Source organism: Sander lucioperca, chromosome 17 (genome assembly GCF_008315115.2).
Source record: "Sander lucioperca isolate FBNREF2018 chromosome 17, SLUC_FBN_1.2, whole genome shotgun sequence".
Taxonomy (NCBI): Eukaryota; Metazoa; Chordata; class Actinopteri; order Perciformes; family Percidae; genus Sander; species Sander lucioperca.
This window is the reverse complement of record NC_050189.1, coordinates 6907572-6979660: the sequence shown is the minus strand read 5'-3', so window position 1 is coordinate 6979660 and position 72089 is coordinate 6907572. Positions and strand designations below refer to the sequence as shown.

At 41.4% G+C, this 72089-nt stretch overlaps 2 protein-coding genes across 5 annotated transcripts in view; both read right to left on the bottom strand.

The window, feature by feature from the left end:
• Positions 1-10619, bottom strand: part of znf219 (zinc finger protein 219) — a 19588-nt gene extending 8969 nt beyond the window's left edge. Inside the window, exons 1-3 of one of the 2 annotated variants that reach the window (XM_031304370.2) lie at positions 10407-10619; positions 977-1061; positions 1-718 (exon numbers count right to left, since the gene is read on the bottom strand). The exon at positions 1-718 is cut by the window's left edge and continues 1653 nt beyond it. In XM_031304370.2, coding sequence (XP_031160230.1) covers positions 1-715 — 715 coding nt within the window. In that variant the 5' untranslated portion in view covers positions 716-718; positions 977-1061; positions 10407-10619. The remainder of the gene's footprint in view (positions 719-976; positions 1062-10406) is intronic. The other variant, XM_031304369.2, reaches the window with a different exon arrangement.
• An 8593-nt stretch (positions 10620-19212) lies between these two features.
• arhgef40 (Rho guanine nucleotide exchange factor (GEF) 40) lies at positions 19213-65378 on the bottom strand. 3 transcript variants are annotated; one of them, XM_031304364.2, is made up of 28 exons: positions 65119-65378; positions 54196-54285; positions 53154-53261; positions 49408-49693; positions 48161-48967; positions 47821-48028; positions 47315-47544; positions 47028-47216; positions 46151-46265; positions 45284-45377; positions 45070-45156; positions 43971-44087; positions 43168-43266; positions 42894-43045; positions 41583-41721; positions 39931-40050; positions 38141-38332; positions 37527-38039; positions 36975-37399; positions 36286-36535; positions 35513-35602; positions 33298-33504; positions 31209-31388; positions 30651-30831; positions 27967-28077; positions 24537-24646; positions 20765-20808; positions 19213-20512 (listed from the first exon to the last, which is right to left on the bottom strand). In XM_031304364.2, exons 1-27 carry the CDS (start codon positions 65119-65121, stop codon positions 20782-20784), a joined length of 5130 nt encoding a protein of 1709 aa, XP_031160224.2. In that variant the 5' UTR covers positions 65122-65378; the 3' UTR covers positions 19213-20512; positions 20765-20781. The 3 variants fall into 3 exon arrangements, with proteins under 3 accessions (XP_031160224.2, XP_031160223.2, XP_035850248.1); XM_031304363.2 differs by having other exon boundaries at positions 47821-48967; XM_035994355.1 differs by lacking the exons at positions 53154-53261; positions 54196-54285; positions 65119-65378 and adding an exon at positions 49803-49924 and having other exon boundaries at positions 47821-48967.
• Between the last annotated feature and the right edge of the window lie 6711 nt (positions 65379-72089).

Here is a 72089-nt window from a genome sequence, read left to right as displayed (position 1 = left end):
TCTGGATTAAGTCTTTGTGGTTCTGTTGAATTTTGAGATGCTGCTTCAGGGGTGCTGAGGGGAGTCCAGTCCGGTATAGAGCTGAAGCTCGGCGGTCTCGGTCCAGACTGTGAGCTCGGGCATGAAGAGACAAAATGCTTTGAAATCGGAATCTCTTTCCGCATACATGACAGGGAAACCTGAGTGCAGGGCCTGGTGAAGCCCCTCCCACTCCAGGTATCGCCCTGGTAACAGTATCTTTCTGGAACAGCTGGAGGTCTAACTCATCGTTGCAGTTTCCACTCTGCCCAGATGAGAGGGCCAGCTCCAGGGCTCCAAACCCCAGGATTGGGGCTGATGGTGTGGCTGGTGGAGAGGAGTCCAAACAAGGGCTGCATGCAGCTTCTTGTCCCCCTCCTCCTGGGAAAAGAGCCACTGCTGGGGTTGGGGATGGAGGAACTCCATCCAGGCCTTCTGCGTCATCTTCTTCATCAACATTGTGGTGATTGTTGTCCCCGTGGAGGGGGAAAGGAGAGAGGGGGAAATAAGGCGTGGTGTCCGGGCTCTGAGGGGAAGGTTCAGGGCTGTGAATTGGCAGGAGAACAGGGCTGTTGGGTAGAGAGAGCTGGGTGTGAGGAAAAGAGGCCTGGGGGCTGTGGTCCAGGGATGGTAGTGTTGGGGGAGACTGGGGCTGCTCACAAGAAAGAGACAACACACACTCTGGCGGAGAATCCATCCTCTATAAATACAAAACACAGAGCGAAGGAGAGAGAGACAGATTGTGAGTGGATCTGGTGACTTAGGAGGAGTTACAACTTTAAAAAGCTAGAGGAAAGGTTAAATTTGCATGATGTGCATAATTATCTTTAACTGTAACATAACCTTGACCAGATCTGGAAAAAGGCCAAGAAATAGACGTAACACAAATGGTTTTAGTTTGCCTAACAAGTTCATATGTCTGGATGGGTGGATGCATATAAAAACCGTAGAGAATTACCAGAAGTGTGTGTGATGTTATGCCATTCTTTAGTGTCTCGGCTGACGGGGGACACACTTCTGTGGCAGCCTCCTCCTTTAATTTTCTGGGGACAAAAGCAAGCAAAAAAAAACAAAAAAAAAAAACTGCATGATTAGAAACTTAAAAATGAGTTCTTTGCAATCAAAAATCTAACTTGAAATTAAATTGCAGCCAATGTTTTTGAGCATTTTAGCACATTATTGAAGATATTATCTGACTAAAGACTTTATTTTACTAAATTAGCAATATTAGTGTCAATGTAGGCATAAATGCTTTTATTTGAAATATTGAGCGAGGAACTGCAGGTAGCAGATTTTTGTCAAACAGGATAAAAACTCATTTGCACCAAGACTCCTTGAATGTATTCCATTATAAATGCTAATAGCAGAAAATCAAACGCATATTCATACCAGCAGCGTTATGAATGTGCTTTAATGCATGTAAATGTTAAGTACAAAGCAAATCTTTATTTGATCTTCATTTACTCTTCAGTCTGTGTAGATGTCTGTGTAGGTGTATGCATGCACTTAAATGTGTAACAGGTGTGCACCTGTTCTGCCTCCTGCATGTGTTCACAATGCACTCCAGCATACTGTTAGCACATATGGGATGATTAGCCTGTGTGTGTGTGTGTGTGTGTGTGTGTGTGTGTGTGTGTGTGTGTGTGTGTGTGTGTGTGTGTGTGTGTGTGTGTGTGTGTGTGTGTGTGTGTGTTCAGGAGTTAAGGGCACCACCACAGGACATGAACTGTCCCAAACAGGATGGGCGCGCAATGTTTTGACTTCCCCACACACCCTTCCTGTGCACTCATACAGTAGCAGCGTTTTTTCTTCACACACACTGATGTACAGTATGCATGCAATTATGCACAACACTATTTGTTAAATTTACAACCTGGGTGTGGTGCTTTGGCCCATACACTGCTTAGTCATGGTTACTTGTTTAAGTAATGTACAAATGTAAGCTTATTCTACTGTTGTGTTGACTGAACTGCAACCGTCAACCCAGATAACAGAGTCAGCTGAAATGTAAAGTGTGATATACAGCATATTGAACACACAAGCATTTTGGCAAGCACGCTCACACACCCAAATATTTCGAGTGCACAGCAGTTAGAATGGATTTATGCACATCGGCTGTTTTCGTCCATCATTTGGTGGAGTTGAGAAGCAGCAGAGGCGCCCACAACAAAACAAAAGGTCATCAATCATTGTGGCAAAACAATGGAACATCTGTGTTCGCAGGTGTGTCACCCATATTTGTGTTCACGTGGCGGTATGGTCACATATGTGTTTATGTGATCAGCTGGATTTGTGTATGTGCGTGCGTGTCACTGAGCCTGGATGACAGAGATTCTTATGTAGCCGGTTGACATTTTAGCTCAGCTATGACTCACAGGGATATCACACCATATCAATCACATAAAAACACACACACACACACACACACACACACACACACACACACACACACACACACACACACACACAGACAATCCTTTCTTAATCCACCATTATTGTTCTTTCTCTCTCTGTCTTCCTTTCCCCTCTGTCTTTCTTTCCTTGATTCATACTCCTCCCATCCCCCTCTCATTCTCTCGCTCCCTCCCTCCCTCCGTCTATTATTCACTAATTTTCTTTCATTCTCTCCCTCTCTCTTTCTTTCTCTCCTGCAGTGTTGCCAGTTGGCAGAGTGCCAGGGAATGCTGATATCAGCTGGTAGATTGGGCCCTGCCAACATGGCGAAGAGCAGAAATGAGAAAGGAGGCAGACACAGGGAAAGAAAGAGAGACAGAGAGAAACATACAGTGCGGTTAAAAACTGGGCAGCATTAAAAAAAAAACATTGTCAGAAGCCATGTGAAAGAAAATTATTTAATGTGATTGCCAGCATGGTGTTGAGGGGAAAGGGGGGAAGAAAAATCAGGTAAAGAGATAGACATGCTGGAACAGAGAATAGGAGAGAAATCAGAGTGGTGGAGTGGCAGGCTGGGGCATAACATGAAGAGAGAACAAGAGATTTAAAAATCATTTGAAAAGTCAATACATCCAGACAGAGAGAGATACAGAAAGGGGAAAGATAGAAAAAGGGACACTGGGTATCTCAATGTGTCTGCATGTGTAGTGTTAAGTCTGATGGCATTATCATATGAATATCACCATCACAACGCATTGTTCCACCGTGACGGTGGCTGTCGCCAACCACCGGCCCTGTCATGCCAATAAAGAAAATTTGGATAGATGGAGAGAAGGAGATAAGGTGCAGCAATGGATGCAAGGAAAGGGGGTTGGGGCGACTGAGGGACAGAAATCAGATTGGAATCAGGTGGAGCAGAAGCACATGAAACCCAGGTTTTAATGAACCAAGAAAAGCAGTGAAGAACCATTCACCTAAACCACCTCCGGACATGGTCGAAGACACATTTGTCCGCATAACTAACAAAGGCAATTAATTCCCAATCTGGAGATTTGAAGTACTTCTGTAATGCAATTGCACTCAGAACATGCAACCAAATAGATTGTGCAGGTGCTCAACAAGGTGTTAACTGTCAAGTTTAAAGGATGTATGAAGAAGAGATGCATGAAGTTTTGTGAGAGAAGGACAGATCGGATTTTAAAAGATCATCACGGAAAAACATTTTTGATGTGAGGTCCAAATGTAATCCATCTAAATCATAGTCAGTCTTGATATAAGATGCACATTGATACTGGATACAACAGAAATGGAGAGAAAAAAAATATTAAAGTGGATTTAAACTGCTCTTTCACAGATTTTTTCTCTGACCCTGAAATTTGCAGTGTGCGTGCACCAGTTTAACATCATTGCAATTCGCACAGTAATGACAGCTTAAAAGCATATCCTTGTTGTGTTACACATTGCCATGATTTTGTCATTACAGTAATTACAGTGTAACTTTGTGGGCACTTAGATAACTGATGTAAAGTACTGAATTACCTTAACTGGATATTAGTTTTCATGACAGAGGTCAATTATGCCAACTTTCTTTTTTTAGCCCACCCCAAAAAAAAACCTGCATTGTTTAAATACTGATAATTATTGCTCCTCTCATGTCACAAGGTGTGTGTAGAGGGAAAGAGGGGAGGTTGCTGAGTCATACATCACATCCGTGATTAATCTTTGCTGAGAAAGTAGGAGCGTGATATGTTCAGACAAGTTTATTTTTGGGGGGTTTTGATGTCATTGTGTAAATATCCACTGAATGGTACAGTTTTATTTTGAAGGCTAACTGCATGTTTGTACATGCCAGAATGCTACACATCAAAAATAAATGTGAGGGTGTGATCACCTTTCACTTAGTTTTTTTTAACTGTGTGTGTGTGTGTGTGTGTGTGTGTGTGTGTGTGTGTGTGTGTGTGTGTGTGTGTGTGTGTGTGTGTGTGTGATATAGTGTAATTTATGTTATAGTTTGTGTAAGAGGGTTTGTGTATTGTATCCACTGCTTATACCTTTTTGGCTTTTTAGCTTTTATAGCCAAGCAGTACCTACTTGCAACCCCTCACACAGTTTGCATGATTAAGTCTGTGGATCGTACGAGTGTGATTTGCCCTTCTTAGTTGTTTCATTTCTATATAGTTCAAGGAGGGCTGCTGTATTGTACAAGGAAAAAGGAAGGAGACAGAAAAATAAGCATCAATTTCTGTAGCATTAATATGTTTTTTTCTGTTTTCCAAACTTGTTAACCATATCACAACCCCTACAATTTATTTTGTGACCCCTTGGGTGGTTGAGGACCATGACCTGCAGGGACACTGAATAGGGAATAGAGTACAGACCAACTACCTTTGTGTTCTTATCTGTGCCTGTATGTGTGTGTTTGTTGCGCATGTCCTTCTCCATGTACCTAAAAATAGGCATCTCCAAGGTCTCTGGCCTGGGCCTTAGGGCATAAAGTAAACTGTGTATCTGGAGGCTGTGTATGTCTTTGTGTGTGTACTTCAGTGAATCCTTACAAGTGTACCTTTCTTCCAGCTGTATTACTTGAACTCTCATGTGATGAAGCGTGTGCGAGGTGATGTGTCCTTCGGGGATAAGTGGGTGTATGAGAGAATTGGCCGCAAAAAATCATATGAAAGAGAGGATGAGCGATTGAGGGAGGAAGAGAGGGGGCGTCAGCTCTCTGTGTGGTACAGTATTATTTGGTCCTGATGTTTTTATCGCGTGCTCACGTGGCAAACTTCCCCACAGACGGTATTCATTTCCTTTATTTCACCTTTCCCTGAACCCCCTGCTTCACTCCCTGCTTAGCTCCAACTTTGTCTGGCTCACACTCCCCCCCCCCTTCATCTTCAGCAGTGATAAGGGGGGAAGTCTCCCACTGTGCCTCCACCACTAACTGTAAAGATGTGACTGGTGGATTCTTTGTACAGAAACTTTTGTGTATCATTTTGGTCTGACAATGCAAGTAATATTGCTATCAAAGGGCTCACATTTGCCTTGAAATCAAAACTACAGGCATTTGTGCTGTTTTGGGAAAAAGTGTAAGATATTGCAAGATATTGGCCTTTTTGTAATGTATTTTGTGAGCCAGATGAAGGAGAAGTTGTGAAAATGATACATTCAGTCATAGACTCTAATCTGCCCTCAGCTTTTGCTAGATCTCCTGTTCTACTTCTGTTAATTTAACCCTATCCTACTGCTTTTTTCCATTTCTTACTGGCTAACCTTACCTCCTTTCTACTCCTCTAACTCTCCCTCCACTCCCAATCTCCTCTCAAGCTGTTGCTCCTGCTCTTTCTGAATGAATTCCTCCTCCAGCAGAGAACACGAGCCGACACTTCCCCGCAGTCGCGGAGCGCCGAAGTGGGATCGCCGCGGCAGTGCCAGATCTGAGCGAGTGAATCTGAACGCTGGAAACATCACAGCATCTCGGCAGAGTAACGAGGCTCTCGCTCCAAGTCATGCAGGCCGTGCTGTGTCTAAACCAATGAGCGGAGGCGCTGACTGACTCGTCTGATTCAGGATTACAGGATAGAGGCCTTAAAAGAAGAATTGGTTCGGAGCATGCAAATATCATAAGCAAATCACTGGATTTGTTTTCACTCTGATAGGCTTATCTGTGCACTCTGAAGACCACCTGCAGGGGTTGAGAGATAAAAAACAAAGGAAGGGGCAATCATGCATCTCACAGGTGAAACAAACGGCTACATGCTGTTTTTATTTTATAATCCAAAAACCAAATGTGCACTGAAAACTGTTGAATAATGATCTAATTTGGATAAAAAAAAAAAAAAAAAATCAAACCCTTCAATCAGCAATAAGCACCCCCTTCCTCTGAAGTGTCCTTGAGCAAGACGCCAACTACCAAGAAGCCCCGGGGATGCTGACCCTACACCGTAACCTCCTTGTGTAATATGTGTATGACATGTATCAGACATGTGAACACCTATAGAGAAAAATAGAAACTGTTATCACCGGTTGATTCTTTATTTACCCTGGGGAAATTTGAGGAGCATGTGTTCTCTTTCTTAGTAACACCTTGCTTCAGGCACACTCAATTACACTTTTATTATATACCGCTATATATTGTATATTAGGGGTGGGTGGGTGGGGTCGATAGTGTCGCGATATTTTCTGTGGCAATACTGTATCGATACACAGACGCCAAGTATGGATCTAGTATTATATATGTGTTGGTCAGTTTGTCTGCTTGACAATCCCATTTTGCAGCAATAAAATTGAAGTGAGATGAACAAACAGAGAAATGTATCTCTTTAAGATAAAACAGATGACAAATTTTCCTTTTGGGGACATCATTTGAAATTGGGAAAAATTTGGAGTTGGAAAAAAAGTTATAAATTCCAATAAATCGCAGAATATTGCAATATGTTTAAATTTGCAATAATATCATATTGTGATGATATCGTATCGTGAGGCCTCTGGTGATTCCCACCCCTACTGTATATGGGAGTGTCAATACTTAAATCAACACCTCTTGGGGCTTGTAATTTGGGTGAAGCACCTTGCACAAGGGCCCTTTGACTGTACGTACTGTATATAAGGTTGGAAAGTAACTTGGTTTTCTATGTCAGGGCGTTTGAGCCTAAAGGTGAGAGTATGCTCAAAAATAACTAGTTTGTGCTCCACATTGAATGCAAAAGTGTTCATAGCTGTTCTGAATGGCAGGGTGAAGCGCAGTCATAGAGAGGGGTGAAAGTGAATAATCATTTAAATAGGGGGATAACGGCGCACCTTTATCCGGCGCAGACTTTCCTAGAATGCATTCATAGTGTTGTACTCGGTTGCACACATAAAAAGTGCCGAAAGTAGTTCGAATGAGAAAATAGAGCTTGAGAGAAGTTTAAAACGGCCTTTCTCACCTCCTCCGACCTGTCCACCTGCAGCGTGCTTATCGGATTGTAAATTCCAGAAAGTTACGAAAATTGTCGGATGAACATAGGAGGAGGAAGTTTCAGACACTGTTGGAGCATACTGACGCCTTAATACCTTCAGCCTCTCTAACTCACCTTTCAGCTCCCTCTTGCTCACCATCTCTTGATGATCGCACCGCTGCGGCTCTTATCTTTTTCTTGACCCGCTGGTGTTGTGACCCGCTTCGCTTGCTCTGCTTTCGATACGATGATTTCGATTTTGGTCAAACGCACACCGGAGGGGACTGGTTCAGAAGAAAAAGCGAACCATCTACCTGTCCACCTCTTTATTGTAAGAATCAGTTTGAAACTGGTCTGCAAACTCAATACAAGTGGCACAAGTAGCGTACTATTTAAGTAAGACCCTAATGCTCTAAATACACGCTAATCCCGAGCAGGCAGCAGAACTCTCAACAGTCTCAAAATGTCACAATGCAGTAGCTTCTCCCTAACTGAGGGCAAGCAGGTGCCTCTCCCGCAGCGTGCTAATGACCCAATTATATCAATCAGAAGCCTTGATTGGTGCTACACTCCTCTCCCTTTTTACTCTCTCTCCCTTAGTCTCTTTCTCCCTCACATACAATCTCTTCCTCAAGAGCCACCTGGATGGGTTGTATGTGCTCCTTCAAGTACAGTACAGTATGTACAAAGATGGGGAGGAGGGCAGCATTGATGGTGGCGGAGGAGGAGGAGGATACTACTTGAGCACAACAAGCAGAGAGAGGTCTGAATGAGGCAAAACCATCAGACTTTTTTTTTTTTTTTTTTTTTTTTTGACACAGGGCCAGTGTTCCACGCCCGTTAGCACAGTGAGTTCCAGATGAGTAGCCTATTTGCAACGTGAAATCATCGTCTTGTATCGGAAAGGAGATGCACCTGTAGAGGGATACTTTTTCCAACAGAGTTTTTTTTTATATTACCACCAGTGCTTACAAAAAGTCACTCAATTTCGACAAGAATTTCAACAGAATTGACTCTTTCTTTCTTCCATAGATGATCTATCTGCTTTAAAGTCGCAGAGGATTTGTTAAGACAGGATGTAGTTAAGGTTTATTTGATTTAGAGAATATGTGTATAAAAAAAAAATGTTAAAAAAAAAAGAAGCCCACAACATCCCTGTTTATAGGACAAGCCAGCAATGTCAACCTACTTCCACGCTGCACACGCTCTCAGAAGTGTGACATTTTGGGATGATTTAAAAAAAATAGGGCATTCCAAGATCCCTAAACATATTCCATTGGATATAGAAAAGGCGACAGGAGTGTCTTTGGTCAACCCAGATGACACGTCTGCGTCTTATCTCATGAGGAATTTCCTCCTCGCCCCTATGATGTGCGTCAATAACGTGCAACCATTTTCAGTCGCTCTTTCCCCTCTTCTCTCTCGCGGCCATCTCAATTAGAGGCACATTAATGAAATAAATAACCATCAACAAACAATGCACTAATAAACACCCCCACTAAAATGAGATTAACCCTGCCCGCAGATGGTGTCCGCGCACAATCCCGCTTCCAAAAAATGCGATTAAAAATCATAAACAGTGGGATGTAGTTTGGAGAAGTCGGGGGTGGCGTGTGTGTGTGTGTGTGTGTGTGTGTGTGTCATGTCAGCCTATCTATCGCTCTCTCCCCTGCTCCATTTTGTTCTTAAATTTTCTATACAAAAGATTAAGGGAGGGGAAAAGACGAGTGTGTGCGAGCAGGGAGAGGACGGGAGGAAGAAAGTGCCATCATGGATTTCATCTGGAGTCCTCTGCCAATCTCCCAAACCGACATCAGTCCCAAAAAGCGACATCGAGTCCAAAAATGCACATTTTTCTTTAAACCGGAGCTGAAAACCGGTAACTTCTCTTTCCAGAATATAATTTGGCAACACGCGTTTTGCACACACACACGGCCACAACGTTGCATGCCACACTTGCTATGCTACTTTCTGAGCTTAGTAGACACTGGAGGTGATGTTAGGACAACTAAACGGGTTGTAGGAAACATCGTAGTAAAAAGGTGGGCAAAGTATAACGTTAATAAAACACTATTACAGCCTGTGGATGCGTTTTTGCGCACATCCCAGATGAAAGTGGCGGTGCTTATCTCGAAAACAATGCACTACACAATGCCTAATGTGTGTCCAACAAAAGAATTAGTCCAGCTAATCGCGTCTACCCACAAATTACGCTTTGTAAACCAACTTGCTAACATGCAAAAATCCACTTTTACGCCTGGACAATATGTCTGCGGCTTATCGAAATCCTCCGTTACGCACCGAGAACTTGTGCCTCTTTTTTTTAGTGAAAGCTACTTTTTTGGGGGGCAAACGTCGTTTTCACGCGAGGTTAACACGGGATAAAGCAGAAGAGGTAATAGCGCTGCTGAATTTCACAACTGGTTTACTGGCGTGGATAGAAATAACTACTCGCTAACAGAACTTGGTTCAAAGTTATGCGAATTTAAAAAAAATACATCATTAAACACTCCGAGTGACTTTTCGTGCTCTTGCAACCATTTTAAAGTCGCATTTTATTTCGAGCTGACTTGCCGAATCGACTTATTTCAAATGTTACACCGAGTGTTTTCTGAATTATATGTCGAAATATCATCATTTCTCCGGGTTTTTTTTGTCATGTCACGGGCTATAGGAGGGCTCAGAGGCTACATGCATATCGGCCACGCGCGCACATACGCCGGTTTACATACATGACACACACGTAAAGTGGTCCGGAGCGGTTACATACATACATGCTTCATGCCAATCACTCAAGCACACGCGGGCACACACGTACACATCCAAACTGCAAATAAAACACAACAACAACTATATTGGCCATTATCCCGTGTGTTGCTCGTGGAAGAAAAAAAAGGCAACAACAGTCGCAATAAATTCAACAATTTTTGAAATGGTTATCACCGGTGTTTCATGCCACCATGCATAAAAGTGCATGTGTAAACAGAGTGGTGGATAAAATGTAAGTAGATAAATGAAGATATAGGATATATGTTGAAAGTAAAGACTCAGTGTACTTACGGGAGAGGCGGCGAGGAGATTAATGACACGACACGTCATGATTACGTTTCACTTGAATTAAATACATTACGAGTTGGGAAAAAAAATGGAAATCAGGGTTGTATACAAGCATACGCCGTTTCCCCCTCCCTCCTCCCTCCGTTTGGTCACCCTCTTCTCTCCCTCTCTCTCTCACTCTCTCCTCCTCCTTCTCCTCCTCCATCTCCCTTTCTTTTCCTTCACCCTTTCTCTCCTTTTCTTCTTGCATTTTTTCCCATTTATTGTACAGGAGTGGGTGAATAGGGAGAGGCAGAGGAGAAGTGGGAGGGAGAGTGATGTAGGTTGGAAATGTTAATTATAATCTCGGCACGGGCACCATTTTACAACGCTGTCATCTCTTCACATTTGTATCCTAAATATGGCATCTGGTGTGGCGGGTAGCTGACAGTTTAGAGAGACATTTTTTTTTTCGGGAAGGAGAAGAAGAAAGTTTCACACCAATTGGAGTGTGTTAAAAGTGATAAGTGACAGGGACAAGAGGCAGCTTAAATGTTGTGGTGAGCCACCCCGGAAGCACATGGCCACTTCCAGGATGGGAAGATACAAAGTGCACATATTTGGATGTAGGGTTCCCAACCTAAGGCCCAGGGACCACTGGGAATCCCTAGGGAGTTTTCCAGGGGGTCCCCAGCAAAAAATAGCAGCAGTGGGAAAGACTAAAAGTACAGTATCGCTTTGGAAAAATACTCACCACGCAGTCGAACTGTGACTTATTTAAATGTGTATTTATATGTAGGCCAGGCGAAGTATTTATAGCAAATCGTACTAAAGCATCAAATGTACACATAATACACACTTTTGCACAGGCTGCACCCACTTTTGTCAGTTGCCAATGGTTTAGCTGTAGCAGGTGCACGTCTAGTCCAACCAATGAAGCCTCATCAACATAATTTGCATTAAAGATCCCATGCGTCTTCCTATTTGTCCCGTTATTAATGCAGTGCGACTAGGGGCTGAAAGTTGAACATATCTCAAAAGCTACAAAGCTATATTCTGATATTTTTGGTCAGTTGAAGGGAGAAGATCTGTCACCTTAAAAGAGACATCTTAAAAAAAAAAGTTGTAATAGCCGATGCCTTAGTTAACATTTGTCTATTCGCAAATTCAGCAGACATGGAGTAATGTCACCATCCCCTTTGCAATGATGTTTCCGACCCCCTAATGAATTAAATCCAATATGCACGCTCCTTTTAGCTCTCAAGTTGTTAGATATTTGACTTTCTTCACCAGCTAGTCGCTAACTTTGTCTGTCTGCCGTTTGGTGCTGGGTGGGCAGTGTACAGTGGGCCATTTTGCTGAAAACAGCTGCTGGGAACCCATCCAGACATGTTTTAAGACACGTACAATGTTTTGTGTCTGAGCACTGGAGGTTTCAAGTGTCCACATCACACAATTGTGAGTTGCATACTGGACCACGATTGGCTTCCAATTCCAGTTGTGATGTCACAAAATGCTGCTAGTATGTCTACAGTACGTCTTAAATTCAGACTCGAGGTGAGCACAGAGAAACTTTCCCCCTTCAAACAGTCTCCTAGTGTCAAACTCTACAGATACATCACTCTACCAGTCAAACATCCAAGTGAACTATCAATAAGTAAAGCACATTTATAAATGGAGGGGTTTTTAAATCCAAACCACCGAGCTAAGAAAGAACTTCAGAGTTGTGTGATACTTCTCTGTGGGTTCAACACCATGAGTGACCCCTGATTGGACGACGTGGGTCTGGCAGCTCGAGAATTTCAACCGAGTGTCATGGCGGCGCGTTGAGAATACGATCTAGTATTTTACGAAAATAGTTCACCGAAACGTATTTCTGAAAACATTTTAAGCGAGAAATAGGCCATGCAGTTGCTGAATCTGTCTTCATTTCAGATCGACCAAGGTTACTCTGAAAGATTTTCGTCTACTTCTACTGGATAGTCGCGTCGTGTTCAACGGATTCATTTGCATAAAGATGGGCATCAGCCAGCTTTTGGACGCGCAGCATTTTTTCAAATGCAGCGCCGCCTTCCCGGAATGCTTTGCGTGCACGTTAAAGTCGCTTGACGTCACCCATAGGAATAGAGTAGAGCGCGGTGCGACAGAAGCGTTGCACGGTCAAATTGATTTGTACCGTCAGAAGCGGAGCGTCTTGCTGCCCGACTCGCAGATTTTATTGTCTCTACAAGTACTTTACAGAACAATCACGTGTTTATTAAGCTAGTATCTACCTTCACTCTAAGCACTCCTGTAATGAAACTCCATGCCTTCTCTTTTCTGCCGTTGTCCTTATAAAAAGTTCTTGTTATGTTTTTCCACCTCCAGTATGAATCTCTCGTCGTCCGTGGTGTTGTAGAGGAGAGGTGTACGATATTGGTTGGGGGGGTATATTATGGTAAATTGACTGGATACTCTCGCTGTTTCACTTCCTGCCCGGCTGTTCGAACATCCCGCAGCTCGCGTGAAAATAGACCCGGCGCGTATCTTTAGCGAAGCGGAGCGGACAGCCGCTTCACGCACGCTTCTGGGACGCGGGGGGTGGAATATCAAGCATTGACTTGAATGGCTGCGATTGCTCGCGGGGGTCGCGGCGCCTCCGGAACGCAGCGCAGACTTGCGTGGTGGAAAATAGGGGTTAGAGTGGGTGTAATGACTTGTTGCCTACTTGTGTGGGTCTCATCCACCAACTTTATAGCTGATTCAGTTGGAATCTGGTTGAATGCATATCTACAATGTTCATATGATTGATCTAGATTTCGGCCACAAATAGCCATATAAACTTGAATTGGAGGTTCCATCCTCTTATCGTCCTTCTGGAAATGATTAAGTATTTTCATTGGACCTTCACCATCTGTTTTATCTGCTCCATCTACATCCGACCTATTCTTGCGTTCCATTCTCCATTTATGTGGTGTACTGTTATTGTACTGTATAAGGGCAAATGACAACAACAAAAAGCAGAGAGTCAAATCTACAGTACTTGGGCAAGGACGCTCGTGGAATGGTGCAGCCCACGTGCCTCTTTCCACCACCTTTCAGCCTTTATCAAAGAGAGTAACAGAGTTAGATACAGAACATATTGAGGAACAAAAAGCCAGCTGAATAGTGTTGCAGAAATGTTCACCTTTACATGTTTACTTAATTCTCTCACTTTGAGTTGATTCTTTTTAATAATAGGGCTTCAGTCTAAACAGTATTTAGAAGTAACCTCTGCCTTTGTGTGTTTACGCTGACACATGGAAGAAACAGGAATTGTACAGTAAGTCTGAACGTTCCTCAGCTAAAGGCTGTGTGAAGGTAAATGTTGGCCGTGAAATTCAAATGTCTTTGCTGACGCAGAACATATCTCATGGATCAGCCATTGTAAGCCTGCCATTGTGTATCTGAGAGTGACTGACTAAGTCTGTGGCACATGTGCAGTGCATGCTTCTCTCAGTGTGTGTGCATAGTAAATCAATGTGTGCATACGAGTGTGTGTGTGTGTGTGTGTGTGTGTGTGTGTGTGTGTGTGTATGTGTTTGTGAACATTTTGCATGTCAGCCGCTCATATATGTACAAGTGCATATATGTATGCATTCTCTGTCTGCTCATGTGCTTCTGCAACTGAACTTGTGTGTGTCGGCCTTCAACAGAATATATGTGTGTGTGTGTGTGTGTGTGTGTGTATGTGTGTGTGTTTCCTATCTGTTTGTGTTTGCGTGTATGCTCACGGTACATATGTGTACGTGTTTGCGGCTGCCACAATGGCATCATCACCCGCCCCTGACGCTTTGATTGTTTTCTCCGCCGCAGCAGAAATGCACCAATTAATATGCAGAGAGTGAGTGAGACAGTGACACACACACACACACACACAAAACACAAAAAAACAACCGTGAGGGAGGGAGACGGGGAGGGAGGTGTGATGGAGTGAGGGGGGCAGAAGAGATGGCACTGGGAAAGGGAAAGAATAGGGGAGATGAAATGAAAGATGAAGAAAGTGTGTGTGTGTGTGTGTGTGTGTGTGTGTGTGTGTGTGTGTGTGTGTGTGTGTGTGTGTGTGTGTGTGTGAGAGAGAGAGAGAGAGATGGAGTGAGATAAGGGGCGAGTTTGGAGGGGAGAGGGGCATAGATAGAGGGGGTGAAATCTGATAGATGCTTGAGTAAAAACAAGAGAAGGAGAGAAAGAAAAGAGTGAGGGATGAGGCTGAGGTGGGCTGAGGAGAAGGAGGAGGAGAGGGATCAATATGTACATATTCACTGAGATATGGTGGGAAATCAATTGAAAGGAGGGGAGGAGGAATTGATTCGGGGGGAGGAGTAGGTGGAGGTGGGGGGGGTCGCAAGGAAAGAGGGAGGGAGGGAGGAAGGAGACGATGGAGGAGGAGGAGGAGGAGTGCAGAGGTGGAGTGATATGTGGCTACGGCTGCTGTCCTTTTTGTCGCAGTGTCAGGGTATTGATACTGTAATACACCCCCCCCCCATCACAATGCTGCCGTGACAACGGCTGTCGCGGCGACGCCTACTGGCACAATGCAGCCACAATACAGAGGTCACTGAAGCATCACACACACACACACACACACACACACACACACACACACACACACACACACACACACACACACACACACACACTCAAAGAGAGAGAGAGAGAGAGAGAGAGAGCAGAGCAGGCCAGAGGGAAAGAAAGGAGGGAATGAAAGAGAAAAAAGGAGGAGAAATATAAGGAGGGGGGGAGAGGTGGAGATTAAGAGGGAGGGAGGAAGGAAGATGGATGGATAGAAAGGGATGGTGATGGAGATGGAGAGGAAAGAGGGAGGGGAAGGGTTGGGGACGTGGATTGATGGAGAGACAGGAGTGAAGGAAGGAAGGAAGGAAGGAAGGAAGGAAGGAGGTGGAGGAGAGATGTGCCGGGATAATATTACATGTGTAAAATGCCAGAGGGTGTGTGCCCATAGAAACATGTTTAATGGCTTTTATTATCGCAGGGAAGGTTGTGTGAGGTGTGTTTTATTTTGACAGGGTGATGTATGCACTGTGTGTGAGCAAACAACAAGATGTTTATTCTGTAATGTGGATCTATTTTGGACGACAAATATATGATACTCATACATACCTGCAGTGTCTAGACACTGTGAATGTGCGAGCATGTTGTTTTAAAAAAATATATATATTATTCTGTTAATGGAATTTTAGGAAATATTGGTAATAATCATTTTTTATGATCTACTGTATTTATTTATAGCAAATCATTGCTGTCCAGTGAAAACCATGGCTTCAAAATGTCAGCCCTGGTTTTCAGTTTTGTGACAATGCGTTAATCTGCTTATTCAGTTGGTTTCTAAATGCTTTACGTAACGTAAGAAGTGGGAGATTGTCTCACCTCATAAAGGAATCCTTGATCTGTCAGGGGGTTTTTTGAAAGATTTTGGAGATACCTGTTTTACTTTGGACATTATAATGGCATTTTATCAGTTTTACATCCCATCTGTTTGCTTGACCCTTGATCACTCTCTTTATATTTGATCTATTTTATTATATTGTAATGCTGCATGATGTTCTTCTGCTGCTGAACAATATTTTTCTGGTTAAAATAAGTGAAAAAAAAAAATATTGATGACTTTAATACTGTAACAAATGAAACGCTCAAATCGTGCTGTGAACCTGAAATCAGTGTTCATTTAAGAGATCAGTCTGGTGGCAGATTGTTTCGGAGTGTTTTAAATCATTAGTGTCAAACTTGTATTCAAAGCATAAAAAATAAATAAAATAAAACACACGCACACACTGCCTGCTCTGACCTCCCTTTGCCAAAATGTCTGTGCCGGCATATTACTGTATCTCCCTCCAACATGCACTCTCATTTACAAAAGAAATGCTTGGCTGGCTGCCTATAAGTCAGTTTATCCGCGTGAGATGACCAACGTCCCTCTTTTTCTTTCTCTTTTTTTTCTCCTCTCTCACTATCTCATACAGTGTGTGTGTGTGTGTGTGTGTGTGTTTGTGTGTGTGTGTGTGTGTGTGTGTGTATGATCTATAGTTCCCTGCCCCCCCTCCCTGCATCACCCCTCCTCCCTCCCTCACCCTAACCCTTCTTAATATGATGTAAAAAGCTAATCGCATGCAAATGTCTGTTGTCCCGGTAACCGGGCCTGAAAAATCCCTTTGATGTTTCCCCCGACTCATTCTCTTCACGTTCTCTTTGTTCGCCACAGTCTCGCTGCTTTGTCAACATCCCCCCTTTTACCCCGCTCGCTCTCTCTCCTTCATCCATTCTGCAGCTCTCTCGGCCCTCTCTTAGTTCTCTCCATTAGAAAAAAAAAAAGTTCTAACTCTACTTTGTGTCTCCCTCTTTCTATAAGCCCCTCTCTCTATTCTTCCTCTCTTTTTTCTCCCCTGCCTCCTCTCCCCCTCGTGCTCCTGCTCTCCCCTTGACTGTGCCTCTCTGTCTGTCTGCCCCTTCGCCCTCGCTCATTTCCCATCATTCCCACCTACTGTCTCCTGTCCTTCTCCTCTGTCGCTCCCTTTCTCTCTCCCTCAGTTCTGCCCCTTCCTGCCCCCCCCATTCCCCCTTTTTACCCACCCTTTATCTCTCATTCCTCCCTCTATGTCTCTCACATGCACAGATGGACACACACACTCATGCTCTCAAACTGCCCTCCCTCCTTTAGAGAATTTGATCCCTAGACTATTTGATATGGCGCTGCACTGGAGTTATCTAATCATTCTGGTTTTTGTGAGGCCCGGTGGAAGCGGCAGCACAGCTGGCTTTTACAGAATAGACCCCACTCATTACAGCAAGTTTAAGGTTACGAGGTTACAGGCCCCGTTTTGAGGTTAGACCTGCTACACGGTTCACACACAAACTCTAACCCTCCACTCCTCTTAAATCCCCATCTGCGAGGTTGGAACTTGCATCCAGTTTTAATTCAACACAGAAAAGTAAAAAAAAAAAAAAACAGTACAATTATCAAGTAAGCATAACATGCATTTCCAACATTCCACATTCCTTTCAAAAAATGTAAACATCAGGCGGAGTGTGTCGTAGAAAATGGCAAGGGGAAAGTTTCTATACATTAATACTGCCTCGCCACGGCATACAAAAGTCAGGGATTCTGCATATGACAATCTATATTGCAGTAAGAATGAAAGATGGTGTTCATTACATTGCTTCCAATATAACGCAATGTACCAAACAGCTAAAGGCTATCAAGTGTACGGGCCTTCTCCAAGCCAACAAATTACATATTGATTCAGAAACGGCTCGATAGCCATTTGCAATTTTTGAATTTGAATGCAGATATGAAACGTGCTAAATCTGATAACAACAACAATCTGCTGCTGCTGTCTGGAGACGCGAGCTTGACCTCCCGCTGCTGGCTTCTGCTACCCGATGGCTTCATATTGTACCTTAAGCATGATATCGTTTGATCGGGATACACATGCTATCTAATCAAACCAAAGAGTGCATGATGATTGCTTTTACTGGCTGTATGCTTGCTGCCATACAATATGAACTATGCATTATCATATGAAATATTGATGCTTTTTGTTTTGGCTGCGTCATAACATAAAAATGACAAGTGCCAGATATGTTGTGCGTCATTTTGTACTATATTCAGCACTAATGTAATCTCATAGAAGTGTAGCATGTATTTCTATTAGTGGACCCACGAGTGAGTGGAAGTTATTTTTATAAAGCATGTTCCCTAGACTTGAGATATGATATCTTAAATGAAAAGTTTGGGAAATGCACTTATTTGCCTTCTTTGCAAGAGTTAGATGAAAAGATCGACACCACTCTCATGTCTACGGTCAATATGAAGCTACTGCCAGCAAACTGTTAGCTTAGCACAAAGAATGGAAGCAGGGGGAAACAGCTAGCCTAGTTTTATCTGAAGGTAACAGAATTTGTCTACCAGCACCTCAAAAGCCCATTAAAAATCATGTTATATGTAAAAAAAGAAATGTGAAAACGACGAGTATACCTTTAAAGGGGGCTCATAACTGGGATTTTTCTGACAACCTCAAGAAATAAGAAATAGTCTGGTACAGGATCCCATATTTAAACCACAACTTGACATTTTTCCTACAGATTAGGGATCTTTAGAGGTGCTTGTAGGTAGTTTTTGTTATCATTGTTTCCCCGTTTCCACTCTTTATGCTAAGCTAAGCTGCTAGCTGTATCTTCATCCTTATTGTACAGACATTATATTGGTATGGATCTTCTCATCTAATTCCTGTCAAAACGAGTGGGTATATTTACCAAAATGTCGAACTATTCCTTAAAAAAGTTAATCTAAACACGTGTCTCAAAGCCCACGGGCCAAATCCGGCCCCTCGCAGACTCTGATTAGGCCCGCATATCAATTTAGGTTCCCAATAAATCTATCTAGTTTATGTTGCTTTTTTCTGAAGTTTTTGTCACTTTTGCTGCCGTTTTTTGTCACTTTTTATGTTTTTTTTCCGACCTTTTTTAGCGCTTTTTTCAAGGATGGCTAAGGAACTTTGTTTCTGACTTCTTTAGGGCTTTGTGTCGATCAAACTGTGAGTGAGAAGACTATATGAGACAAGCAGTAATATAGTCAAAGATATTTGACTTTTCTCTTAAATAAAAGCATGTCTATCAACGTTACGCCTGGCCCTTGATGTCACACTCCTGATCTTAAGCAATCCCCTGACATCACAATGGCAATCGGCTTAAGAGACATCACTAAAATTCACAAGCAGAAGCTAAAAAGGAACATTTGGGGGCATCTAGGTTGTTGGTCAAATGAAAAAAAAGTTCCCTACAGTAGAAGTCAGAGTTGAGTAAATTGTCTCTTTAAGAATAATAACATGTAGTTCATGTCTTCTGGGCCGCAAGCACAAAAACCAGCAAAACCAGAATATAGCACATCAAACATATCCACCTTTCTCCATTTTATGGAGACCAGGAAAGCTCAGACTAAATGTTACAATAATACCTCTTTTACACACATCAACATTGCACAGACACCCATTATTTATACCTTTGGCATACAGAATATGGAACTTATATCAAAATAATAGTTTTAAATTCATTATCAGTACGTATAAGGCACCAAGAAGCTCATGTTGCTAACATAAGTTATACTTTAAAGAAGGCTAAATAAGTCCTTGCCATTGTTAATGCAACATCATTAGCTTAAACAAACATATGGATATGATCCTGTAAGATGTTCCTGTTCAATATCAAGGCAATGCTTACTGTGTGTGATCAGATGTAACCTTGCCTGATGTTGATTTAGCCGCTGTACCAGGCTCTAAAACAGCCACAGTGACTGTGTGTGTGAGCATGTGGATGTGAATAGAGCTCCACTGTCTTATAACAATAAGAATGACTGCATGTGTTGGACACTGTGTGTATTTGTGTGTATGTGTGTGCATGCTCACACCACCCCTGCCTCATTTACATAGATGCAATCACACCTAGCCTATGCCACACATTTTTACACAGGCAGGGGGAAAAAAAGCCTACAGTACTCCATTCAGCGTTGTTTAAATGACAAAGTACATAATACATTCTAAATCTGCAATCCTACAGTGGATTTACGCCCCACATATTACTTCCTGTTTATTGTCAAATGCTGGAGCATGTGATGCGTACAGTCAGCCAGCCAGCCGGGCAGTCAGTGGTTCAGACCAAGTGGTTTGGCCTAGTGGGGAGCCGCGGGGCAGACAATGGCCGCACTGTGTGGCTGAAGTGCCTTTGGTGTCAATGACTTTGCCAGCAACTGAGACTGGCAGATCCAAAATGGCGGAGCGCAGAGAGCCCTGCTGGTGCTTGTCATGGTTTAAACAGGGCAGTTTTGATCCTTTTTTGGAGGCAGCTTTTCTTTTCTTTTTTTGGGGGGGGGGGGGGGTTAAAATGTGGGGAACGCAGTGCAGCTCTGCTCCGGCTAATCAGCTGGCATTTTATTTGTTTTAAGTAGGGGAAGAGGGGGAAAGGGAAGGTTAGCAAGCATGTAAGAGAAGTTCAAATAGAGTCTGAGGGTCTCTCTTTTGTCTTCTTGCTCCTCGAAGTCCAGTTTGGCTTGCCCAGAGGTGGAATAGAGATGTTTAAATCTTCAGTCCAGGGTCCAGTTTCTGATTGGAAAAAGTTACCGGAAGAGACACAAAGAAATTAAACATAACATTTCTATATTTTTTTTGTTGTTGCATGGATCGTAAGCATTCCTCAGGATATGTTTTCTGATTTCTTTAAGTAGAAAAAGACTCGACAAAACGTGTATAATCAGAAAGTAAGCGATGCTGTGACATTGTGACATGAGCAGGATCATAAAGAGAGCAACAACAGAGAGGAAGAGAGGAAGAAAAGATGAAAGTAATGTAACTTACTCTTATTGAGATGACAGTTACACGGCTGTAGAGGGAGACTGACTCTGAGGAGGAATAAAGACAAACAGAAACAGTCACATTTTTGTATTCTGCACTAAAGTGTGTGTGTGTGTGTGTGTGTGTGTGTGTGTGTGTGTGTGTGTGTGTGTGTGTGTGCGCGTGCATGCCATAGCGTGCACGTACGTGGGCGCAAGCGGCAATCCTCCCTCTGTTGTTGAATATGTGCGTATCACTGTCTGTGTGTTTGCCCTATCGGTTTGGGCTGCGTGTGTCCGTCTGTCTGTCAATCTGTTCCCAGCGCAGTCTGTTTGCCAATCTGTCATATTCTGTTTGCTAGATAAGGAGATTGAGAGTGTGTGTGTGTGTGTGTGTGTGTGTGTGTGTGTGTGTGTGTCTGTGTGTGTGTGTGTTGTGTGCGCGCGCAGAGCAAATTCGTTTAAACTTTACCATGGAGATGGCAGAGAGGTACTGCTGTTTCTTTACAGCTAAGAGGATGCATACTCCTGTCTACACTTTACTAACATATAGAAATGCTTTTGCCATTTGAAGGACACCTTTTTATCACCTCATTGAAACTATAGCAGAATGACTCCACTAATCTCAGACGTAGGTTACATTCAAATGGCTGAAATTCCACAGCAGCTGAGGGACATTTAAGTTTTCCATTTTGCACAAATAAACATATTTTTTCATGTGTAATATATAAACCATGAGAAAAGAGGAAATATTGATAGTGCGGGTAAAAATTGTAAAAACCCAAATGGGCTTTTGAATGCACTCATCCATCTAAAGAAGAACCATGCATGAAGATCAGGCAAATTACTGATTAGAAAATGACACATTTCAACGATTTCTAATTGCAACGCCTCCATTTCGAGTCCAGCCGGGAACCTTTGCACGCCATCCATATTTTCTCTCCCCTAGATCCTTGTCCATTCCTCCTTACTGTCCGCTATCGAACGGAGGTTAACATTCTTGAAAGAATACTTGCAGAGGCGGATGATCTACTAACCGTTTTTGCATTTTCCTACCTTGATTAGACAGCAGTGGTAGAGAAATGAAAGGAAATGAGAGAGAGAGAGAGAGAGAGCGAGCGAGAGAGAGAGAGAGAAAACAGAACGATTTAAACCGGGGATGTTGTGGATCATGGTCAGCGTTTTAACCCCTAACCCACAGGGACGCACCCTGCTAAGTGTTTTTGGGGTTTGGTGCTGTCATAAAACAACCTACACACAACCCACTTTTTCACATATTCACCAAGAAAACAAAAGCACACAGATTCAAACCAATGTAAAAAATGGACATGCAGAAACACAAAGTGAAGTGTGACACAGAAGAAAATAAAATCACTAAGTAGTGGTCCCGACTTGCCCCAAATCCTGACAACAACACATAATGCTGCTACATTACTGACTGAAAGTTGAGTAAAGTTGAAAGTGAAAGTTAATCTTTATGCTTTGTTTTTCTCACTCCGTGTCATCAGCGTAACTCTTTCTAATTTTGCTTAGTTTTAGACAGGTTGGGAATGGCTGTCGTTTACCGCTCCAGAGCAGTTGTTCCGCATTCCGAGCTTGAGATGATCATTCATGTTTTTTTATCATCCCCGGCTTGATTACTGCAACTCCGTTTTCACCTTTCTCAGCAAGTCGTCCCAGGACCGTCTACAACTGGTCCAGAACTCTGCTGCAAGGCTGTTGACCAGGTCCAGCAGGTTGTCGCACATCACTCCTTTTTTATACTCATTACAATGGCTTCTGATCAAGTTCAGTTCTTGTTCTGACTTATAAAGCTTTGCATGTTCAGGCACCTGTTTAGATCTCTGACCTGCTCCATCCGTACACTACTAACAGGTCCCTCAGGCCTTTTAACCAGGGATTACTGGTGGTTCCATGCACTCGCTTAAAGGTCCAGTGTGTAACGTGTTTAGTTGTTCGTTATCAAAATCTGTGTTGCCCGTTCACAAATTTGTCCTTTTTCATGAATATTTACCACCACCATCAATTCCAAGTATTCCTTTTTGCTTGAAATTTTACATTTGCATTTGCATGAACTGGGGTAGACGCTCCATATTCATGCGCCATCTTGAAATACGTTAGCCAGTAAGGGACATACAGGACATACTGCTCCGCCTTTCGCGTTTTCGACCCACGGGCCAGGCTGGGCCGACATTTTACGCCGCTATCCTCGGGCCGGGCCCTTAAACAAGCATTAGTGTTTTTTTAATCATTAGCTTGTTAGCCTTATTCGGTGGGGAGCAAGCTATGTCTCTCCAGCTTCTCCCGTAGCTCTGGGTGTATGTCCTGCACTGACTTGAGTGTGAGGTAAACTGTGCTACATCACGTCTCCCCCCCTCTGCAGCGCTATTGTCGGCCAATTACGTGATCGAGACAAGAAAGTCCCCTATATGGTTCCAGGGCTTTGATTATGTTGCTGCCTTAAACTGTTACCCACACTATTCGGCTGAGGGAGCTAGGGTCGAGGTATTTTTTACATTTCTTCATTCGGATCCATTTGCGATCCATTCCATTCTGAATAAACAAACAGCGCAGTTTACATGCTTCGTCCTTGTTGCATTATTCATTAAGATAATTCTAAATAGATTTCTGTAGTTCAAACAACTCGGAATTGTAGTTGAGAACGTCACTTATAACGGCCCACGTATTAAAAAATTGTGGGGCGGGCTCATAATTACAGTTAATGTGTCGGGCCAGGCCGGACTCGGACACAACATGCACGGGCTCGGGTAGGGTCGGGCTTAATTTTTTGGGCCCGATCTAAGCTCTACTTTGAACTGCGTGGCGCAAGAGAGGTGATTGCGATATATGATCTCAACGCTAGATGGGAGAAATTCCTACACATTGGACCTTTAAAAACTAAAGATGACCGTTCCTTTGAAGCGGAGACTCCAAACCTGTGGAACGACCTTCCTATTGTCTTACGTTCTGCAGTCTCTGTTGAAGCTTTTAAAAAGCAGCTGTTTAAATTCGCTTTTGACTCATGTTTGTAACTTTGGGTTTTAGGTTTTAATCGTTTAAATGATTTTCATTGGTCTTTCAATTCTTTTTTCCTTGCTTATTTTCTGTTGGAACTTACTGCATCTTTACAGATGTTTATCATGTGAAGTTTGTGACTTTGTCTGTAAAAGGTGCTATATCAAATAAACATATTATTAATATTAGTAGTATTAGTATTATTATTCTGTTGTGGCTACTGTTCATACATGCAGCCCTTCATAAGCCCCGCTCCACCCCAGCATCCACCTGTAGGCTCTTATTCTACGTTCCCCTACAAGGGACAGTAATATCATCAAAAATCAGAGCCTTGATGCCAAATATCAATGCTGTACATATTCTACATTCACATAATAAAATCCACTCTATGTGAGTTGGCTGGCTGAACTGATCCCAGTGACAACCAGTGCATGGTTTGAAAGAATGCTGTACTCATTAGCAGTCTCAAGGCTTGACTTTGACCATGTTCAGTGTTGCAAATTCTGTCCGGGTAGTTCCCGGTCCTTTAGAAAGTCATATAAGGGACTTTTTGGAAAAATGCAGGTTCCTAAAAAAAAAAAAAAAATCCTGGAAAACCTTCTGATATTTTGAAAAGAGCCTGTGGTTCCACTTCACATTCCTCACATTTTGAATCTATATTTAACCATGGTGAAGTGTTTGAGTCATTACAGCAAATAAAACAAACATAAAAAAAAACGTTTTCATCCGCTTTGCAGTCACTGGATTGTGTGTTACTGTATGTGGGTACACTGTGACCCCACCTGGGAGTAACTTGTTGATCCGGAGCTTCTCCTGGGGTCCCTTCCAGACGCCGGGGATCCCCCCTCCTTCTGACTGCCGACAGAGGAGGAGTCTGAGCAGCTACTGTGGACTAAGAGAGAGAGAGAGTGAGAGAGAGAGAGAGAGAGAGAGAGGTGGTTATAGGTTAACAGATAGCACCAAAATACAGTATATCTAGCAGGTTTTAGACACTTAAAATATGTATTTTTCTCTCTTTTTGCTCCAGGTAGTGGATCAAATATCAAATAATGATATCATCCTGCATTCAGGCTTGATTTGCATGCATGGATTCTTTGCCATTTACATTAGGCGTTGTGTGTATATGTACTTTAATAATGCAAACAAATCAGTGTCTTGAAATGGAACTGGGTTTAGGAGAGGCTGGGTGTGGGAGAGACAAAGAGAGAGGAGTCAGAGAGAAAAGGCTTTTTTTTTTCATCCTGTTCAATGAATTTCTAACAGCGTTCTGTCCCAGAGGACAATTCATGCATTGAAATCCTGAGCTGCTGCACTCAATGAGACACCTGGTGAGCAGTATGGGCATTACACCGAGCAATGAATGGAAAAAAATCACTTTGGCTCTCAGGCAACAGTGGCCTTCGGGCGACTGGATGGTGGGTCTGGAATCTGAAGAATTATATTTCAATTTGTGTGTTTTCATTTCACTTTTATCACTGTGGGCAGGATCTCGTTTCTTAAAGGGGAACTCCACCCTCACATATGTTGGAATATGAATCTATAGCATCAATATGTGATGCGAGTTCCAGGAGTTGTTTTGTGACAAAGATCATACTTTCCTTCAACCTGCCTCCCGTGGTTCTATCTCAGTTGGTAATTCCCTCGTTTTCCAGGTGGAGTTCTGATTATACTTTGACTATTACTGTTGTGAACCTGTTGCTGATTATGTGTTTAGGTGGAGAGTGTGCTAGTGTTGCTAAGTATTGTAGTAGGAGCAAGATCATTTTTCAGTATCTCTTACTCATTTTTCCTGAACTTCTCTTAATTCATATGGCTGCCTGAACATTGAACCCATGTTTAGACTGATGTCTGATTTCTGTAATCAAACTGCATTGTAGCTACTCATTGGATAGCTCAGTATTTGGCCAGTTATGTACAGGAATAGGAATGGGCGACATGGTCAAAATCCTTATTACATTACTATTAAAGAAGCACTATTTTTGAACAATGAATTCAATGTAAATACTCAAGTACAGTACAGTCTGGGATACTTGTACTTTACTAAATGTTATGCTACTTTATACTTTTATTTTTGATACTTTAAGTACATTTGCTAATATTCTTTATTTTATTTTTTATTCAGGACTTTTACTTTGTAATTCAGTATTTTTCATTTTCGTATACTTCTACAATACTAGAGAAAATAAAGGTGCTCCACAAAGACTTTTAATAAAGTATGGAATCCCTTTCTTAACCATATTAAAGAGAAAATCAAATTACTCGCTGTTCCATGAAAAGTAAAATGTCAGAATTAGCCATGCTCGCTGCTCCCTGCAAGTTTATTTAATTTTCACAATTACATATCAGATAGCTTACTATTTTTTTCTATCTTGTCTTTTTATTTATTTATTTTGGATTTTTTTTTTTATGTTATTGTATGTTGTCTTATTATCACTATGTTCCATTATGTTTTTCTTGTCTGTTTTTTTGTGTACATAATATGTCACTAAATATATCTTACAGTATTGTACTACTTGTTAAAAATAACAATAAATAAATAAAATGACATTCACGCTCCCCAGAGGATGAATCCTACAAAAACCCTACAGTTCCATCACTAATATATACCATATTAAGAAAAATACAAGAACTGCAATGTAAATCTGCAATAGTTATTTAAACAGTGCACCACTGTCAGTACCAGGTTTTTTTTTTGTGGTTATGGATACAGGAAGCGCAACAAAGCCACAGTTTAAGGGAGACACAGGACTGAAGATTGTGATGGGATTTTATCACAGCACAAGTAAAAGGTGCTTTTCAACAGAGCTACATATTCTCTGCAGGCATGTCAGAGCTCTTCAAAATTTCTCAGTGTGAGTCAAATATCAAAAATTCATAGAATAGCCCGAGGGCGCCAGATTGAAAAAAACATGTACCGCGTTATTACATTGTCACATGACGAGAAACACCCAGGACCCGTTTTGTTTCCCGTCTGTAATCTCAGGGCCATGGCACTCTCAGCTCGGAAAGCAAATTTGAACAATCCAGTAACCCGTTCTGGTCACATAAAACATGAACGACTTTGGGAAGCCACAGTTTGAACTGAAAAATGGTTTAGACTTTCTGTATTTGTAAGGTGAGAAGAGAAACTGCAGGGTTTCAAATTAAGACTCCACACTGAACTGCTATTTGATGTTTATTACTCACCTTTTCCCAAAACATGAGCACATTCTCTGTAAGATTAAGTGTTCAGTTTTTAGTGATCTACCTGTAGATACCAGTTCATTTCAATTCTTTGATGCAAATGCTTTTCTCCCTGTGCAGCTCCCCTAAGAGCACAGTGTTCCTAGTACCTGCAGCATCCCACACGTACAGAACAAGTGTTGCAGATGTATTCCCTTTTGAGCTAGTCTCGCATTGCCAGAACTTCCTCCACAGCGCTGCGGAGGAGGGTCTGGCTAGTCCACACAGCATTCAGGGGTGGGAGAAAAACGTGCTGTGGTTTATTGGCTTTTCTTTAAACCAATGACAATCGTCTTGGCGGGGTGCTAGGCACCGAGCGGAACCACGGTGCCGCTGCAAAATAGCCTCGGGAAGGAACTTGTTTTGGTGGAACGTGTACATTCAAAATAAGGCTGGGCGATATGGAGGAAATAAAATATCACGATATTTTTAACCAAATACCTCGATATCGATACCGCAACGATATTATAGTGTTGGCTATTGGTGCTTTCACAAAATATTTACACAATGAGATTTGTGATAAATAATCATCAGTAATGTGGACATAATGACTATGTGGGTAAAGGCAAATAATAGAACAGTTACAACAGTCTGGTAAGTTCAGAAAATGACATCACTTTACTGTAATGTAGCCTTTAAAACCAGGAAAAGACAACACTTATGCCATATTACGATATTATGATATCCAAAATCTAAGACGATATCTAGTCTCATATCACGATATTGATATAATATCGATATATTGCCCAGCTCTAGTTCAAAAGTTGTTTTAGTCATGCAACAGAAAACTCAGATTGGACAGATAGTCTAGCTAGCTGTCTGGATTTACCTTGCAGAGATCTGAAGAGCGGTTAACCATAGTCCTCATAAATTGACTAGATTTTAAAATTACAACACAAAGAAAGCGGAAGGTAATTGGACATCCGGCGGAAGTTCCGGCAGAACAAGCAATCGCACAACGTCGTGGATATAGACTTCTTTTGAGCCTACCTCGGTCATTGAGACTGTAGATGGAGTCCAGTTCTGAGCCTTGAGTTCCTGTCGCGTCCAGCAGCAGCTTACTGGAAATTCCCATGCAGAGTGACTCCTTCAGACACAACTCTGGAAGATTAAGGAAGAGAAATTGTAAAAAATAAAATAAAAAACAGAACAGAAAACAAAATACTTTCATACAGAAATCACATAATGTACTCAACTGCATTTGCAAGATGTTCTTATGTAAAGCACATTGCAGTAAAACGACTGAATATTTTTATTTTTTAAGGGACTACGACTGGTGTAACAGGGTAAGGGAAGAACTTGGTCTATCAATGAAAACACAGTTTGTTTATGGTTTAGAAACATGGGAACAATGCTGTTTGATCACTAAGTTAACAGCGCCTAAAGTGTGTCAGCCCCTTTTTTTTAATGCCAGCTGCAAAGCATTTTATCAAGTGTGATACTGTAATCTGAACCAATTACAGGAAGCGATCCTGAGACACAAGGTTTTATGGATATGAGGAGGTGGATATGTGACATGTGATAGCCAGCAGTGCTTGGGAAGCTGGACATAAATAAATAAGCAACAATCAAACAGCAGATTGGACTGGTGCTGATAGTGTTCTCTACTCATAGAAAAGTAGAGAAGCCAGATAAAGTTACACAGAGAGGAATCAGAATTGTGAGTCCATGTCCAAAAAAACTGAAAGATTCCAGACTAAAATGACCTCCTGCACATGTTTTTGGGCCATAATTTCAGATGTCCACAATGTTCTGATTCAGGATGAAAAATGGGTAAGTGGCCCACACCCTAACTTTGCATTGGACTGGCCACTTGTTCAGAATGTTTTCCTGCATTACACTCAGTGTATGCTGGGATTGTGTCTGGGGATTTAATGAGATACAAGATCAAGACAATGCTACTGTATGAGTGACAAAATTATGGACAATTTGAAAACAAAATGTTGCAAAGTCCATTTATCATTACATTTGAGTTGACAACTTACTTTAGGAGTGTTTTTATTCCATTCTTTCTTTTTTCTTGTCAAAACCTGGCGCCTACATTACCCACAATGCAACTCGAACGCTGACAGTTTAGCCGGAGCTTCGAGTGTGTTATGCTAGTAGCGGCTAATGTAGCCTTGCGCTTCTAGCCTCAAGCGAAATGAGTTAGGCCAAGTTACGTCACTAGAAGCAACTTATCAGGCTTTATGAAACTTTTTTACATGTGCAGTAGTACTCCCCAAGTTGCTCTTTCTGTTTATAATCTGAACACTTTCGGTTGATTAAAGGTCCCATATTGTAAAAAGTGAGTGGCTTGTTTATTTATAAAGTGGATCTAGGTGTTATATAAATACTAGGGCTGTCAAAATAACGCGTTCATTTTGATTAATTAATCTGAGAAAAAATAACGCGTTAAAAAAAATAATGCAGATTAATCCATTCCATATTGACGTTTGACCCGGAGCCGTTCTAGCCACCATTGGACTGTAAAATGAAGGAGGGAGACGAGAATGTGCTGCCTGGATCATTAATTTGCACATTTACTTGTAAAAATCTTCTTCCTGAATAGGGATGGATACCAAAATCTGGTGCCACTGATATGTCTGCACTTCTCTCTGATGCTCTGAAACAGACGATACAGGCAACACAAACACCGCTGCACGTGACGCTAATTAACACTATACTCAACAGCAGCTAACGTTAGCCTACCGCTAGCTAGTAGCTGGATTAAAAAGGGTTAAAATGCTGACAGCTAACACTAAACGGTGTAAAGTTTGACTGTGTTTTACTGTAGAGGATTCAACACCGGGATGTAACAATCTGCAGCTGCCGTTGTCGGAAAAACAGCGCAGACGGTGCGTTCAATGAAACTGGTAAACTACAGCCTCGTGGTGCATTCAAAGTTATTGTTAAGGGGATGTCCTTTTCCCATCTGGTGGTTGTTTTTGTCGTTCAACAGCAATTTACTAGTGAAATAGGTTATTGTTATAGTTATTACATTATTATTAAATCATTTAATTTTGACCATATGGCCTAGCAATAAACAAGCCGTTCTTTAATGTCGCCGACTGTTGTTTAGTACCCTTCTTTTTTTTTCTTTTTCTTTTTTTTTTTACTTTCTTAAAAAGTATTGGTTCAGGCACCGTTAATTATGTATGCGATTAATTTCGATTAATTAATCACAGAGTATGTGATTAATTAGATAACATTTTTTAATCGATTGACAGCCCTAATAAATACTGTGAAAGTATCAAAACGCTCAATCCAGCAAGAAATGCACACAGCCCGTATTCAAAAACTGTGCCTTTAAACGAGCCGTGAGGACTTCCGTACGGTTGTGATGTCACAACTATACTATATATAGGTAGAAAGTGCTGCTACAGTGCCATTACAGTCATTCCCCGGTTGCAATGACGGGGCAGAGACTCCGAGAGCGCAGATGCTGAAGACCCGTAAACACTGACCAATCAGAGCACACTTTTTTTTAAGAGTGGAGCTTAAAGAGACAGGATCTAAAACAGAGCGTTTCAGATACAGTATACAGGTACATTCAGACAGACAGTATGAGTATACAATAATGTGTATTTTAAACAGCACGTAAATATACATGTTCTAGTAGAAACCCAAAATACAAGGATGAATCTGAAAATGAGCATGATATGGGACCTCTGAGGTCAAAGGTCAGACTGTACCTGTGTTGTTGATGGCGTGGGTCCACAGCAGATGGGCAATGTCATGAGTCCAGGCTGCCTTGTCTTCCCTGTCCTTGGCTTGCAGCGTGATGCAGTCTCTGGTTCGAGGAGCCTGTCGGACCCAAACTTCGAACTTCACTCCCTCCCCACCCACGCTCTGAGTCAGACCCATCTCACTGGTCTGCAGGGAGAAGAGGATAAACATATACAGTCAAGAGGACTGAGAAAAAATAGAAGGAAAGAGAGAGGTCAAAACTGTCTAAGGACTAAAATAATTGGATTAAAAGAGTCAAATTTAAAGCTAAATAAAGTGAAATTTTAACTAATTAAACTTCTTAGCTTGCCTTCAATTTGATCTAGGTACAGAAGGAGGTTTTTCCTCAAAACTCTTCAAACAGAAGGAAATGATTATGTGTGTGTGTGTGTGTGTGTGTGTGTGTGTGTGTGTGTGTGTGTGTGTGTGTGTGTGTGTGAAATACAGAGGGGAAAGAGAAAGCGAGTTAACAGTGTGTGTGTGTGTGTGTGTGTGTGCGTGCGTGCTTGAGGTGTGTACTGTACCTTGATGCTGTGTTTGTAGCTGTAGGCGGTGCGTCCCGGGCTAGGGCTCTTCTGTTTGGTGAAGATTATGACATGCTGGTAGAGGAAAGCGTTTCTCACGCCCGCCCGCTTCCTGCGAGCCCCCCCGCACACCATCAGCTCGCCCTGCCGTACCAGCTCGCCGCGCTCCGCCACTGGGATCTGAAATCACACATAAAACACACACACACACACACACACACACACACACACACACACACACACACACACACACACACACACACACACACGTTAGGATGCACTTATCTTGGCCTGAGGCCCAGGCCCAGGGCTTTAATCTGCAAAAGATACCATCTTAATGTATATCTTAAGAGGCCATTTAGCCTTGACTTGAGTTTTAAATCATGTTTTTTTTTTTTTCTTGCCAGTGGGTTGAAATTTTTAACTTTTTTTCCGATCCAGTTTCATTTTATTATCTCGAAGCAAGAAACAAAATATAGAAAAAAAGGCAGATTCTTAAAACAAACTGCTTCGGAAACAAGTGAATAATCTCAGACTCTTTGGAACATTTTAAAGGGCCAGTGCGCACACATTTTGTTGCTCCGTAGCTCAAAAATAAATAACTGTGTTAAATCTGAAAGTCTTCACGGGGTTATTAACTCATTTTAGGCTTTCAAAAAAAGTCACTTTCTTGCCTGTTCACTTTTTCCGAGCAAATTCTCTCCTTAACCTACTCAAAATTTCGATTTGGAGTTGAGAGACATTTCTGCTATACAAAGACTGAAAAGCCTTATTCTTGAGTCAATAAAGAAAAGGACAAAGCAGTATCATAATTACAGTGCCTTGCATGGTGACATACTGAATTCCCTCTTCACAAGGATGCTTCTGTCTCTTGGATCTTTGCTCTAATTGGCCAGCTGACTCACATCTTTTGTGAAAATGGGACTTTATTGTTCATGTCAATTACCGGGTCAAAGGACTTTGTGATGTTGTTGCAACTCCTAACAGAGGCAGATAGCGGTTGATAAAAGTCCAATCTTACGTAACGCTCCTTAAGGACTCAGTACTAGACTTACAAACAGGGCGACATAAGCGATACATAGGGTGAACATTTTCTCAACCGTAAGTGCTCTGCCAATAAAATTAAAAGAACTAATAATATACCAGCAACCTGTCACGCAGAGCCGTTATTTTTAAACCTCTAGAGATGTGTGTCATGATATAACTGATGCTTCACTCACATTATGAACACCCACATACACACCCACCCATACACACACCTGCACTTACGTTTTTTTTTTTTTCACTTGGAGAGCTTTTGCAGCATGATTTGAAGTAGCTCAATGGGAGTGTTTGTGCTGCTGTAATCTCCCCTTGCTTGAAAGGGGGAGGAGAGAATAGTTGTGTGTGGGTGGGTGGGTGGGGGGGGGGCTAGCTCTGAATGATTCTGCTGTGTCAGAAGAGCACAGCATGGGGCAAATGGATGTGCTGTTTTCTAGGGTTAAACGTTTTTTTTTAGAGGCTAGGTTTTTCTTTTTTATCCAATCCATAATAACTGCAAGAGTTGAAGTGTATTCCTAGTTGTCGATAAAAATTCCACCTTCCCCCCCCCCCACATTCTTTTCTTTTATTTGCTGCGTTCCTCTATTTGTGTTCTGAGCAGGAGACAATTTCATTATTTTATTTGTTTTAAATTTCCTGGATTTTACATCCGCACACACTCATGCAAAGGTATAGTTATCACTGTGGTTCACAATGAACCTTGTCTTATGATGAGCAAACGTACCTAACATCTTCCAGTAGTAGAAAGAAATTGGAGAAAATGCAAATGAGCTCCTGGCTATGCACTTGGAGTCAAGTACATTTTAAACATACTGTACATAACCTAAAAAGCATTTGTACTTTTTATATTCTAATAAATACTAATAAACTCCCTTTTTTAACATACAAAAAACAGTATATAATTAACTCAAGCAATAAAAACCTTCAAAATTCTATCTCTTCCAACTGCCTGACCTCATCAGGATGAGTTAGTTTCTTTCCCTCTGAGAAAAGAAAGTGGGACTTGATTTACAGTTGCACAGTCATAAACTGGGACAGGCATTCTCACCGGACATCCGACGATGAGGTCACTGGCCCTGAGGTCCTCGCCATGCTGTTGGGCGTGTCTCAGGATGGAGAGGGCGGAGTCAGAGGCGGGGTTTATCCCTCCCAGCTCCTCTAAGGCCTCGCAGTACTGCTCCAGCCTCTGAGTGGGAGCCTGAAGACAGTGAGGGAAGGACAGGGGGGAGAGGGGGGAGGCTGGGGGGAGTTTGGACTGCAGGACAGGGAAGAGAAGAGGGGAGTTGTAGGAAAAGGAAAAGTTACACTGAGTTGTCTCTTATGGTGTCCCAACATCATATTCAGACTATAAGATAACCTTATACAGCACAAAACAATTACCCCACAGTGCAACCTAAAAGGTAGTTTACGATATATGCTCACAAACCTACATTTATTTACCATAATGCATTGCACAGGCAGAGAAAACGGACAGAGGTCAGATGAGAGAAAATGTTTGATTTTTGCCATGTAGTCTTGCTTTGCCAGACTTTCCTCCACAGCGCTTCGGAGGAGGGTCTGGCAAGTCTAACACACTATATAGGGGTCAATTTTTTAAAATGTCCCATGTGTAAATGAAGAAAATGTGCATGTGTAAGTAAGTTATCTCATCTGAAACACATATTATAATGTGTAATGGCAATGTAAAAGCTGTGAAAGTTTTGTTTTGGGCCTTTTTGTCAGTTTTTTTTCAGTTAGAAATAATACTATTTACATTAGAAGATTGTTATTTCACAACATAAATAATAAAACATTACACATCACAATGTATAATGTTGTAAAAAAAGAAAAATCTATGTAAAGAAAAAAGAAAAAACAAAATCAACAAACCAAAATCACTCTATTTGTGGTGAAAATCTCATTTGGTCTGCTACAATTACCACATGAGACGTGTGTAATCAGGATCATTATTGTTTTGGCCAATATATCTTCAAATAACTTGATTTTTCACTCATTATTGGTCGAAAAAGCACAAACCCAGTACAAACATAAAGACATCTCAATCTGTTTCTTTCCTAGTGAAATCCCATTGTCCTTCTTGGTTTCCGCTGATCCCAGAAACCACGTGTGTCTTCATCCTCATAACAATCATCACCACCATCCCCAAAATGATCGCCATCATCACGTCCATCACGATAACCGTAAACCCTCATGCAGCCATAATCCACAATGTTTTTAAAGCTGCTGTGGAATGTGACTTGAATTCACACCGCCTCCTGCTGGTGGTTTCTTAGAAATGCTCCTTTATTAAACACTTGACAACTTGAATAAGATCTTAAGCACTGTGATCTTTCCTTGTAAAGTCTTCTTAGTAATCTTACGATGCCCTCGATGTATTAGTTTAAGTTAATTGTAGCTTGCAAGCTCAAATTACTTTCTCTATAATCCGCCTTTAATTAGCTTTTCTAGTGTACATTAAACATGTGATTAGCTTTACTATATACAGCTCATTTTTAATTGCAGCAACCGTTGAATAAAGCAACTTTAATTGCTTTGTGCTTGTGATGTGAGCAAAAATGACTCATAATGAGGTTCTCACATTGTGGTTTAACAGATTTTCTAAAAAAGAAGCTAAACCAAATAAAAATGCTATGACCCTGACACTCTTATTATGTGTAGATTCAGGAATGTGTGATCAACAGTGAGAAAACAGGGCACTTTTTTTAAGGTAAGACACTACAGGCACATTTCACCCTGAAACTTTCCCAGTTGATTACTTACAAATATGCGTATGATGCATTATCTATTTAAAAACAAAAGTGGGCTAATTTGCATAGATTTTCAGAACAGAAATCTAAACATTGGATAAAGCCAGGTTCAAAATTCTTGTTTCATTTGGTTGGCATGTTAGAGTCATAGGTTGTTTGGATATCTCTTTTTATCACTCCATACATCTAAAAATCTAATTTTGCTTCATTTTTAGGTATAATATGTTCTATACTCCGGCTATGGATGATATATGAACCAACCCCTCTGTAAAAAACCTTCGGAATATAGATAGGAATACAAATTAGCCCAAAATCTCAAAATTGACACATTAAAAACTGTGTTTTTGCCTGCCGTGTCTGGGCTTAACTTGAGTTGACAGTAGAAAAGCAGGGAGGAAAAGCTTCTTAAACTCAGATTCAAACACTTCTGCTGAAATCTCTGTGTGCACAATAAGTTGGATGTTTTAGAGATTCAAGGATTTAATTGGAGCGCAGCTAAATGATGATGACTCTTACCTTAAAGAAGTCGGCAGCCTGTGTGACCAGCGGAGAGTCCAGTTCTGGTTTGCTCCTGATGTAGTGGGAGTACTGCAGGAACTGCTCCCGCTGTGTGAGAAAAAGATGTGGACAAATAAAACATAAAGGAGAGAATGTAGGGGAAGTTTTGTAAAGACAAAGTTCTTTTTTATTGCCTTTAATCTGATCAATCAATTGAAGAAGCAAATTATAACTATACTGCAAATTATAACTATACTGTTTTGAAAAGTGCTCATCTGAACTTTTATTTGGATAAATTCTGGTAAATGTAAAGTCACAATCACATCCTTTTATAAAACAATATATGATACTATCACAGCTTTATGTACCACAAAAGTGATTTTGCCACAACATTTTCTGATGCACAAGAAGTGAGGCTTCCAACTGCCATGTTAACATGAATTTTAACACAAATTTTATTTTTAATAAGGGGATTTCTTGTAAGACTACAAATCAATCGTTTAAAGATTTTTTTTTTAACAATGTTCATCTTATACTTTGTTAGTTTTGATAATACTTTCTAAATAGCAGTACATTAAAAAATTAAGAAGGCTCTGCAATGCACAGGTATTCAACCTGGCGGTCAGGACCACCCAAGGATAAATCTGAAGGGCCACAAGATTCTTATACAGGAGATCTGTGCAACCTGTGATGAGGGGTTGCATGTCACACGTCTGGGTTCCAGTAGCTGATAGTGATGGCTAAAACAACATAAATAAAGCCCAGATTTGTACCTACATTCCTGAACTTACATATTTGCTGAAGCAGTCCTGTTGCAACAAGCTCTGCACAAGAGCGCCCTCCATGGCAGGGAGTAGGTTCTGCGAGTGAAAGGTACTGAGGCTGGCCCAGTTGGGGAAGAGGGTGTCTGCCTTCCCCCTGATGGAGGCCGGGGTGTCTGAGAGCTCCAGTAAGGGGAGGTATGTCTCTTCTACCCCCTTCAGGACGGCCACATACTGCCTCTCTGAACTCAGCATCCTACACCAGAGCAGGTACAGCTTACTGCGGGAGAAAGAGAGAAGCAAAGAAATGATTAAGGAGTGCAAGAAAATGGCAAAAAAAAAAAAAAAAGCGCAAACAACCGTGGGAGAAAGAGGAGAAGCGGGAAGGGAAGAGAAAGTGGGAGTGACGATAGCAATAAGCAATGGCCAGAGATCAAACAGTTAGTAATGAACAAATGATCTGAGATTGCATGCTGACTGATAACATCGTTCTGAAACAGACTTCAGCTGGACTTAAATGGTCCCAACAAGGATGAATCACTTCTCCCTTTTATATTAGCCTGGCCTGTTGTTAATGTAATTTATGATGTTGGTCTTGTTTTGGAGCTCTCAGCCAACTTTTCTCATATTCAAGTTCCCACACAGAAAAATACACACAAGGAGGACTTTATATAGAAATAAAAAAAGGGGGAAAAGAAGGAAAAATGTCACAAACACACCTCTGTGCAGTTGATCCGGCCCTATCTGTCCCTGTCTCCCTCTCAGTCCTCCCTAGCAGCACGTGTTGCCGTGGCGACCCCGTGTGGTCCACCACCTCCTTGCTGCTGACCTCCACTCCTCGAATTACCCCCCCTCCTCCTCCTCCTCCTCCTCCTCCTCCTCCTCCTCCTCCTCCTCCTCCTCCTCCGCCCCATCCAGGGATGGCTGCAGCCATGCTAGTGGCTGCAGCCATGCTAGTGGCAATCACTGGGTCAGCTGCCGTCCGTCTCCCCAGCCAGGACATGGGGGAGTTACGGCTCGCCCCACCCACCGGGGACTCAGGTTTAGGGGCAGCCGTGCCTCTGCGGGGAGCCAGAAGAGCCTGGAGGTCAAAGCTTGGGTGGCGCTTCCTGGGGGGCTTGGGAGGGAGCAGGGCCTCCGTGGGCTGAAAGTTGAGGGACATGGTTGAATTTCTTAAAGGACTACTCATTTCCTGTAAATTTGGCCCTTAACATGACTAGAGGATGAGCAGACACAACAGATAATCAATCCAAAATGAAGCACAAACTCACACTCTTCTTTGCCGGATTCAGAAGGTTCTGCAGGAACTTCCCTCCTCCAGCTCCGCCTGCTCCGCCTCCCCCTGCTCCCTCTTTCTTATTCCCTTTCTCCTCTCCTATCTTCAGCGTGGAGCAGGTCTGCGGCCTGAACAGCGATGCCAGAGATCCCCAGGACTGCAGCCCCCCCTCGCCTCCTCCAGCTCCCAGTCCCCAGTCGCCCTCTGCCTCAGAACCCATCAGGTCCCACAGGCTGCTGGCAGACGGCGTCTTTGGCCTCCCCTGGCCTTGATTCTGGGCCCTGTCAGGCTGGAGGAAGCGAGGTTTAACCTGCGCTACGGTCCGCTGGTAGCGCTCTACCGTCTGGGTCCAGAGATCCAGGAGCGCCCCGCCGCCCAGCTCTATGGCTAAGGAACGAGCGTCCTGGAAACGGGACGGGGGGATCGGGGGGAGAGAGGCGAGAGGGCAGGTGGAAGAAGAGGAAGAAGGGGAGGAGGTGGAGAAGACTACCTCACACCACTGGGTGGCCTGCACATGAGACAGGAAAGAAAAGATGACTCTTATTTGCCCTTCAATGACTGATCATAACTTCCTGTGTGCATAACGGATGGCTTCCTTTGCTGCGTTACCTCGGTCAGTGTGGACAGCAGCCTCTGTGTGTTATCCAGGGTGGTCCAGCAGTCAGACAGACAGTGGGACATGTCTCTCAGTTTCTCCCTGACCGGAGGAAGTCGGATCTGGACGTCACTTAGGCCTGCCCAGTCCAACTCGCACCAGCCCTCCAAATTGCTGAGCACTGACAGAGTCTCGCTGTGCAGCTCCTAAAGGATTCAGGGAGATCCACTGTGAGGTCTTTGCCTGGAAAAACCCTAAAGTGTTTACTGTAGAGGCTTGACAAGATACATTTTGGAAATCATGAATGGAATAATAGCTGCTTCTGCTGGGAACATGCCCACAACACTTCTACATTAGTCTGTATCCACAAGAATGACCCAAATATACCACTGAACAGCAAAGGGGGCTCAAAACACATCTGTTTACATTTGACATTTTTAGCTATTAACTCCTCTAAGACATTGGAGCAGCTCCATATAGAGAGCAAATTCTTTTTCCAGAAGGGATAAAAACACGTTTAAAATCACACAGACATCTAAAAAACTACAAAAAAATCAATCTAGAACATAATGAACATAACCTTGCTTTTTAGTATGTTGTGCAATACACTTCCTTTGTCTAAACAGGGATGGTAAACAAAAAAACAAAGCAAGTTCATATTGTTGTTTATGTAATATTTCCAGTTAAATCCTATGCATCATTTGCTAAAGAGCATCCAATTACGGGAATTACGGGATAATGGTAAAAGCTAAAACGAGTAACAGTAGCGCAAGTAGGGACTCAGTAATATCAGTTATACATCAATATCTATCTAAAATGTGCAAATATCAACTAATGGGGTTTTTCCACTACGTGGTACCTGCTCGACTCGCCTCGATTCTACTCGCCTTTTTTGGTTTTCCATTATGAAAAAAAGTCCCTGGTACCTGCCAACAGGTAATATCACCTCAGTCGAGGTTCCAAGCGAGCTGAGGCAATACCAAAAGGTGACGTGAAAACCTGCATACTACTGATTGGTCAGAGAGAGAATCGTCACTAATCACTGTGTCATCATTGCTAGCGACAGACGGGGGTGTCCTGAACAATCCCGCCATTTTTAAATAGTTTAGCCAGCGGTGGTTTTTTTGCTGCCTCCAGCTTCTTTTGAAACAGAATTTGTCTTCTGGCTGTGGCAACAGCACACATTCGACGTTCTGTGTGTGTGTGTGTGTGTTGGGTTAGGTCGTGGCAGTTTCCTGCGGTGTCGCTATGACGACCAGCCACGCTCGCCTCACGCATGAGGCAGTACTAAATCTGCAATGCAACGGGGCACCGCGGCCGAGTCGAGCCGAGCCGAGTCTAGCAGGTACCATGTAGTGGAAAAACACCATAACAGTAGCCTGCACCAAGTGTGACACCTAGTGGTAATATTCAGTACATCGGTCCGGTCCGGTGTTTTGCTTTAATATCAAACCGGTTTGAAAGTGTGTACAACGACCCAACCTTTAGTTTTATGTCATTTTATACTCTTAAAAATTATTCTGATGGGATTACTTTTTTTATGGAGAGACAATCCTGGTGAAAATTGGTGCAGTCTATGTTTCTACATGTCATTCTTGATTCTACCACCAAATGGCGCCAAAGTCAGGGACTTTTGAAATCCTACACATTGTGGCTTTAATTTCAAGAATCACGCTGTGATTGTGAGCAAAGTACATTGAAATAGTATACTCTCTCACATACTGTGTGTTATGTATACAAACGTATGTTTGCCGTACAAAAGGTTTTTAACAAATACTGTACCGAGAAATAGAGCAACACTCACATTGGCTGTTTCTCTGAATGTCTTGAATTTCTGCTGTTTGAGCGAGAGTCTGCTGAGAGACAGAGGAGGATCCTTGTAGTCTTCCAGCTGTGACTGTACTTGCTCAATCTCCTTATCACACTGGGGTATAAGAGAGATAGGGAGAGAGGGGTGAGAGGAGGACACAGGGCATTCACTCTACATGGAGGACAAACAGAGAGACAAGGGAAGTGAAACACTGCAGAGGAGTGGAGGATTTTATATGAAGCGGAAAAGATATAGGGGTGAGTAAGTAAGTAAGTAAAATTTATTTTTACAGCACATTTAAAAACAGCTCGCACTGACCAAAGTGCTGTACATAGTGCATTAACCGTAGAGAGAGAAGATGGTCATCACATCCTTTTTTTTACCCAGTATACTGTGTTGCATTGTACATGTTGTATCTGTCTTGTTGTGGTGTGGGTGAGCAAGACAAAGGAGTAGAATAATAAGGAGCATATCTTAGAGAAAACACAAAACAGCAAATCAGGGAGTTTCCATCCAATCCCTGGTGGGAACAGTAGAGAGGAGGGAGGACGGGCAAAGTTAAAGCAGTGAAAATCCTACAACCAACGGCGTAACTTTGGGTTCAACATTGGGGGGGGGGGGGGGGGGGGCTGCGTGGCATGAGCGTGTGAGCTGCGTGGCGTGTACATTTTTATTTCGGCTCCCATGTTAACAGGTTAGAGCTTACACACTGCCTGTGTGACACGCACGTCTCAGGTGTGGCTCGAGCCACGCCGAAAACGTGTGCATGCTAGAAATAGAACCGACAACCGACGCCTATTTTTCACGCGACATGCAAGCGTGTTGGAAGCGTTTCCAGGCAAACTAGAATAGGAAAAGCTGTTTATATGTCATTTTGACACAAATACATATTAATAAATAACATTTTGATGTTTGAAATGCTCTAGGTTTTGACGTAAATGCAGATATAAATGTAATAAAAAAAAAATAATAATAATTATCGACTTTCAAATATTGCATCTGTCAATACAGAACGAAATATTCTGTATTTTGCCGTCAATTCTGCCGACGTTGTCTTTGCTGTAATGAAATCAGTCTATATTTATATTTAACATGAAGTATACTACTGCTCGAGTGCAGTAAATCAATGGGAAACATACATGTGTACAGACAAGGCTAGCAGCAGCAGCGCCGTGTCACGTTTCTGGTGTGTAAAGACAGAAAAATCCACGCAGCCGCCACGCAGCTGACACGCAACAGAAACGCCACGCTCACGCCACGCAGCCAACTTGGAAAAAAGAGACAAAAAGCTCGAAAAAATTTTAGAAAAAAAATTTGAAAAAAATACATAAAATGTTGAGAAGAAAAAAACTTGTAAAAAGAGACGAAAACCTCGGAAAAAATGTCAAAAAAACTGACAAATGTCAGAAAAAACGTGGAAAAATTGAATAAAAGCGCCAAAAACGTATTAAAAAAGAGCCCAGTCCTGATTATTGGGAGGGTTGTAACCCCACCACCCCCCCTGTAAATTACGCCTATGCCCACAACGGCTGGTTTTTACAATAGTTTCTTTCACGAGATTCAGGAGACGTGAGAGCTGGCGGCAAAACACTCTACTAGGTTTGTGAAATGAGAACAAAACCACACTCGTCCTCCCTCAGGCATACCTTCTCCAGTTTGTCCACCAGTCCCGCTAGTCGTCCCAGAGCTTCCAGGTCCCGACCTCTCTGGTTGGACAATCGGACGAGTCGATGGAGGGCGTCATCCACGCTGTCGTAGAGTTTAGAGGTTGCTGCAAGAGCAGCCCTGATGGGACAAAAGTTTTGTTTTTTTTTAAAACTCACCAAGCAATCACTCATGAGCAAGAGCGAGTTTTTTCTTTATTTCTATTCTAATTCTAAAATCAGTGAGAATTTCTCATCGCCAACAGTTTGGGCTGGTAGAAATGATGTTATTATGAAAAACAAGAACGCCTTGCAGACCAACTGTCAAGCAAAAAAAGGATTCAGCAATCAGCCTATGCTTGTATTTGGCCTCATTTGTGTGCAGACTGAGCCAAAACTCATTACTGGATGAGAACAACAGCTACAACTACAGCAGTCTTTAGATCATCTTTAAGCTCTAGTCGGGCACAAACAAGCTGCATCGCTCTGTCCTCCATTTGATGTTTAGTTCACATTCCTTTTCTCCTCCGGCTGGTTTTCATTTTTTGGCTGAAAACAAAACAACTCTGTTTTCACGATGCAGAGTATTTTTAACCTATGACAACAACAACAAAATCCCTCAATCAAATACAAGAACTGGAAAAGGCAAAGGACATGCAGATCCCTTCCCTGCCCCTCGGGACCAAGCTGCTTGTGTACATTGTGTCTGCACTTCTGAGTATTTGCCCAATTTGAATAGTTTTGTTTGTCATGACATCTTTGTATTTAAAATAGTCCTACTTTAATAGGCCTGTGTCTAATGTATATTCTAGCAGTATACAGTCTCATTAGCATCATAACAAGAGGAAGTATATGCAGATACACACGTTGCTACTCTAAATAATGTGTAGCGTATAGTGTAGACTTCTAATCTTTTAATACAGTATAACAGTGCATATACTGAATAATATTATACACTTTATTTCACTTATTTTCATGATATTGATCAATTCCTTGTTTGGAGATACATTCACTGACTGTGGTAATTTTCAGTGTTATAAAAGAAATGCAAAAAGGAGACAAAAAAAGAAAATATGACAACAGAAGGGACCACAAAAGCACCATATTTCTAGTACAATATAAGAAACTAGAAAATTCTGTTAGAAATTCTGACAGTGTGCCTACTACTTGGTGCACATCCGAATAACACTGGCTAACATTAAATCTGCTGTTTGACACGGCCTACAGTAAAGAGGCTCCATAATAGGAGGAGAAACTCTATTCAAACTTGATATTGCTATTGCACCACATCGGCACACTGAATAAGGCTTCTACCTGCAGTCTGGTGACTTCTGTGCCAGTCCAGTTGCACTATTGGTCAGTCCCGCGAGCCAGGCCCCGCCCCTTTGCTGTGGTTCAGTTAAGCGCTGGTCGGCCAGGACGCTCGCCATCAGCTGTCTGTGTTTGTCGATGCTCAGAGGAACAGCCTGAAGAAGAACAGTGTGCTTTTTATTGTGTCTGTGGAGAATTCTCCGTCAGCCACGTAACAATGTCATGTCATCAAATCACTGATACACTGAAAAAAGCACGCCATGTTAAACGTCTGTACCTTGATGTTGTCTGGCATTGGCTCAGTGTCCATAGACTGCAGTGCTTCTCCGAGGAGTGCGAGGGCACTCTCACAACGCTCTGTCAGACTCTCTAGACTCTGAAGAGGGAGGAAAAGTAGGAGTGGAATGATTGACTTTGAGATTAGCATTTTACTTGTTCCATCAGATTAAGACAAGACACAAATAGTAAGTAAAGCAGACACAGGTTAGTTTATAAAATTGCATTGAATGCCTTCTTTCTTTTCTTTCCATGAGAGAGGTCAGAGAAAGTGCAGAGGACAGGGAAATGTTTTCGTCTGTTTGGATAAAGCAACATAAACTGTCTGGGGGAAAGCCATTAAGAACCCTTAAGCTTCTTCTCAGACCTACTTTGCATGATTTATCCTCCACACCCAGTTCATCAGGAATCTTTAAAATCATCGACCACCACCGAACAATCGCTCTTTCCAACCAACATCCTCTTATCTGTCATTCCTCTTCTCCAAACGTCTCCTTCTCCCACTCTACTCCCTCACCTTCGTGGTAATATTTTAAACTTGAGGTACACAAAACTCGCAATAACGCAGTAATGACAACTTGTAATGTGCTAGAACAGAAAAATGAAACAAATTGCAGATGTTCACACTACAATTGACACTGGTATGAAGTCTCCAGCTGTGATACTGCATATTGAAAGCTGCTCTTGAGCTGTATATATCTATATGAGACTCAGACTGTGAGGCTGCAACAAGCACTCTGTGTTAGAATGGTCTAAATTCATACAAATAAAATAAAAAACAGACAAACAGCAGCAGATTCTCACTAGTCTGAAGGCCAGCCAGTCTGAGTGACAGTGGGTGAAGTCTCCGTCCATCTCTTTGGGCAGCTGTTGCTTGTCAACATATTGCTGAAGGACCCCTGTTCCTCGCACCATGTGGATCTGGACAGCACAGGAGAGGATAAGAGAAGATAAGGGCAGGAAAAGAAAAGTCCAGCAACAAACGGTAGAGAAAAGGAATGTTTAAAAAATAGAGATATTTTTTTAAAAAGTTGACCAAAAATGCAACTTATGAGAAGATCGTGCTGTAGCCTTGAGCAAATAAACTCTTATCTAAGAGCTTTAGTCTTTGAAATATATATATATATAAGATGTTTATATTCTGCATTCATGGCAACAGATTAACACTCTCCCTTCCTGATTCGAGGGCCTATTTTCAGCTTCCTTAAAACGAAAACATTTGTTAATATATCAGCAGGAATAAAAATTATTACAACCAAACAACAAAATGGACTGAGGAATGTGCACTGCAGCTCCAACAGCTGTTAACATATTTTGGGGCAGTGTTTCCCTTTAACATGCAAAGTTTTTATAAAGCTGCCAAGTTGAAATACAAACCACATGGCAAGTTTTCTCATGCGTGTGTAAGAAAGATCTCTGCTGATCAATGCAAAGCAATGAGCTGAATTGAGCTGTAAAATAAGAGCTATTTGCAAACTCTATGTGATTCAAGCCCAACTTGAATGCGTGATCCAGCTAAGTGCATTTGACATTCATCACATTTTAGCAAGGGATGAAAACAAAGCATGGAGTATGAAATGTTATTCGCTTTTGAATATTTAGCATTTCATATGTGAGCAGTTATCCCTGCTGTTATGATGGCCAATGGAGATTTAGGAACATTTTGCTAATGTTTGCACACTTTATCATTGTGGTTTTAACATCTTTTTATTATTACTTATTAAGTTTCTTGTGGGTGTGCTACCTGTGTTTTAAAGCTTAGATGTAAAAGAAATAAAACTAACTGAACCAACTCTATGTCGTGTGTGTGTGTGTGTGTGTGTGTGTGTGTGTGTGTGTGTGTGTGTGTGTGTGTGTGTGTGTTGGATCATAAACTATAAACATGTGATTCGCATGAGGTCACCTCTGCTCCTTCTACATTATGAGAAAGGGACTCCTGCTGCTCTTCCACCAAAACCAGAACAGATCCAAGGCCGCCAGGAACCAACACCTGGAACACACAAAAACACACTCAGAAACACGTGTTTGAGCTACTTCATCACATCTGCAGGCAAATTAGAGCAACACAAGCAAACATTTAGCTCATTTGGCTAAACAACATTTCTTTTCTGTCTCACCTGGAACAATTTAAGAGCAGAGAGGCCGAGGGTGGAGGGTGGAGAGCGTCTGCAGTCCATTAATACTGTGAGACCTTTTTCTTTGGCTGCAGGCCTGATGAGGATGGATGAAGAGATGAGGGGTGAATGAAGGGTTTAAACAGGAGCAGTAGTTAATAAAGAAGATTTTTTTAAATGAGACACCTGCAATGTTAAAAAATAAATGTCTACTCTTCAGAAATGAAATCATAAGATGTATACCAATTATAGTACTTTCTAGGGAACAGTTAGGGGGTTATCTATATTGAACATAAATTAAACTTTATATAATGTATTCCCACACTTGCTGTGAGCAACAGATGACTGGATATTGTGCTAGGAAAACGGGCAAGCTCAAAGAAGTTTGTTAAATTGACTTTGAATCAGTTTGTCATGTTTTTCCCACTTTCTTGCACATGCTGCGTATTCTTAGCTCCACCTTTTGCTGCATTTGGCAAAGTCAGCAAATACCAAGTCAAGTCAAACATAATTATGAAGCACCTTTGGGCCGAATAGCTTTGTAAATGAGCGGCATGACAAGAAACAAGTGGCACAAGGCCAAATATAAACATCAGAGAACTAGCTATTCATAGATTTTAAGATATGCAAGTACAGACATGTTTTTTTTAGAGAGTGTGAAAGCAGAGGGTAAATCAGAGACAACAGTTTATGGTTTGAAATGGGATAATGTGCATTGTAAGGTGTGCTAAATTCAAAAGCCTTAATTCCCTGGTGATAAATAGAAACCTATCGTGAAGGGATGTCTGAAACAAACTATTGAACTACTACTATACTGAAATATATCTCTGGATTCATTGTCTGATTGGAGTAGGAAGAATGCAGACTTACCGAGTGATTCTGTGGTAGCAGGCCAAGACCTGGGCCATCTCCTCCTCAGAGAAGCTCTCCTCTGATGCATCCATCTCTGTGACAACCAGAGCGCGTCCCAGCCTGTCCACTGTACCTGTGGTCGGTAAGCGTCAGGTTAAGGTCTGAGAGAGGAGGTCAAGAGAAAGGTCTAACAAGACTACAATTAGTCTGCTACACTGGTTCATTCGTTTTTTTATACTGTAAGCTTGTCAGTGTCATCCACTTTTATTTGGAATAATCATGTTTTAAGTTTTGGAGTTACAGTTCCCATAATGCTTTGGGGGAGGAAATAAAATGTTGCCATGGAGTTAGTAAAGTAGGTTTTCTAGTTTGTTGTGTGCTACACCTTGAGCTCTGTTTTTTAGCATATATTTGTTTACAGTTTATCAAATTTGCACCATGAAATTAGATGCCAAATTAGCTGTTAGCAGTTCCTGTTTGCACTGTAATCATAAAATGTAAAGATAAAAATGACTGGATCATTTTTAATACCAAAGAACTTTCAGACCTGATTATGAGACAAGATCTGAATTACAGTATAATGTGTGTTTTTTGCAAGTGGGTTTATGGATGTTTATCCATAATAAACATTTGAGTTATTGGTATCCCATGATATTTCAAGTCCCACCGAATCTAACAGTGTATATGTATCATGTAGCCTACGTATATTCACATCTGACTAATTTATGCTCTGAAAAGAACATTTCTAATGCAGTATGTTGTTAATAGGGTGGTAAGCAGTTAAGACCTACTAGCCCACCTATGCACTATGTGTGCTGGACAACAACAAACAACAACAACAGCAAAGCCACACATCTATAAGCATAGGAAAAATACAGGCCTGAAATAAACTTGCCTGTCAACTTTAGCTTCCCTGACTGCAGGAGCTCTGTGTCCAGTTCCCTCAGCAGGGGAGGCACTTTAGAGGTAACAGCATTTATTTGGTCCGGACATGTCTCTCCTGACCCTGTCTCCTCATTAGAGTGGTTTAGTAAGGATGTGCCTGATTGGCCATTGCAGACAGGCAAAGATTCAGCTTCTTTCTCTGTTGAGGGATATAAAAGTTAGAGAAAATATTCTATGGGGTATTTTAGGACTTTTAGGATCTAATGCTCATGCATTAACATTCAATTTCCCTCAGACCTGCACTGCTTTTCCTCGTATCCTCTGTCCCTTCATTAATTGAGGGGGGCACTCCGTCAGGTTCGTCTGCCTGTTTTCTTTGGTTCTCCTCTGTGGTTGGCAGCTTTGTCAAAGCAGAGCAGGTGGTGGGACTTGGTTGAGCAGCTTTACCCTGATGTTTTGATCCCTTCTGGTGTGTACGACCACCAGACCTAGCCCTACCTTTGGCCCCTTTTCCCTTCCTTTTCCTCCTAAAGACAAAGCACAGGAAGGTACTGATGAGGTACAACAGACAGTTAATAATTTGAATCACTTTAGAAATGACTTTGTTCAGACATGATGTCCTTTAGAATGGTTTAGGAGGGTGTCTTTTGTACCACTGGTGTCAGGCCTATATGTGTGTAAGTCCCAAAACCTGTACGTTGTGCGCAGAGTTTGCACCAAAGTGTTACTGATCTGTACTTTCATATGGAAGTGTGAAAATGAAAACAAATAAGAAGGGGTGCCCATTAGAAATAAATCTGTACCTTGGCGCCCTGAATCCTGCAGTTTTAACTTCCTTTCCTCTGGGACAAACTCTGTCCTCCGTCTTCCTGTCATCCCTTTCCTCTGTCACCTTTGGGTTTGACAAGTTCTTCATTTTAGACCCACTATTGGTAATTTCTCCAGTGAATGGTCTCTCTGGTGCGTCTGATGTTGGGGTTGTGGCATCACTGTCTCCGCTCAGTGGTTTATCTGTATCCTCGAAAACAGAGTCTGAATGAGATCCATGATCTGAGTGGCCCTCTATAACGTGCCCGATTTTGTGGTTCGTCAAGTCATGGATTTCGTTTGCGACAAAGCTGTCGCCACTCTCAGAGTCTTTACCTTTGTGATTGTCTCTGCACGGCTGCGTGAGGCCGTTGCTATCTCTCTCCTTGCCCACGCCAGGCCTCCTCTCTTTGAAAAGGCTATCAAAACAAAGCCGGTGGCTTTCCAAGCCCTCAGAGTCTTTGCTTGTTTTGTCTCCTTCATCAGAGTCGTGGACAGAAGAGGAGTAAGACCGCCTCCCTCTGCCAGGTTCAGTGGCTGCTGGTGGAGGCCGGGGTGGTAAAATGTCACCTTTTGGGGTAAGTACGTCTCTTTTGGCACCAAGGACAGCACGAAAGCTTCCTGACCCTTCCAGTCTCCCATATCCCCAAGCTCTCCCCTTCCGGAGTTTGATAGCTTTACCTCTCCTGCACAGAGGCAATGTCTTCGTCTTACAAATTCCATGCATCTCCAGATACCTCTGCTTCGTGTCAACCCCTCCATCAGGACCCACTCTGGGCTCCAACAGCTCCACATAGTCCCCGTCCAGCTGAGGGTGCCTCGCTGTCCGCCCGAGCCCATCTTCGCTGCGCCTTCGCCGGGGAAGTGCAGACTCAGAGGCCAAGCCGTCTGGTGATAAACCATCATCTTCCTCCTCATCCCAGGACCAGGAGTCCAGTTCTCCGGACGATGAGCCACCCCAGCCCCCGAGGCTGCTGCCCCCCTCACTGGGCAGGCGGTTGGATGTGGGGCCCTCGTGGTTGGACATCAGGCCCAGCTCCTCAGAAGGGTCATGGATGAATTTTGGGTAGACAACCTCCTTCCACGGAAGTCGAATGACACCATCACAGGTACTGACCAGGCAGGTGTCAAGTCCTCCTCCAACTATGCAAAGATTAAAGAGAACTAACTTAATGTCACATTCATACGTTTATTGAGGGTATCCTTAAAAAAAAAAACACCAACATAAGCTACGTGGAAAAGGTTTAAACTTGTGCCTCCTTACTTTATGATACCCATATATATCTCTCCCTTCTCTTGTTGCCCTTCCACATTACATCCATGATAAAAACCTGCCTCTTCTAGCCACATGTCTTACTTCGCCTGTTTTAAGCGTAGTCTTCTTCCTAGTCATTATTACTGGCTAAGCTGCAAGAGTTAATTATTTTTCCCTAAAAACCTGACTTAAACCATGAGAAAAACCTTGTTGGAGACCTTTTTCTGACACTTAACCTGAAAAAACGAATAACAGTAAGAATCTATGATCAGAAACAAAATGAAAGAACGAAATGTCAAAAGAAGTACACTTCACGTCCGTTCCTTACCTTCTCTCTTGTAGCCCCGTTCTTTGTTGACGCTGTGCAGCCACTCAGCGGTGAACACAAGGGGGTGCTGTGACTCGGGTACCAAGATTTCCTGAACGGTGCGCCCCCCAGGGGCCAGACATTTTAAGGCCAGACGGGGGCAGCGCGTCGAGAAGGGCACCACCTGCAGGTAGAAGTCATTACTGCGCAGGATCCTCCAGTCCAGGGTGGACAGCTGTATGACCACTTTCTCCCCTAAACACAGAGGCCAGCCGGAGTGAAGGAACAAGCAGCCAAGGTACTGAGACTGTGATGACAAGGAGAAGAAGAAAGTAAGTGTGTTGAATGTATAAATAAAAAATTATACCATCATCTGCATGAAATAAAATCTTGCTTGCCAAATCTTCTCTCTATACCTCTTTTGGTTGTGCAATGGACTCTTTGCCATTTGGAAATATCCCCTCTTGTCACAAACTATCCTATTTAATGCTCACACACAATCTGCTCTTCCATTCACAAACCACAGCCCACATGAGCCAGTTCTGCATGGTTTTGTTTGACATTCAGATGAGTCGAATTTCTAGAACTGATACCACACCAGTCAACACTATTCACTGGCTCAACTGGCCAAAAGCCAGCACCACATACAAATGTCAGACATGTGACTGTGTTTTCTAAAGTGTAAAACCGCTTGGCTGGCATGACACGTTGAGAAGACTCTGGAAAGCTGCAGAGAGTGTGATTCAGAGTGTGAGTCAGACAGAAACATGCAGATGACCAACTCTTCACAACAGCCAGCCACTGTTAAAATAGTCCACTGTTTCATTAGCGGAAAATACATCAAGTAGATTTGTAAGACTGGGAAATCAATCTAAATCTAGCAGACTAAACGACATGGGTCTAAACATAGAAAATCCCACAAAGAAGCATTTACTAAAGAATTCTGAATTATTTAGAGAGAAGGCCCTGAGTGTGATCCCCTACACTCAACTGATCTGTTTAGAAAAAAAACACCTTATTCCAAATTCTATTCCCACCTTAATCAATCCTGTGTCAGATCTATATCCTCCCTATCGCAGTCTGAGGTATAAAACTCCTCCAGAACCTCTCTCTGCTGTTCCCAGTCACGTCTAATCGACTGACTTGGGGCTGCTCCCTCCCCCCTTTGTGCCCTCCAGACTCACGAGACGTGATCAAATTATATTCCTTACTCAACCTCTCCTCCATCTTTCGTTTTCTACATCTACCTCTTATTCAATTTATTCCCTTCAAGTCTCTCTTCTTGCCTGTTCTTTTGCTGTGGCAAAGTTCGAGGCAAGCAAAAGTCTGTCATGGTGGATATTAGCATTAAAAACCATGTGTGACTTTTCCTCTCTTAAAAAGTTTGTCTGTTTTGAGTCAGTCCACATTCTGTAACTCCCTGTGTCCTCTGGCCCTCCTCCCTCCTCCGACTTCTCCCTCAAAGTACCCCAGTGTTTTCTCCTTCTTTCGCACCTCCCTTTTCACAAAAATTCCTCAATCAGTCTACTATAGTCTGCAACCTCCAGCATCTTCTCTTTTTTCGGACGCATGCGTGCAAGCATGCAGGCATGGTGAATGAAAGCCATGTTCATTCTCTCCTTCGACTCCCACCACTTCTCTGTTACTCACTCTCTCTTTCTTTCTCTCACAGCAGTAACACACTCACATATGGAAGGAATTATTGTCATGACTCACAGTCTAACTCCCGTCCCAGGCAGCTCCACTCAGTGACAATGAAAACATAGTTTGCTCACAATGCCTGTGAGTGTGTGTGTGTGTGTGTGTGTGTGTGTGTGTGTGTGTGTGTGTGTGTGTGTGTGTGTGTGTGTGTGTGTGTGTGTGTGTGTGTGTGTGTGTGTGCAAGCTTAGGAAAACTGTAAAGGGGAAATATGAGACCGTTCCTGGCCTCCGAGCTACTGCTAAACAGTGTGTGTTGTTTGTGTGTGTGTGTGTGTGTGTGTGTGTGTGTGTGTGTGTGTGTGTGTGTGTGTGTGTGTGTGTGTGTGTGTGTGTGTGTGTGTGTGTGTGTGTGTGTTGGAAAGTAAAATAAAAGGAATGCTGTTCAGTGTAAACCTCAAAACTTTGAGTTAAGTAAATGTTGCATTTCATTTGTTTATCTTGTTTTGTGCGTGTGAAGTGCAAAGAGAATGATTTGAGCCCATACACAAAGTGGAAGTTGCACGTGTTTGCACAGTGTATCCTATCATCTATCATACTATTTCCATGCGTTTGCTTTTATGCATGCATGTGGGAGTCTGAAAATTAAAACCAGAGCGCTTTTATGTATGCCTTATTTCACTGTATTTCATTAATCTCTGTTGATTCAGTGGAGCTTCCAAGGCAGGAAACCTCCTCTTTTGTCTGCGGCTCACAGCCGCTGGTAAATCTCAAATTTTACCGGCCAGCTAGGGTTTTAGAGCAGACTCGACCCTCCACAGTGTAATGCGTAACTGACATAGGGTCACACATGTGTTGAATTATAAAAGCCTTGAACTTTTCTTTGCACTGGTGTCTTCATGCCACAAGGTACTGTGATACTAGGCTGAAGACTTGACACCCAGGGTCCTTTAACCCCTGCCTCATTTAGTTCAGCTGAATCGCACTAGAGTTCGTTTTCCCCCTTGGTGCGGTTCGTTTGGGCAGGTGTGAATGCAGCAATCACACTCTGATGTGCACCAAAAACAGACCAAACAAGCATACCGAGACCGCCTTGAAGAGGTGGTCTTGGTACGCTTTCAAATGAACTCTGGAGCGGTTTGTTTGTGGTGAAAACATGATCCGACCTCGAACAGACCCAACTGCTGGAAGAACTGCACATTTTTGGGCTAAACCAGCTGCCGTAGTCAGCTGCGCTGTGCTATGATGACCAGGGCTACAATCAACCTCTGCAGTTGTCTCTCCATAGTAGGACTTGCAAAAGTGGCGTGTTGTCTGCTGGCTTTGCTTCCTCTCTTTGTTTACTTCCAGAAGTTCCGTTGGAATTTTCCCGCATGTTATTTATGAATGACCTAATGAACCGAACTACAGATGAAAAAGCACTGATATATTCAGGGCACAAAAATAAAGACCTGAGATTGGCATGGACCTGACTGCTGTGAGTCTTAGCTCACTTGACTTAACTTGATTTGACAATTGAGCAATATCATTCAAGTGAAGTTTTTACCTGCCAAATTCCAAGTAATGATTCCAATAATAATGCTCATATGAAGAGTTGTGACTTGCCTTGGATTTGTGCTTAAGGAGCCTTAAAAACATCAACAACATCTTGTTAACTTGCCGTTTAGGACTTTAGTCTTTCATTGCTGAGACCTGGAACTTGATTGACTTGGACTTGCCCTGAAAAGACTTAAAAACAACTAAAGTCTTATGAACACTTACGACATGAACTGGATTTGTTTTTTAGGACTTTCAACTTGACTTGAGACTTGGTTTGACAGGACTTCCAACTTGACTTGGACTTGTTGCAACTGACTTGGACTTGCTATAAAATACCTACAAACAGGGATGCCTTCTAAGGACTTAAGATTTGATTTAAAACTTGTGACTGAGTTAAGACTTGTCTTGCATTAGTTTCACAGACTTAAAAACATCTCTGTCAGCACACATGAAAATGAATCAAAAAACAGTTGACAGATTTGTCACATTATACTTTTTGTATTTAACAGCTGATTCTGCTGCTGATTATACAACTATGTGTGTGTGTGTGTGTGTGTTCTCATCCGCAGTGTTTGCAATTTGGAACTCACGCAGGCGTGCTGCTGGAGTTTGTGCAGGAGGTGCTTGGCAGGAACAAAGTAGTCCAGGAGGTAGCGAAGACTGTCGTGTTGATAGGTCGACTCCAGGACTGAAAAGACCTGAACGAGTAGGAAAAAGGCATAGTGAATGCAGTTGTATTTAGAGCATTTGGTGATTAGATGCACGAAACAAAATGGCATAGACTTTACATATCATTCATGTCAGGGGAAAAACCTTTCACGTTCAGAATGCCAGCTTCTCCTGAACTAAGAGCAGCCTTTGTTTCAGCTAAAGCTGCATGCATGTTTTTAGTGTATCAAATGGATTTTGAAATGCATTTGCTCAAGAGCAGAGGGATTTCCTCAACCCAGACAGCATGTAATCAGAAAGGCTGCTTCATTATATCCATCCTCTTTCATGAAGTCATTAAGCAGCTTTTTCTGTAGCAACAAGAAATTTGATTGGAAGCTACATGGCAACTTAGAACAAACCAATTACCAAATTACCATAAATGCTAACGGAAAATGGCCCAAAAGATTTACTTCAAAGGCCCCTTAGTCCACTGGTTCATATGGAAACAAAGCTAAAAGAACTAAAAACAAATGTGACTGTGGCACTCTGTAATACTAAGTTGGAGATATTAGAGCCTACTAAAAGTTCCCACAATGCACCTGTAAGAGATTGCCATTGACTTAAAAGCAGAAATAGTGTACAGCTTTTGGTGAAACAAGTTACGTAATGGTGCTGGTTGGAGGAAGAGGGTTTGGCTATAATTGACCAGTTAGCTAGATGTTGTTTGTGTTGGCTTCTAGCAGCAATTTATATCTAGGGTAAGCAGTGTTATCTACACATGACATCGCCTTGCCCACTTACTCCAACTTTGCCTTATCATTTAATTGAATCTGCATTATTTATATTCCCCTGTTTATTGCTGAAAAGATGTGAGACTGTAATAAAGGTGTGTGTGTGTGTGTGTGTGTGTGTGTGTGTGTGTGTGTGTGTGTGTGTGTGTGTGTGTGTGTGTGTGTGTGTGTGCATGCTTGTGAGATGTACCTGAGAGAGGAGGGGTGGTGCCGTGCTCTCAAAGGGAGGATAAAGCGATGAGAGCGCCCCCTGCACACAGTCCTCCATTGCCTCCGAACCCTGAGAGAGACAAAGGTGGTAAGAAAGGGTTAACCGGACGCTGAATCAACTCGAATGTCTGTGTTTGTGTTTAACAGCTGGGTTGTCTCGCTTTTTGCTGACACACACACACACAGACAAATATACACACATATTCTACTTTTAACTTCCTGTTGTATGGTCTGTCTGGGGAGTGTCAAACATTTCCCAGTAAATGTATGAACCCCCAGAACAAAAGAGTCAAACCACTGCAATATGTTAACTCCCTACACACACACACACACACACACACACACACACACACACACACACACACACACACACACACACACACACACCATACACATCATAACACTGGGCCGGCCTGTGAGGTGGAGGGTGACAGAGCAGAGCACGCAACACATAGTGTTTATTTTTCTACATGGGCCGTTGGCATGGTAACCTGCAACTTTTTTTCTCTCTCTTTTCCGACTTCTCTCTTTCCTTCTCCCTCCCTTCACATTTCCTCTAAAAACCTCCCATCTGCTTCTCTTCCTCAATTTGCTCTCTGCTCTCTTTTTTCTCATCTCATCTTTTTTTTTCTTTTTTTTACCCAACTTTCTGTCTCACCTCCGTCCGACTCTCTTAATGTCATCTGACAACAATTACGTTGAGATTCTCTTCAACAGACGGCATATTGTGCTGAATGACTACCGAGGGGATGGATGGAAAGCAATGGGAGAAAACCCAGAATGGGAGGACAGAGTGTTTGGAAAAAGCAAAGAGTTGCTAGCGAAAGAGGGGCCAGGAGGGAATGAGCTGGTGGTGGTGTGGGGGTTTATGGAAGAAGACCTAGGTTCAACTGTATTGAAAATTATTTTTGGGGCTTGTTTTGTGGACACAGAGGGTTTGGGGTTAGCCACAGAGGAGGATAGAATGAGTATTACAAACAAGAGTACTGCTGTTTTCCAATTGCGCAACTTTGCCTGAAATGCCCTGACAAAATAAATTAAACAAATCACTTATTCAAACTAAGGTTATACTAAGGTAATGTAAAGACTTGCAATTGTGTTTTGACCCAAGTCTGAAAGAGATAGGGAGGGAATGGAAATGTAGGCACAGGAGAGAACAAGTAGTTGTAAGAAGGAGAAAATCTGAGACTTATAAACAGAGCAAGACACCTAAAAACGCCACATCAGATCTACTGTATAACTCGCTGAAGACCTGCTCTGCTGAGGTTGCTCAGGGTCACTTACAAGAGATGTAAGGTTCTGTTTCCTATCCACTCTCTTGGCTGCAAAGAAAAATTTTCTTCAGCCCTTATGGCACCAACAGCAGAGTGCCACCGCTGGGGTATCAAATTCATGCAGCTTTATTTTTCCATGGTAACAGAGAATTTTGGATGGGAGAAAATACGGCAATTTGGAAACAAACAAATGACAAAACTTACATAAATGTTGCTGAACGCAGCTCAGTTTCCCATAAGCAGAGCAGCTTTAAGGTCATGTTAGTCTGTTGGCTTTTTAGTAAACAATCTTTTGGAAGCCACACATAAAATGCTCTTTATCAAAGGATATACATGTCCAATCATTCTTATTTATCTAAAAACAAGTGAAAACTTTGCCAGATGGTTGGCATGTCACTCGAGTTTCCAAGTAATTAACCCTGTTAAGAGTCATTACATTAAAACAAGGCAGACAAAAGCACTGTTTCACATTTGAAACAAGTTTATCACTAAGTTGAAAGATATTTATCTTGTATTTAAATGTATTTATATATATTTAATATATGTAACTTATTTTCAAAGACATAACTTTAGCAAAGACTTTAAAGTCTTATGTAAAGTACACACTCTATACTCTATAACAGAACACAAATGTTGCATCATTTTAAAAAGTAAAGTCATTCATATTAAAGTTCATGTAAAGACGATTACATCACGTATACAGGAGGAGGTGTCTCATTGCGTAGACTGTGGTAAACAACAGCCTGTCAGAGGGCATGTTGTAATAGGTGTCATGGTTGTAAAAGAGGTTTAAACAGCCTTCTGGCTCACTGACAGAACATATTGAGTCTAGTAAAAGCACAGCAGGGGGGTTCAGGGGATTGCAAGGCTAGCCAGCAGGAACTTCCTCTTTGACTAAAGCCCTTTTTAAAGCATCCCACAAGACTTGAGTTAATTCACAACAGCACTATATTAAAGCAAATACTAAAACATGGCAGTGGACACTAATGTCTTTTGGTGTGTTTTCTCAAAGGCACAGCTCTTTATGTGTCATCAGACTGACTATAAATGCCAATATAATTGTGCACAATGCCTCTGTCCTTTCAACAGTGTCTCACAGATGCAAGTTGAATGGGAACAACTCTGCAATTTGAGCCCAATTGGCTCAATAGAGCCCCTCAGGATCAAATATGTGGCTTGTGCCAGAGAACAACAGCCCAATGCACCACTCATTCATTGCTTAAGTGTGGGTACAAAAAGGCCACTCACATTTGGGGAGCTGTCCTAAAACCAGTGGAATACTTATTGGCATCATGTTATTGAACATTTGTGTTTACATTGAAATTGGCAGATCACTCAATGTAGCTTAGTGACAATCTACAGTAGCAATGGCCTGCCATTGGTAGGATAGAATGGAGATCATAATTACAACACCATGGTATACCTTTTTGTAATACACAAAGTCTAAATGTATGGCCATGGTTTAGTAAGTAAGTGACCAATCAGCAATGTTGTGGAATGGTAAATAACGTAACAAAGACGTGTAGACGTGTCAGCAATGCAAATCTATAACTTTACGACGGACAGATTCATAACGTTGTATGATGACTGTCTGCCGACGTAACCACAACATTGGGGTAAGGTTACTTTATTTCATTTTCAAATGTAACGTTTTTACAATGTTATTGTAACATATACACAACGTTGTTTGCAACGTCGCAGTGACGGTTCCCTGTGCTAATATGGCGTAAATTGATACGTAATGCAGTTGTTATGAGCCCAATAGAGGACTTTAATATAGTTTGTCACCACAACCACATTTTGTTTGTAGGGAGCTTGCCTGCAGCAATATTTGGTTTGGATGTGTGATGTACAGTTGTATGCTACCAGCACTGTTTCCCCCTATTTTATTTCCTTAGCATTGACTCTGTGTTTGCATGCCTGTACACACAGCTTTCAGCAGGATATTCCACTGCTAAAATCCAAAGAAAGGAATTTCAGTCTGGAAGCACAATCACTCAAATACACAAGGGATGATGTCTAATTGAGGGGGAAAAGACTGATGCTGCTTTTCCACCAAATCATGAAAACAATGTAAAAATGTGAGTATTTCATATTTTCCAGTAAAATAGTTTTTTGCAACACAGCTATGCCGTGCGTTTTGTCTACTGTAAGTAAAGGGTCACTCCTGTCTAACCTGTAGCTTACAGTACCAGTGCATCTAATTAAATTAGTCACTCTTCCTTTCGATCACAGCCCCATACGTGCACATATGAAACAAAGCAGTCTAGATGAAATTTGTTAATTTGATTTCCTTTCGGACTCCAAGCAAGGGAGCCTCTCATGGAAAAACCTGGTGCCTCTTCTTTAGGGGACTATAGGTGTAATTCATTTACTCTTCAATCAGACACTTAACACTCATGCACTCAGGGGTTTTACTTATTGTAAGTCACTTTGGATAAATCTGCACATATGTATAATGTGATGCCATGAATATGGAATAGAGCCTTTGTTTTCACATCTCATAATCGATACCGCATACCGAATTTCCAGCGCAATCGCCAATTTCTTTAGGAGAACTAGCTGTACGCATGTTATCAGCAAATGAAACCAAACTAGAAAGATGATGAGGAACAGATCTGAGTTAGGCGCTTAACAAGAAACATATTTGTTAATTTTAGGCACCCTAAGAATAGCTTTCACCAGAGAAGTGAGTGAGTGTTCTGATTCGTTACAGAAGTTAATAGATTTGTTCTAAGTGCATGTCTTTGAAAACACGTGATCATTCTGGGAGAAAGTGTACAGAAGTAAAAGTACAGTTTGGAGTCAAACTGTTGGGTTTTACTAAATAACTATGTCTGCTAGCTAAAAGAGTGCTAATGCAAAGTATTACATCTGAACCTTCATGCAGAGTCAAGTGTAAGATTGCACAGCTTTTATAAGACATTTTATGATTTGATTATGGGGGTTGAATAGGGGGGGGTACATGTGTGTGGGTGAGTGTGGGGAGGGGGGCACGTGTATCCCAAGTGTATGTTTCCTCCTTATGTGTAAATGTATATATATATATATATATATATATATATATATATATATATATATATATATATATATATATATATATATTTATTTTTTTGTATTTATATTGTTGTATGTTGTCTGCATCTTTTTATATATAAGCATATTCTTTCTGTTTTGTCTTGTTTGTTTTTTGTCTTCTATACTCCAACTGGACTGCACAAACTGTCTTGTCTTGTTCTAAAAAATAAATAAAAATTGGATCACAAAAAAAAGGTTAGTTAACTTTGCCAGCCAGCCCACCTAACATTAAGCCACTGATCGGACAGGATTCTGATGTTGAGATTGGATGTTCGCGAAGGAGCTGAATCAAAGAGTTGGCCATTTCAAGTGTAGCATGGCTATTAATATTTTTGCATTAGTCCCGTTGATTTAATTATTTGGCATCTAATCTAGACTAGTGCAGGTGGCTGTCAACTTAATCCAAGAGGTTAGATAGTGTAGCAATGCAACCCCCCCTTCCCTCCCCCCTTTGCTGTCTAAAGAAAACCATGTATTTACAACATTCTGTGATTTTATTTTTTAAGTGATCCTTTAGTTATTGATGAAAATGTTCCAACCCCTCTAAAACCAGGTAGAGTTTTGATTCTCGGCCCAAGCCCGAGCCCGACCCGAGCCCGACCGGACCTCGGGTCGGGCTCGGGCCGTTATTTTCCGCCACATCCTCGGGCCGGTCCGGGCCCGGGCCGGACCGCGCCTGGGCCGGACCCTTGATCAAGCAATTTTTTTTTTTTTTTTTATCCATTACCTTATTATCCTATTTGGGTGGGGAGATAGCTATGCCATAATCAGAAATATTATAAATATATATATAGGCTATATAAAAGTAACAAATGTGTACAAAAGTTAGGCTGCAGTTACAAAATGCAGCACGTGTCATGCGCGGAGTCTCCTCCTCTCGCACGCATCACACCGGGAGCTTGAAGATGTAAAGAAAAAAAGAAAAACAGGAGAATTAACTTTGAGCAAGTGTGGAGGAAAGTCGGAGGTATGGAAGCAGTTTAAACAAGTCGTGGGCAGTGACAACAATATGTTGTTCATCATTGTTTCTTTTTTTTTTTTTTTACGTTTCTTCATTCGGATCCATTTGCGATCCGTTCCATTCTAAACTAACAGCAGTTTACAGGCTTCGTCCTTGTTGTATTATTCTAAACAGATTTCTGCAGTTCAAACAACTCTGAATTGTAGTTGAGAACGTCAGTTATAACGGCCCACGTATTAAAAAATTGTCAGGTTTAAATCGGGCTCGGGCTCATAATTACAGTTAATGTGTCGGGCCGGACCGGGCTCGGACACAACGTGCTCAGGCTCGGGCAGGTTCGGGCTTGATTTTTTGGGCCGATCTAAGCTCTAAAACCAGGGCAAACTCCATCCACTAGGGAACATGCAGTTAAAGTGCTCATATTATGCTCATTTTCAGGTTCATAATTGTATTAAGAGGTTGTACCAGAATAGGTTTATGTGGTTTAATTTAAAAAAAAAAACTATATTTTTGATGTACTGCACATTGCTGCAGCTCCTCTTTTCACCCTGTGTGTTGGGCTCTCTGTTTTAGCTACAAAGTGAGACATCACACTTCTGTACCATCTTTGTTGGGAGTCGCACATGCGCAGTACCTAGGTAAGCACTGCTAGCTAGTCAGTAGCAGAGTATGAGGGCGTGCCACGCTAGCAGCTACGCGAGCATTATAACGTTTGTTACAAAGTGACGAGCGTTCGTCACGGAAGTAAAGGCTGGACTACAATAGAGCTGTTTGGAGCAGTTTGTGAACAGTGTTTTCTGTTGGAAGATGGTAAGTCCTTTTAGGGTGGATTTTGGGCTTTTTCACTTTGTAAACCTATAACATGCACAAAAAGATATATAACACAATAAAGGAAAGGGGAAAAGCCAAAAAGCATAACATGAGCACTTTAAAACTTCTGGAAGAAGGTAGTAAGTGGAACTTGAGTTAAAGCGTAACTCTCGCCAAAATGCAACCTAGGGCCTTTGTGTGAATGTACCCGAGTCAAACTTTTGTTTAAAAGCATATTTAGGACGGAAGTGCCACTTTTAAGATTGACAGTATTCTCGTTTTTTGGTCAAATGGCCTTTTGAATGGGAGTCCTAGGGGCACTTTTATGCTAGCCTCAAAATCACAATTTTTTAAACACTAAGAAGGCTCGACACAACATGAAACTTTGCTCAAAGTATCACCAGGGGCTCTACACCTTTACTACAGCGGTGCACAAGGGATATACTAAATCTGTGGCTACTTGTTTTGATATCGACTCGTGTTGACTGCCGAAGTGGTAGCGGCCAGAAACAACAAGAGCTACGGTGAGTTGTTCAAAACCTTTCTTTTTAGTAAACTCTGGGTACACAAACAATGTTCTCAACGCTTTCGTTAAGGTGTAGAGCCCCTGGTGATACTTCAAGCAAAGTTTCATGTTGTGTCGAGCCTTCTTAGTGTTTTAAAAAGAACTATTTTGAGGCTAGCATAAAAGTGCCCCTAGCACTCCCATTCAAAAGGCCATTTGATCGAAAAATGAGAATACGGTAAATCTTAAAAGTGACGCTTCCGTCCTAAATATGCTTTTAAACGAAGGTTTGACTCGGGTACATTCACAAAAAGACCCTAGGTTGTATTTTGGCGAGAGTTACACTTTAAAAAAAATGTTTATGTAAAAAGATTTTTACACCAAGCTGGTTACTTGTTGTTTTTGCCTGCTGTGACAGATCACAAACACACATCTGCAAACACATATGTCCTGTCTTCCAAAATACCATCCCCCAGGTGACATTGTACGCATATGAAAATAAGTAACTGGAAAAGTGTGTGTGTTCATACGGCACGTGGAGTGTCGCTGAGGACAATCAGTACGGTGTGAATGAATGTGTATCCTTGTGTTTGTGTCAGATATGGACACAGTACAGAATCAGGGTATGTCATTCTTGCGTCAGACTTCCTGTCTTTCTCTTGTGTACGCAGACTGAAACGGAAGAAGCTAAAGTAGTCTTCCATACAGATCTGGCACAGAGGTAAAACCAGAAAAAGAAAGAAAGATGTCTAGAAAAAGAGGATAGACAAAATGGTAATAGAATTGAAAAGACTCAAGTGGTTTTGGAATATAGCTAGCACTTGAACTGTTCTTCATGTCAGTTCAGCTTATTGAAGTGTCAGTGAATTGAGCAACAGATTGAAAAAGAGACTGTGACAGAGAGACATGGAGAGAACCAGACAGCTCTACAGAGACTGAGGGTTCAGACAGAAAAAGGGAAAGAGAAAAGAAAAGAGGAGGAGGAGGAGGAGGAGGAGGAGGAGGCTGACCGGTGGGAGAGATCGATGGGAAACAAGAGCAGCAGCAACCATGATAGAAACCAGATGTAGACCCATACAGTATGAAGGACGGAGAAAGATAGAGAGTTAGAGCAGAAAGGAGCTCGGAGAATATGATATGACTAGGAGCAAAAATGAGAAAGACGCTGACAAAGAAAGAGGGAACAGAAAAGAAGAGGGGAGACAGGAAAAGGAAAGAGGCAGACAGACAAAGTGAATGAGGATGAAGAGGAAGAAAGAGGAGAGTGATTTCCTTTCCTAAATCTTCCTGTATAATCTAACTTAACCCACAGTAGGTCAAACTGCTTCTTTACAGATTGTTTCAGACTACTTAAGTGCTACAGTCTGTTGCTGAATGGGGTAAAGGCACGTTTCACAGCAGATGAGATTTCACACAGCCTCCATTCATTGTCTGTTCATTGTCAGTGACAAATGAGCATGCCATTTTGTCACATTTATTGGAGTTATTGCTCTTCGAGTGTGTGACATTTCCTGAGGCAACCTAGCTCAGGCTTTGCTAGGCTAAGCAGAATGTATAATGCATAATTGTCCAATCACATCAATATAGATGTAGCAACTAGCAAGATACAGTAGCTGGGTGGTGAAGAGTAAAACTTAAAAAACAATTCTAGTTTATTACAGCTTAGGTGTTTTGATTTTTTGTAGCTTGGACTATCGTTTCTAACCGTTGCAAACAAGGTTGTAAACAAGCCAACAGTTTTGCCATTTCATTAAAAAACACTTCATTTGGAGGTAAAACTGAGCATGGCCTGGTTTGTTAATCCCTCATTGCAGGTACTTGTGTAAACTGTGATGCATTACAGTGACAACGAAAATTTGGCTAATACTTTTACCGTTTGAAAAATGTGTTTGACTAACATGAGGGTTTGTTAACAACCTGTAAGATCACATGCTTGTGTTTCTGGCCCTTATTTTAGAGATGTCGGCCCGATAACGCTGACGTATTATGACCTTAGAAAATTGATAATGCGAACATGCTAGCAAACAATTGCTTCTTAACACATCCAGCTTACACGTAGCAACATTAGCATTCATTTGGAGTTGTGTTTCTGGCAACCTTCTTCTAGCTCTGATTCCGTCTAATTTAACAACCAAGAGGGAAATATGTGGCTCTTTAGGAGCTAAATGTTAAATTTTTTTTCACCAGCTAGTTGCTGACTGTGTTTCTCTGCTGCCTAGTAGCGTAGAATGTTTTTTTCGGAGCTTTTCCACTAAAAACAGCTTTCTGCTGTGGCCAAAAAACAAAGCTGATGAGAGCTGTGAGAGTGAACCAAAACAGACAAAGTTGTGGGCCTCAAAACCAAAACAATGAGCTGAAAGACGCTAAAATGCTCCATAGAGCAACAGCGTCAGTCGATAATTCTCTGTGGGTTTGACACTTGTTACGTTACACATGAAAATAAATGAAACATGAATGAAACAAATGAAAATATTGATAACAGCTTTAACTCAAGATTGAAGGATTTCCAGATTATGTTTATGGCTATATTTTGGATTGTACTGCAAATTATAAACAAGAAAAAATAAACTGCATGGATGCCCAATGAAGATGCCAATGAAGCAGCCATAATCAGCAAATAGTTGCATTGAAAAGTATCCAACCTCAGTCTGCATGCACTGTTTATGGCAGAGAGTCTTGACAATCACAGGAAACTCAGTTAAAGAAAGATTCCTGTGATTGACAATATCGCTGACCCTGTCTGGATTGTTCGACTGCTGTTATCTCCACCCGCCTGGTACTCCAAGCAGGTTAAAACAAACACAGAGAATCGTTTGCAATAACTTTCATCAGACTTTTTTTTTCCCCCTGGCCGGACTTGAGGACTGGTACACCCCATTGGAGTTTCAAAATCAGAGCTCACCAGACAGAGGGAATGGAAACACCCTCTGTCACATACTCTTGGCAAAGGTTGCTGTGTGTGTCACGGTACTGTATGATGCATTTTAACACATATGTGCATGTGTTAGCAGTCATGTTTGTCCATGAGCGAGTATGCATGCACACATTCCTCATGTGTTAAGGGTTTTTACTTTTTGGGCACATGTTTGGAGGGTTGGTTGTTCACTCCTAGAGCTTACACAGGTCTGTTACTGTAAGGTGTTGCTCTTTTGAGCCTGGTGTTATAGGAAATGTTCCATTTCTCTACTTTGCTGTGACGCTATGTATTCTTGTGTGCACATCTGTTGCTGTTTTCCACCCTAAACTTTCCCAACTGGTTAAAGAGGAAGATGAAACTGTACTGCACATGTTCTTCCTTCCCTGAAGTCCATGCCATCCCTTGTTCCCGCTTTCTCTTTTCTCTCTCTCTCTCTCTCTCTCTCTCTCTCTCTCTCTCTCTCTCTCTCTCTCTCCCCTTTTCTCTCAGGTCCAATGTGGAAAATGCGGCATCACTAAAACCACCGTTGCTGCTGTCCAAGTCTCCTAAAATAAAAAAACGTAACCCTACCCTCCTCTTTTATTCCGTTTTCCCACTCCAGCTCTTCCTTTCTCTCCACTTTTCCCCTTGCTCTCCCTGCCAAATTGCTCCACCCTGCCCGACACACAGAAGCGGGAATATGATCCAAATCGTTCTTTGTTAATCTTTTAATTTCATAATTCAATTTATCTTCTTATATGTGTGCATGTGCCCGCCTGATTCATCTCTCTTTATCTCTGCCTCTGTATGTCACTGATCAGGCCATGAGTGGGTGGGGATGGTAAAACAAAATAGATCCCTAGAGATGCAACAGAGAGCCTTTTGATTCCATCTGCAAGTCAACCACAAAAATCACCAACATCACACTACTTAAATCATGTCATTGTAATTTGCTGCTATTGGAATTGGACAACTTTGTAAGCTGGGAGTTATAACTGTTGATTTAAACTTCTTCCCAAATCAAACACATGCCTTTATGAGAATGATTAAAGTGTACTTTTTTTTAAAGTGATTCTAGCTGTTTTGAGTTTTAGAAGTTGAAGCCTGGGTGAATAGATAGATAGATAGATAGATAGATAGATAGATAGATAGATAGATAGATAGATAGATCTAAAGTAAATCTAAAGTAAATTTAAGGTAGACACAACTTATAAAGTGTTGCCATGTTGCCATGGGAAAACACTATCAGCCTTTTAGGAGTAAAGTTGAGTCTTTGGAGGAGTTTGGGAACGTGTATCTTCATATTGGAAAAGTTAGATCACTTTTAGCATTTTCCAGACAAACTTGAGTTCTCCATAGTTTAAGAAAGGGGGACTTACCATGACTTCAGTCAGGAATTCCTACATAGTCCTCAACTCCTTTCCTGCATTTGCTTCCTCTCCGCATTCTCCGCAGAAAACGGTCGTTATCAAACAGCCTACATTACCTCCTTTAAGTGATTTTCCCCCTTTTTATTCAAGAAAATAGTCCTCTTCTCTAGTCTTTCCCTCTCACTCTCCGCTATGTTTCCCAGCCTGGGAATGTCCTACAGCATTTTTCCCCCTCCCCTCTCCGTCTGCGCCAATCCCACGCACTCCCACCTCCCTCCCCTCCTTCCCTCCCCTCCTCTCACCTAACAAGAGCACTACAGTCACTCTCTGCACTCAAACTTTCCGTGTATCCCCCACCAGAGTAACTTAAATGAATAGACAATGAAAAGCCGTTTACCCCACCCAGGCGTAATTGCAAAAATAGCCTAAACCTCTGATGTTTTATTGTTGAGATCGCACGTTCTTTATTCTCATAAGCAAGGAGATAATTAAGTCTGCTCGTAATTTGGCTGATTATGATGAAAAGTGCTGGTGCAATCATTGAAAATAGCTTACTCACAGAAGAGCTGCTTAATCTGTTTCTGCACTTGTTTCGTGTAAAGCCTGCATGCTCCAACATGTCTCATTATGGCAGAAAACCGTTACTATGTTTACAGATAGGGAACAAACACACACTAAATTACATTTACAAATAGCTTTTTTTTGTGGAGTGGAATTTACCCCAGCATTGAATGTTGTATACTGTCTCAATGAAGTTGGTAGTCTACATTCTTTTCATGGGTCACTGAAAGTGCCCTTTTGCCGCCCATCTGACATCAAATAAGGGTTAAAGGGCTACTCCAACGATATGGAGACACATTTTTAAAAAGAATGGCTAAAAATGATGTGGCAGAAGTGGAGATGTCATGACTTTTACTACCTAGAATGGATCAGCTTCAAAAACGCTGGATCCTAAATTTCCCTATGCAGCTCAATACCATCTTTCGTCAGGTGTGGAAGAGGTATTCAAATCGTTTTCAATATGTATCTGTAGTGCCGTCTACCTGCCGTAAATCATTTTGTGACTTTGCGGGAAAAATCGGACCGGGCAGAGGTATTATTAAAAACTATATAAAAATATAATTTTTAACTGTTAGTCTCGTTTGCTGTTACAGGTCATGTATGATCATCAGATGGAACATTACACATTTTCAGAAACATTTAAAAGTTACATAGAGTAACTTTAAGTCAAAAGTAGACCATAATTTTTTCCGAAGTAATATTAAATGGAAATACTCAAGTGAAATACAAGTAGGCTACATCAAAATTGTAGATTTTAAACACAATACTTCACAAATATAGTTACTCCATGACCCAGTGTGTTTACGCTTTCTGTTAAATATGTGACGTCTCTGAGCCAAAACCCTTATGACATCATCAGGGGCTATTTTCTCAGACTTTAGACAGCTCCCCTAGAGTCACATAGGAAAGGGTTAGCCTCTGTTTTAACTTGACCAATTAACTGGACGTCATGTTGAGAGCCACTTTAAAGCTATTTGCTGATTATATGTTAGCCAGGCTTGATGGGTTCATACAGTAAATGTAAGTGTCTTCTCAGGTTAAACCACAGTAGTCTGATTTAAGCAAGGAAATACAGTACATTATTTATTGGATTAAAAGTGTCTGGGAATATGATTTACATCACGCAGCAAAGTTTCAGCTGTTGAAAGGTTTTAGTGTTTGATCTTATGTGAATCATTCAGTAACAAACTCTTACAAAGTTTTTGGGCTCTATATAACAATGTAATCACACAGTTGGAGTTGCTATCTATCCCCTTAGGAGTAGGGATTGTCCTCAATATCACAAACTTTGCATAACAGCTGTCATTTTGTCATTAAAGGAGTCAATCTCCGAATGCGAATGAACGGACTCCATAGGAGGAAATGTCTTTCTTATATGAGGCTTCTTTTTCAACTACAAGGTCAATATTGTTTTTCACTAACGACAAAACAACGAATTATCTGTGCATTTATATGGAACTAAGCTTTAGGAGCTTTCCATCTTTACTCTCCTCCCTGTTACTTTGCATTCAGAGATCGACTCTTTTTGACTGGCAAGATGGCAGCGACCGGAAAAACCAACTGCTAAGGTGAGTTGTTCAAAACCTTTCTTTTTCAAAAGGCCATTTGACCGAAAAACGAAAATATGGTAGATTTTAAAAGTGGCGTTTCCGTCCTAATTATGCTTTTAAACAAAAGTTTGACTCAGGTACATTCACCAAAAGAGCCCATGTTGCATTTTGGCGAGAGTTACTCTTTAAGTCACCTCAGACAGAATATTACATACTTTGTTTAAAATGTACTTACACTATTACCTATGTAAGCCATGTGTTAAAATGTCATCCAGTATGGAGAAATGTTTATATCATGGTGATGGAGACTTACTTTTTCCTAAACATGAGGCTTAAATTGCCATTACTCACTATCTCTTATGTCTTTTATAGGTTTTTTGCCCCATAATTGTGCCACAACGGTTGCTATGCCACTGCTAAATTTAACCTCTATGGTTTGTGTTTGGACTGCTGTAATGAGTGAAGGAATAGTAAGTTTTGAACATCCACTACAATGGTTCAACAGCGCCTCCCTGTGTTTATTGTGTGATAATAGAAAGAGGAGGAAAAGGAGCTTGCTGCAGACAGAGGTGATAAAAAATTTGCCTTTATCCCAGCAGACATGTGACTTGTCATAGTAGGAAAAGCACTACAATAACAAAAACTACAAAAAAAGTAATAAGCTTTTGAAAAATTATGAACCCCCCCCTAAAACCTCTGACTGAATATTTGTATAGTACATATATATATATATATATATAGTTTTATTTGTATATAATAATTGTCCTTTAATCCTCTCATTCTCTTGATGTCCATATATATATAGGTTTTTCTATCACTTATATTTGATCTGCATGTGCTACTAATATTTACCTGAATGTTTATAGTTACCTATCCTTTTGTCAACAAGAACAAGAACTAACATCACTAACTATGGCTCTGTTATATTCATGTGAGTGTGAGTGAGCAAGCATGCATGATACCAGGAATCTGAAATCAAATCAGCTAAAGGGAATTCAGCCATTGTTAATGTCATTATTTACAGCTTACCTGTAATAGATAGAGGCAAACACTTATCTCTGCTTGAATAAGATATGGTTTAGTAAAATACACATTTGTTTCAGGCTCAGTTTCATAAAGAACAATGTTGATGAAAGAGCAATGTTTTAAGTCCAACAGGGGTGACAACATTTCTTACGATGTGTCGGAACTAGCCTATATAAGATTTTATTTTTTACCTGATTGATTCTAGTTTATCAAAAACGTTAAGGAGGACAAAAAAGTGACATATTGGGTTTCGAAAGCATTTGACCTAAACTCAAACTTGCTGGATAAAGGTGATGATGACTCAGCACCTGGCAAAAAGGGCAAGAAGAACCAGGTCATTTCCTTACCTCTGGGTGTGTCCGTGCATCTTAAGTCAGTTTCTATAACACACTACTTTAGCATACAGGATTTTGCTACACCTATGCATGCACTATATAATTTAGAGACGCGTGTTACTTTGTTTAGCTGTTTAGCCTTTTGGGATGTTCTGTTACAGTATGTTAATCTGTAGAACCGGGAGGGTTAAATTCCACTGGAAAAAGGGTTGCCAGTGACGCAACTGAGCAGGCTGTTCTCATGAACCATTCGTACATACAGTATCTCACAAAAGTGAGTACACCCCTCACATTTTAGTAAATATTTCATTAAATCTTTTAATGGGACAACACTGAAGAAATTACACTTTGCTACAATGTAAAGTATTAAGTGTACAGCTTGTATAACAGTGTAAATATGCTGTCCCCTCAAAATAACTCAACACACAGCCATTAATTGGCATGGGGTACTTTCCATAAAATCATCTCTCAATGCAAATCAAACCAGCTATTAGGCTAACCGACATAAAACCATGCCAATCTCTAGGTATGGTGAAGGGTAGGTGATGATGTGGGGCTATTTTAAATCCAAAGGCCAAGGGAACTTTATCAGGATGCATACTCACTTTTGTTGCCAGCGGTTTAGACATTAATGGCTATGTTGAGTTATTTTGAGGGGACAGCACATTTACACTGTTATACAAGCTGTACACTTAATACTTTACATTGTAGCAAAGTGTAATTTCTTCAGTGTTGTCCCATTAAAAGATATAATGAAATATTTACTAAAATGTGAGGGGTGTACTCGCTTTTGTGAGATACTGTACATTTGTACATATAGCTACAAAAAGTAACGCACTGTAATTCGTATGTATTCCATGTATTTACTGCTGCACACACCACATTGACTGCTGCTGTATAAGAGAGCCCTGGTCCGTGTGGTGAGGAGGATGGGGTGGATGGGTGGGTGATAAAACACAGTTCAACAGTTTAATCATGCAGCTTTATTTATACTGGCTACAAAGAGCCACATTGCATATTTTATGATTTAATTCTGTCCTACCTCTCAAGGTCAATCAGACAATTACAGAATAAATATGCAGCAGTCTCCCATTTTTTTGTTGCTTTAATGCAAATGTAACTACCTTTGATGTGGTGAACATGGCTATTCATAGTTCAGTTCTGTTACACATTACACAACCATCCTAAGTGATAGAATAATCAAATATACACCCAAGGTACTATACATCCTATATAGGCATATATAATGTAGGAATGCAAGTTCACACTTTTGTATACACTATTTATGTTGATATTGTAATGAGTAGGAATTATAACATGTGATTTCAACTCAGAACATTCAAAATATGGGAGTATTGTTAACAGAGAACACACCAGGAGCAGCACAGCAGAAATGCAATAACTGGTTACATGAAATTACAAGGACCCAAATCCCTATATGAAGAACATGGAAATGAATGCATCCAGATGGTTGAGACTGATCTATGTTTTGTGTAGAAACATAACATCTTGAAATGCCAATCCAACACTAGCTGATATACAAGGAGTGCAGGAAGTTTAAGATTGCTATTTCTAACTTAGAAATACAGGTTTGAATATTGTTAACCCTTACTTAGGACTTGTGGCTTTGTTGGTGCTGTCGAAATACACTCTTTGTGCTCCCTCCTCAGCACCTATGGGACAGAAAGAGTCAGTGAAGGAAAATACATGCACACATCCAGGATGTGAGGTGTAACCTTTACCAGATTGGCAGATGAAGTTGAGGAGCTCCTCACAAGGCTGGTCCTCCCACAGTAGAGCTCTCCTCTGGCCATGCCTCCACAGGGGTTGGAGTAACGATGAGGGGCACAATTTCGTGGCCATTTGGTGAATTTCATGGAATCGCCAGACATCCAGAACCACCTGTCGCTCATTATGTATCTGCCAAATGGATTTATTAACAGATTTACGCCTTAACTAAATGTTTCTGGTTGTACTTTGTACCTGATATCAGGTTTGAAAGCAGAAATAATTATTTTTAAACATTTAAAGATAAATCCAGCTTTATATTTGTGATGTTATGTAGGGCTACAACTAACATTCATTAAATTATTCTGATTTTCTTTTGAGTAATCGTTCAGTCATTGAACTGTCAAAAACATTGTGAGAAAAGCTCTTCATGCTTTGTTTTGTCCAACCGACAGTCTAAAACCCATAGATAACCTATTCAATTCAAAATTATTTGAAACAGAAAAGCAGCAAATTAAAAGACCAGCAAATGTTTTTGCTCGAGTGAACAACTGAAACAATTTATTATCCGATTAAGTTTCTGTCAATCAACAAATAGATTATGTGGCTGCTTGTTTCTGCTCTAATCTTACGGTAGGTTTGTCAATAGGATGTGACTTCAGAGCTGTTAGCAAAGCATCCATGCACGTCACGCCATGCAAATGAGAAAATATAAGAACCCACAATATTTGCCTGCCTCTTTTGAGTAATTTATTTAGTCTGTATGGAAAGAAGACAGGGCTCTGCGTTCATCAACTTTATTGATTCACTATTTTTTCCCCAAAGCAATTATTTCTTCTCCAAGCAATTTACCCACATGTATTTACAATTTGTGTTTCTTCTTAAATATTTTTTTTATTATTCTTTTATTTATTAATATTTAGCATGGTCAAATAGTTTGAATTATCCTTAACAAATGTATCCCAAAACCTAAGATAAATGTGGACAACGGACAGTAGAAATTGTCATTAATATGAAATGCACCCATATTAAGTAAAAATATCTATTCCGTTTATACAGTAAAGGTGATTATTATTCTGTATCTTCTTCTGCTCATTATAATATCTACTTTCCTAATAGTTATATACTTGCCACGTAAAAGTGTAATGATTCCAAAAGTATAACAAATCTCCCATTATTCCCACGAAAGTAATGAACATTTATCAGCTTAACATTATTCTTTTAGATTTGGGTATGAAGGGAAAGACTGAACACTGTTTTTAAAAACATATTGTGTGCAACTGAAAGTCAGAAATTATTAAACAGCAATTATCAACTCCAAGATTGATTTGTGAAAAAAAAAAAGTTATTCTAAAAAATCTGCCTTTGCACATTCTACCCTGAAAGCACTACTGCTCATCAGGACTGTACATTCACTAGTTTGTTTGGCAAGGTCAGTGATGCATATGATAACCTTCATGAACCATTCAAACAAAAAAAGGAAATCTATGTGGAATTATCTAAAATGAAGTCTTATTAGGTACACTATTTGATTTATGCCACAGTAGGCCTATTATAATTTGAAAGACACATACATTTTTTACAATTAATTATCACTCAATACATTCATGTAATCGACGGTGATAAAATAGCGAATGTCACTTCCGGCGACCATCTTTGTTTTGCTGAAAAAAGTAGCAACTTGGCAAATGGCGTAATGCTAGATGTGCAGCCCACATAATATATATTCTTTCAGTTGAATAGTCATCAAGTTATCCCGAAAATATCCTAAAAACAGCGG

What these genes read in the sequence shown, in the direction of transcription:
- arhgef40 (XM_031304363.2), bottom strand. An exon ending in CACCACCCCTCCTCTCTCAG is followed by an intron (nt 53,262 to 54,195) that starts GTACATCTCACA and finishes CTACTCGTTCAG; the next exon opens with GTCTTTTCAGTCCTGGAGTC. An exon ending in TGCTACCACAGAATCACTCG is followed by an intron (nt 45,378 to 46,150) that starts GTAAGTCTGCAT and finishes CATCCTCATCAG; the next exon opens with GCCTGCAGCCAAAGAAAAAG.